The sequence below is a fragment of the Solea senegalensis genome, linkage group LG3 (genome assembly GCF_019176455.1).
Source record: "Solea senegalensis isolate Sse05_10M linkage group LG3, IFAPA_SoseM_1, whole genome shotgun sequence".
Taxonomy (NCBI): domain Eukaryota; kingdom Metazoa; phylum Chordata; class Actinopteri; order Pleuronectiformes; family Soleidae; genus Solea; species Solea senegalensis.
In genome coordinates, this window is record NC_058023.1 from 13,460,590 (window position 1) to 13,520,419 (window position 59,830).

A 59,830-nucleotide genomic window follows, 5' to 3' on the forward strand; every position below is an offset into this window, starting at 1 on the left:
GTTAACGTGTCTTGCCCAGGGGAAACATTGACCGAATTAAACCCACAACCTTCCAGTTCAAAGACAACTTACTCTACCACTGAGCCGCTGTCGCACCACAAACTATATTTGTGTATCCGTTTAAGCACAAACATGGTGCAGCACTGGATACAAGCAACCACAATAAAAAGTCATTCTTCACACGTTCACGTGATCACATGTCAAAACAAATACCCGCAGTAACATCTAGTGTGCAGATTGTCGGGTTAAAGGTGAGATTTCAAAATTCTGTCATCAGTGAACATGAGGGACATGACTTGCTTACATTATTTCCAACTATAACAACATTGTAACCCTGACCGTCTCCAAATGGATTTAGAAATGAATTCACCCACACAATTTTCCTCCTTGATCCAAAAAAAGGATAAAAAAAAAGGACTTTTTTTTGAGACACCAAAGTCACATCCTCTGTGGAACATTCAGTTCACAATGAAAACATTTCTGCAGCTTTAGAATTGGCAACAACCGTTATCTGCAGCTGCTGAAGACAATCTGTACAAGGTGATGAACTGTGGCGTTCAGGTGCAGCTCAGGCAGCCGATGGTATCGGCCTCCATCCCTCATGGTTGATGGGACAAGATCAAGCAGTTCACAAAAAGGGATTCTTTTTTGAGGCAGAAATGTCTTTTATCCAGCTTCCTAAGCAAACACTATGAACTCTTATGCTTTCATGGAAAAATACATTTATATGTTTAAATAAGTACATTAAACTTGATTCGTTTTTTTCCATTTTTGAGCAGCTATTGCTGGCGCTGCAACGTGTGGACTTTATCCTGCTCAGGATTTCTCTTCCATAATAGTCATTACGTTTATGTCTACACAATTATATAAAGTTATGCCGCATTCATCTCAATGTTGGATTGATTTGACACAATTTCAACAACAGCAGACCAAACGTTGGCATGTGCTGCCATCTATTGGCAAACATCGGTCATGATTTAATGAACATGAATCAGTACCTTTTTTTATTTAATATTGATTTAGCTTGAATTACTCTTAAGCACAACCTATTATCATCTAAATGAAATCATATCCTGTATAATGTGCTCTTTCACCCACAGGTTTGAATCATTGGTTGTTAATTGGCAACGGACATTGAATATGGCCAATAAACTTCCCCATGTATGTTCATAACTGTGACTCGCTATTGTTTAAAAGGCATGTTAAAAACAATGAGACAGTTGATCTGAATATGAAAGAATCTTTAATTCTTGAAAGAACAAACCCCACAATTACGAATATAAGAACATATGCCTCTCTGTGATCAGTAAATGAGGAACCGTAATCTGCCACTTCTTACTTAAAACTAATCTATGATTAAATTAATAGTGAGTAGGTCTGCAAGAAAGTGTGTGATTATCATATATAGATTGCTTTAAAAAACTTTTTATACGATTTTAAATAGATAATGAATACAGATCATGTAAATCTGATCTAATACCTTTTTATAGAAGTTCACAATATGAAAATTAATTGAAAAGCTCCTGTTGGCTGTTCAACAACAAATACTCTTTATCAGTGGACAGATTGCTGCTCCTGCACCAGCAATGACAATTGCTTACACTGCAAAGGAAGCCTGAAAATATTGAGAAAGTCACACAAAAAAGGCAGTGTGTGTGTGTGTGTGCGCGCCTCTCTGAGCTCAGAAAAGAGACATGTTAGCATTTTAATGTGCTGCAGATGCTCCTCGCAATCCCAAGATCAACGAACTGCCTTCTACTTTCCTGACAGGCTTTTCCAATACTGGCATCAAAAACAAACGTCGATACTGAGATAGTCCTTGCATTTCTATAATAAAAGTAAGGTTAATGATTAATGTGTAAAAGCCACTTAATCGCTGACTTAAAATACTCTGACCAATGAGCATCAGCTTCTGCGGTGCACTAAAAACAGATACTGCTTAAAGACGCAGCAAAGCCTTAAAAGTCTGTACTAGACAGAACATGTGATTCTGCTTTTATTGGGAGATTTTAGAGAAAGGTTAGAGACATCTTGTTTTCCTTTCAGTTCTTGTCGTTGTCTCTGTACTCACACCTTTGAGGGCGTACAGGTCTTCGACCTCCAAGTGTATATTGCCTGAAAGCAAAAGTCCAAATATTTCATATGTTAGCGTGGAAAAGTAACAGCATCCGGAAAATCAACCACCGTGGTCATTTGAAGTTGCCATGCTACTTTGATTAGCGGACACAAAGTAAACCATGAAAGGGAAAAGATAAACTGTGGGAATGTTTGATTTCTTTCCTTCCTTGCTGAAGGTCAGCCAAAAAGAAGACCAACGGCAAAATCAACAGCTGGCACTCTCCAAGGAAGTTCAGTAACACTTGTTTTCTATTGTGAACAACCGTGTTACACAAATCACAGATTATGTGCCAAGAATATATTCTTGGCAATACACCAGCTCGACATTGTGACATTCAAAAATAAATTACAGCAGCATAAGTTTCAACATCTAGCAAACCAAGACAAATCAATGTCAAAATAAATATATACTATAGTGTTTAAACTAACGACATGAATACAAAGCACCCACTCACCCCACACTTTCATTCTGCAGGTCGTCGGCTCTGAGGGCAGATCTTGAAATACCCATGCCATAAGGAATCCTGTCTGGGTATCTCACAGCAATCTTCATCCCGTTCAGCTCAAAGCCCTGAATGACAAGAGAGTTTATGTCCTGTAGCTCAAAAGAAAGCTCATGCATTGGCCTATTCTTTATTCACGTACACACAGGCAAAAGGGCAATTTGTTTGTCTTGTAAAGCTAACGCAAAAAGTGAAACGTCAGCAGGCTCTTCAGATGAAACTTGGCTTTTTCATGAAAGGCATCTAAAAGACAACATGGTGAAATTGTATAAAGCAGCAAATGGGTTTATCCCAATTCTGTATACCACATAAGCCAAGTGTCATGCTGCGGAAATTCTACACTAGAATGCAGTCTCATTTACAGGCACCTATATATCTATCAAAAAGGAACCGAGTGTAAAAGTTATATCCCTCACCTCACCCTTCCCTTTCTTTCATCTTCAATTTATGACAAATGAAAATCATTGTATTTACATTTGAAACGGTGTACCTTTAAACCTGTAAACAATTCTTCAGAAAACTGGTATACAAAGAAGAGCATTCAGCATCATCATTTCATGATAAACAAAAGGACAGTGTGGTTATAGCAGACACATACAGTTTGTGGACAGCTACAGATCGATACTTACATGAAATTTCCTGATCGCTTCGTCACAAAACTCCTGTTTTGTAAAGTTTACAAAGGCGCAACGTTTGAAAGCCAGAACCTTCACACTATAGACGTCTCCGGCCCTACAGGAGACAACATGAGCGCTTACTTACTCTGCAACATGAGCACGCGAATAAAAAAAACACAGAAAGGAAACCAACATGAAAGCTAGTTCATTCTCTTACTTGTTAAACAGGTTGGTTAACACAGAATCAGACACGGGGTAATACAAGTTTCCCACCCAAACTGGAAACAACTCCCTGTTGGAAAGAAAGAAAAAAGAGAAGCCATTTTGTAGATAACATCATCATTCAAAACTGTGTGAAGTGCATAAAACCATTAAATGATTTCCTGCTCTCTTAGAATATATTGTCTAATTAGAGGCAAAGCAATTCCAATAACCATGACTCAAATATCCACATTTTTTTAAACTTGTCAAATATGACTAATGATAATGAAATTCAATTACATCCACTAACACTGACATTAGTATAGTCAGTAATTTATATATCATTAATATGTTCACCTATAAAAGGGAAAATAATAATAAGCAATATTTTAAGTTTTAAGTTAATTTACACAGAATTTCCACACTTTATATTATCAGCTGTCAGAAAACCCCACTAACGTAACAGAAGGAGCCCCACATGTGTGAAATACTGATAAACCTCAGAGATAACAGAAGATACTTTAACATACAGAAATACTGCGACATGTGTAAGCTGCACTGAGCTTAAACCCTGCAGTGGGACTGGATTAATACTCACGGTGGTGGCTGACTGTTTTCATTACTACTCTTCACGGTCATATTTGGAGCGGGCCTGAGATGATTCTGGACATTTGACATATTCTGTATCGGGCCTAAAGGTTTGTGTTTAAGTGATGTTGTTGGTGCGTCCTGGGACAGAGAAGGATGAGGAGGAGGAGCTGCTGCTGCTGCTGCAGGGTTTGTGTTTGCTGAAAGAACTGGTGAGACTCCGGTGACGTTCACTACTTGAGCTGGTGGGAGAGCATTATAATTAGCCCCTAAACAAAAGACAAATGTTTAGAATTACTGTGGTATACAAACGGACACAAAACGTCATCATGTCATAATAGTAATTATTAAAAATGTGCTTAAATAATACACAATTTCTGTTGAATTAGAGATAAGGAGACACTCACCTGGTTGATGGTTTAATGTAGACAACACAGCTAACGCTTTTTTAACTGTTCCATGAATAATTAATGCGTTTGAACTCTGCTCCCGTGTAAAACCATACTCCTGAAACACACGTTGAAGTGTTAATTGACCAATATTGCAATGAAGTTAGCCGATACTATGAAGATACGTAAATGCTGTGACTGTACAAATACAAAACTAACGTTATTGCACAATACATTCAACCCATTGATTTTATTGTCACAGACCATTAGTTGCATGATTTGCACTCGCATTAGTTCCTGCGCAGCTTCTGCATATGAACTTTCCAGCCTGAGGACTTCATTAAAGGCCTGGGCAGCTTCCTCATACCTCTGGCGGGCAGGAGGGGGAGGAAGAAAGAAGAATACATTAGCTCTCCTCACTCTGCTTTGGGAATGCACACACTCACTCAATGTCATTCTGCTGAAATTAATCAGCAAACGAGTCTGGGTAAATAAGGTGAGCCTGCGCAGCTCAGTAACACTTCAAAATGAATTCAATTTGATGACGCAGTGAGGCCAAAGTGAACCCAATGTCATTCCAACATGACATGATGAGGTAAACAAAACTAAAAACATGCATGGGGAAAAGCAGTAAGGTTACTTATTCACAGATTCAAAGACTAAAAGTACTAAATACATTTATGTTTGCAGAATCACTATGCAGTACAGAAGTGTTATAGTTTTTTTTGTACACTTACCTTTAATCCAGCCAGAGCTCTGCCCTTCCTAAACAGGCCTTTAATCCAGCCTGGACACATATTGAGGCACAACTCTGCATCAGCCAGCGCCTTTTCATATACTTGCATCTTCTCAAAACAAAAGGAACGATTGCCGAACAATCTGTGACAGAAATAACGATTTTAAAAACAACAACAGAAAACGGTGATGTAATCAGAATGTTTAGATTTACTGTGAATGAAGTAAGACACAACTTCTTACTTAAACTCAGTAGGATTGTACTTTATTGCATTAGTGAAGTACTTCACAGCCATATTAAAGTCTCCAGAACTTGCAAACTTATTTCCGATAACTGCAATGAAAAAGGAGGATACAAGCCTTGTTTACTATAAATCACAATGAATACATCTGGTTGAGAGTGTGTGCGCACATGTGACAAGGACCACCTTACCTGCAAGCTCTGTACTAATTCTAATATTATCTTCAATGGTGGGGATACTATGGGCAGCAGAATCCTGTTCAGACAAAAAGAGAAGATTTACCGTCAAAAGACACACCCAAAAAAGTATTATGGTTCTATTGTCATGTAGTCGTTGGGGCAGTAATCAACTGTCAAGTATCATGTCACGATTTGTGCGCACCTTTTTTTCAACCTCTGGTTTTTCCTTCGCCTTCTCAGGGACTGTTTTACATTCTTTAACCGGCGTCTTTTTCTCCTTGTTCTCATGCTGTGGCTTCTGCTCTAATTTACGCTTGACTATGAGAGCGGCTTTAGTCACAAAGGTACTCGTCATATCCAGGTCCTTAAAAAATTGAATACAGAAACAAATGAATTGCACAACAGGAACACAATTTGATTCAAGTGGTTAAAAGTATAGTAGTGTTTAAATCCTGTGGTAATTGTTTATTTGCCACTATTAACATGCTAAATATGAGTATGAAAAGTATTAATACTATAGGACAACTGACCATTTCAACAAATTTGAAACAATAGGTACATTGCAGAGAATGCATTTAATCATTCAATTCCTCATCCTTGCATTATGAGTGTAGAATTATTTTGATGGCATCTCATGTGATAATACTCCATCTTGTTTGAGGTATCAAACTGACATTTGACCCAACATGGATCAGCCTTCCTCTACAGCATATTCAAGGTTTTACTGAAGGTATGCAACACATAAGCAAATTAGTCCTCAGATTAAACATTTGATGCCAATGCCAAAGTCTCATCTGTGATAAACTCAATTCTGTTTAATTTCAGGTGTATGAATCACAGTAAAAGGTACACTTGGTACCTCAGAGTCAAAGGAGCCATCCTTGTCACTACCATCACCATCAGTTTCATCTTCACTGCCGTCTGTATCTTTACCCAAGGCCAACTGGTCAACACTGGAACTTTTATCATCTTTGGATTTCTTGTCAGCTGCTTTACTCTCCCCTGTATCAGATTGCTGCACATCAGTTTTTCCCTGTAAATTGTGAAAAAAAAGAAAAAAGAAATTAGTTGTGATGATATGAAATTGTAGCTTGATGAGTACATTTGGGGCTTCCCATTTAAAAGACATTGCACGTAACCATGATCATTACCTCTTCACTTTTTACAGCATTCTGTTTTTCCTTCTCAAGCTGTTTTCTTTTCTTTTGTTTCTGTTAGGCAACACACAAAAAAGTTAAATCCAAACAATGTGACATTCCACTATTTCAATGAATCTCCTATTAGAGACGGGAGATTTACCTGCTTCTTAAGCCGTTTCTTTTGAGCCTTTTCTTCATTTTGTTTCACTTCTTCCAGTAACCTAGCATTTCTTTCAGCATCCTACCAAAGTAGAAAAAAACAAGCAAACAAACACTGCATTTATTTCATTTAAAATCCATTACATTTATGAAGCACTTAATTAACATTAAAATCACATTAAGCACATTAAAATTAGGTATAATAACACTTACGCTCTCTTTTGACTGAAGACGAGCTGAGAGAGGAGGTTCATGAGGTGGAATGTAATAATGAATGGGATGCTGGAAAACAGAGTGGGATGACCTTGTAGTGTTGCCTCTGAATCTGTCACTACCCATGGCATCAGAAAGTCTTTGGCAACCATGGAAATTGTGAGGCTCATGCACCCAGTCATCATAATCAACTGTATCCTCGTCTTCATATTCCAGACCTGTTCATAAGAAAAAAACAATCTCTTATGACTTTGTTGAGCCTACTGAGAACGTGTAACTCTTTCTTTATTTACTTTTATTCTATTTGGTGCTTTCCATTAGTGATTTTTGTAGTTTTACAACATAAACAGTTGAAAAAAGTACATGACAAATTTATTTCATAATACATCACTCCTCCTCAAGAAGTCCCCAGTCTGATGTGGAGCACATAACATAAAACTACTTAAAATATGTGAGGGAGGTTTCAGTCACTTGCTTTCTAAAGGTCATATTTTATTTGCTAAAACTGTTTTTTTTTGTTTTTTTTTCATACTTTCTCTGCATTTAACCCATCCTAGAATTTAGAGGATGAGGGCAGCCACACTGAGCAGCAACGGTAGTAGGGTACCTTGCTCAGGGGTACCCCAGGCCTTTTTGACCTGGTGGGGTTACAAGCACAGTTCCCTTGTCACTTGGCCATGGGCTGTTTCCATTATGCTCATTTGAATCTACCTTTTTTTACCTGATGTGATTTCTGATGTGTTTCAATTCAGGTGTTATAATGCACAAATCAAAAATGTGCAATATAATAGGCTGATGGAAACTAACATAATAAAACATACACAGGTCAAAGACCCTAAACTTACATTCTCCTATTCAAACATGTCAAGTTGTACCATGACTCTATTGAGAAGCTACTGGATAACTTTTTCTTTTACACTGTGTTCACGTTTTTACAAACCCAGAAGGAGTGCAATAGGAAGTCAGAGGAGCCTCACTGGCAAAAATTTACATTATTTCACAAATAAAACACTAAAAACAGACGAGACGTGTGGAGCAGATTGTGTGTGAAATATGATACTAAGACTTACCCAGAAGACCATATCTCACTATCCTTTGCATATGACGATTATTCTCGAACATGCCCACAACCGTTTGCTATACAAGGAAAAGACACATGTGAAAGTGTTTCACATCAACACTGGCAAACAACAGATCATCGACACTCTTGCAAGTATACTCGACGCACACAGGACTAACAGCTAGCTCACTGCCGATGCACCGCTGCATCTTTAGTTTCACTTTCATTTATCTTGCAGTAGCCCTGACCTAAAAAAATATGGAGGCTTTAAACACATGAAACAAACAATTAAACTGGTTTGTTTGCCACATGACACTATGTGGAAACTCGTGTGGCTCCCACGGAGTGATTAGTATCACCTCTGCAAATGTGGTTATGTTTCTAGTCGTGTGAGCAATATAACACAAAAAGTAGAAGACCGATTTGGATGAAATTTCCATAAGATGTAGTAGAAAAACGAATCTTAACATTCGAAGATAGGGGAGTGAACTTTGGCCTTGGTGGAGGTTTGCCCTCTGAGAGTGCATTCTTTAATAGTTTGTAGATGATGCTCCACGAGAGCAGAGACCATACTTGCTATGGCTGGACTGTAAAGAATTTTTGTTCTTCACCAAATTACAACAAAGGGTGGGTACCTATTAAAAAGTAATATTAGGTGTCACATAAAGTAACGAAAGATTAAGAAACACTGTAAAGTATGTCAAATAACTTGGTTTGTGTGAAACTTTGCTATTTGACATAATCTATTAGGAAACGAATGCACATGCACATTTTATTGTAAACAGACTGTAGAGGTGATTCATTTTGGTTTAGTCTAGTGGTGTTGGACCTCGCTGCTGTGCATGAGCAGCAGCTGTGTACACAAAGCTCTTCAGTACAGAACATGCACAGGAAATGACTACATACTACCGAGGAAACTGAATCCTAACAGACATTAGTCAGCAAATCTGAGCCAAGTTGAATGTGACGCATTCACTGCCACATTAATACCTCAACTGCTGCTACACCGACTTAAAACTGTTTAAAACGTTAGTCGTATATCACAAAACAAACCAAACTAATGTGGCAACGTGCAACACCGCGTTTACTACCAACTGACGACACAGACATAGACAGGCTAAATTAAGAAGGTGCACTTACAATCATTTCCATGTCAGTAAACTCTGTAAAAAAAAGTAAAGACAGCAAAGTTAAAACACAACTCCATCACCGCTTTATGAAACCAAATCAAAGTTTTCAGCAACACTCCCAACCAGTGAACACGACTTAGCTTGTTAGCTTAATAACGCACCAACTCCTTATCACAGCCGTAAGCATTCGTGTTTATGTATTTCCTTACCCGTCTCGTCTCTGTACATGTCCATGCTGATAAAACAAGCCCTCCCTCGGCGTCATAAACGCTTGAATTCCACACAATAGTAGACTATTTTTGCATTACTACAACGCAACAGTACACAGACTAAACTTTCGTTACATGTTGGCGCGGTCTCTTCCAGCATCACGGGAACTTACCAGACCTCTTTTGCTTTTGCATGGTTAGGGATCTAGAGTCCCGTTGCTGCCCCCTGTCGGAGATACAGAACTTGCTCTATATCATATCTAATGAAAATCCCTCTCGTCATTAATACCAGTAATTGACTGCTCTTGGTTCTGTTGTTTATTTACATTTGGACATATGGGATTAATTTTTACTATTGGAGAAAATGAGCTACACTTGATGCTTATTATATCGCCATGATTTGGAATGTGAACACACACACACACATATATATATATACATATATATGTATACATACATATATATATATATGCTACATAGCATGTTGCATTATTGCAAAAGAAAAATTCTTTACTAGTGCCACTATCTATGAAGGTACAGTGATCAAACAAGCACTGATGAAAGGTTGACACATTAACCTTTCAATTACCCCAATGTCTTTTCAGTATTTTGAATCACAGGTTTGTTTGCTTACATTTATTTTATTCAGAATTCTATGGCAGCTGTAATATTATTTTTTATTCTGTAGTGTGTTGGTTTTTTCTCTGTATATCACTTTCATAACTACATCTATAGATAACATTGGTATGACACAAACAAGAACATATCTATAGTTCTTTTGCACAATCATTTATATTGAGGAAATGAATATTTACCGCTTTCAAATGTAATTTCTTTATTCTTTAAATATCTCTTTAGTGAATTTCCTATATTTTGTGCTGCTTAAACATTAAAATAGTCCCCATAATTTATTTAAAATGTTATGCATCATTATGTATCCTGCACAAGGGATGAAAAAGCCTTTTCTCACTTGATCAGGCTGATCAAAAATGAAAATGACAATATAAAGTGACACTGAGCCTGTAGGTTCCCATTAAATCTTCAATGCTTCACTCAGATAATCATTAGAATACATTCACAAAACTCAAAAGTAAGACAAGTACTGCAAGAGAAGCCTTTAACAGAGCATGGAAAATCATTCAATATGGATATTTTTTTTTAACTGGAAATGTTACAAATATAATTGTTCTCTCTCTCAGCACAACTAAAGTCATTGCACAATAAACAACCATTCTGCAAAAAATCATAATAGTGAGCATATTTAGTGTCAGTAATATTTAAATAATCAAGTACCATTCATTAGGTCCATGTGCCTGTGTTAAATTCCAAACATTTCACGAGTTAAAGTAAAACCGTATTTGTAGATTCATACATTTTTTTAAAAACAATTATTCACTCATTGTTTTTAAGCAGTCATCTTGTTTATGTCCTCACCTCACCCTGCTGCATGTGTGTCATGTGGCTTTTTTCCACAAGTGCAGGTGAACTTCTAGCTCCCTTAGCACTCAAATCGTAGCAGCCATCTTTGGTCAAGTCATGAGGAATAACCTTGTCGCATTAGAGTTCAAAGGTCAACCCAGAGTCACAAACTCTCATGGGCTCATCAGTAGCCTCGCTGCAAAGTGAGCAATAAAAAGGCGGAATTATAGCCAGGAAGTTATGTGGTCAGTCTGTCCAATCGCACGTTATTCTATAGTTTGTCCATGGCGTACAGAAAACGCGATGAGTCTGTGGTAAACGGTGCTCAGGAGGATGATGGCCCCTACCACAATCCCACAGATGATGCTAAAGGCCCAACGAGGTCCCAGGATGGTATAAACCTGAGAGACAAAAATGGGGCCAAATGTCCGTGCACCGCTGCCAGAGGCTGTCAACAAACCCATGTACACACCCTGTGGAAAGATATTTAGAAAATTTTTTGTGCATTTTATTGTATTTGAAAAAAAAGCAGCCGTTGGATTAACATTCTTTTTGTTAAAGCTGCAGTGTGTAACTTTTGGTGATTTGTTTTGTTGTTGTTGATATTATTATTGTCATGTTATATTTTACTAAGGAACGAAGAGGAACCATTGTCAATTCACACAATAATTGATAATGGTTTGAATAGCTACACAAAAGTTACACACGACAGTTTTGAATGAACAATTTTTATCAGCTTTTACTCTTCTTACCTGAGGCCTGGGTCCAACAATTTTGGAATACAGTGTATAGGACATCACATTGCAGGCTGGGTATCCCATCCCAATCAGAACGTCAGATGTGATATACTGGGCTAGGTGTATTGCAGGTGTATACTGGCACCAGGTCTGTTCAAACGGGCAGCCTGTTGGCTCTACAGTGCTGTTGGATGCATTAATGGCAAAATTTTGACTGACCAACGAGTTATTTTTAAGGTCTGTATTTGGAAAAAACAAACAAAGGCAATGATTAGAAAGTAAATGCTTCAGGATGGTAAAGTAATTAAAGAAATGCAATTGTAACAATCCATACCAGCCCACTGGATTTTGGGGTAATGATTCCCCCATGGAAGCAGAATGAAGAAGCCACAGAAGATAATGGCAAGGCCTGCTAGCAACACAGGACGATCCCCAACCCTGGAAGGAAGTAAATGTTCCTTGTGTTGAACCACATTCCAGCAGGTTCAGATGTATTTGAGTACAAACACATGAGTGATAGTACCTTTGAGAAGCCACTTTTACAACCAGAAACACAAGGATGGATTCAAATCCAATGAAACAGATGATCAAACCGTTATATAAAACAGCTTCTTTCCTTGTCCAGGCGAACATGTCCATGGACAACGGTGTGGAAATTCTGCAAATATCATAAATTCAGGTAAAGAAAATGTATCCAGTCAAGTGTAAATATGCAGGAATAAGATAATAAGAACTGTCAGCGTTCCCTGACGAAATACACACGTCTCAAAGATGGCAAAGATGAACATGACGATGAAGAAGAGGACATTGGAGGTCAGGACTGCCACGCTGTCAATGGCTTCCTCTGTTTCTTCACTAATATCAACTCTATCTAGGAGAATGAAAAAAAAAATCCTTCAACCAAAGAAGAACTGACAAATATTGTGCAAATGATACAGCCAACATATCTTGTCCCATAATTCTTACAAGGCTGGGAGTGGGCTGCCTTGTCTAATGATTTCTCTCCTGAAGGTGTCACACACTGTCGATACGCTTTTGAGAAATGTGATTGTCTCTCAGCCTGAGCCGTTTTTTGTTTTCTTCAATAGATTATTTGACAGAAGAAAATTATTTGTTTAGTGTGCCACAACTTGTCCTTGTGAACTTTTTCGTATTAAGTTTTTAATAAAACTAAAAATGTGGATGCACAAAAATCATCACTGTTGTATGTTAGAGTCATACGGTGTTAAAGGTCTCACAGGACACCCTCTCATCCAGGTGACTCGCCCGAGGTATGCTCTGCTGACCTCAGAGGTCTATCCTTTCTATCTAGAGCCATCTGGCCACCTACACACTGTTGTATGTACACCGCTTCTTTGTCTTTTATCTATTCCTTTTTTTTTAATCACATCCTCTTTTGAGTGTTTGATTGTTAAATCATACATACAGTATATAAAGGTTGAATGTGTAACATTCAGTAGATGTTGTTGGCAGCAATTGAGCAGACAACTACTAGCATGTTTGTGTAAATGTATACCTGTTTTAAAATTTAAAAAAGGGAGCATTAGAATGAGCCTTTTGTATGTACTTTCAGCAAGTATTGTATTACAGAGGCTGCCATGTTTCTACAGTAGCCTGAATGGACAATCTGAGCATGTGTTTCACATTTTTAAAATTACTTCATTTCTCGTACACAAAGGCTCCCGTAGATTCCTGATGTGCTTGAGAAAGTCCTCTGTTACAATCTGCAGTCTGACCATTAGATGTCACTAATTATCGCACAATGACCCTTTAACAATGAGAGGACACTGCATACCTTCCGATGTGTAGTTAATGGCTTGTATGTGTCTCCCATGGTCGTCAACACGGTGTTCTCTGTTAGTGAGAACCAAGACAGCACGTAATTATAATCAGCGATACATGTACATAGAAAGTTGATCTTCATTGGGTGCAAAAATATTGTAAAATACAAGCCCAAGATAAAACATTGTGCATTAGTGTGGGAGGATATATCACCTCAGCACCAACAGGACCAGCAGGATGTTGATGATGCCAAAAGCCACAGCCAGTAACGCAGGAGCAGTGTACATGTTGAGCTCCAGGTCTATGAATTTCACTGTGACACCACGCTCACCAATGAATGACAGGCATGCTTGAAGAGCTGACAAACACATACAAAATGTCAATGGTAAATCCACAATTTTTTCTTTGTTCACTTTTTCACAACATACACTTCACTAGAGGCACAAGGTCAAATAATCTGTGCAGGCATATTTACCTGGGCCCAGGATAAAACCCAGGGCCTGACAGGCACTCATGTTTGCCATAGCATTAGTTCTCTCCTTCAGTGATGTTGCTCCAGCAACAAAAGACCTCACCACCGCAACATTGCCTACCATGAAAAGACCAAATCCAATTTTAGTGTAACACTGACGTCATGTGGTTGATGTACATATTCACATAAGAGAAAATTTGAAAGAATACCAAACATCACCTGCTCCAAATCCAACCAAGGCTCTGGCGAAGAGGACATGGAACTTGTTATTGGTCTTAGGCAGATATGCATAGGCGTAGTAGATGTTGGCCGACAGGTTTATGAAGATGGAGCACACCAAAGGCTCCCTGTGTGGCCGGTGATTAGACCACAGGCCAAAAATTGGAGAGGCCACCATCTGACAGAGGCTGTAGGCTGCCACCACCCATCCCAGGAAGGTGGCATTGGCTCCATCATCGATCTATGTGAAACACAGGCAAAAATGTAAAGTAAAAAAGGTGATATTACTACAGTCTGTATGAGTATTCACAACCACTTCATTACTAAACTGGTGCACAGAAGAAGTGCTTTTACTGGGAAGACCAAAATTAATTACCCCAGTATTCCAAGTTATTTTTAGACTTCTTGTTTTTCCCTGTGAAAAGTTCCTTTGAAACTCAAAAGCTTAAAAATCAAACATACCTTGTGCAAATATGGCCACAGTGATGTGATGACGATAGTGAAACCTGAAAAGCCACATAAAACATAAATGATGATTTGTGTCAAAAGAATCATACCAAAAGTAAACATTTAAATCTATAACAATTAGAATTAAAAAGCAGTGAAATGTGTACATTATTGTAATGGTTTTTAATTTAGATTTTACACAAACATGTTTTTACCTGACAGGCCTGACAGGACTTTTCCTTAAGTTATGTTTCCCTACTCCTTATAATACGGTTGTGTCTCCCTGTCACCTCTGCCCTTTCTTTTGTTATATGTAATGGGAGAGGGGCTCCACAAGATTATTTACTGGAAAATGTGTGTTGTAATTTTTACTTATTGTAATATTTGCAGTGTGGTAGTGGTTCTGTATCTATCCATAGTTGTTAAAACATGAATACTCATGACATCAATAAAACATTTTGGAATGTGTTTTCATGGCTCAGAGTGTGTGTCTCAATTTTGCACCACCACAGCATAGAGGATTTTGTGTGCACATACATGACTGGTGTGAAACTATTAAGAGCTTAAGTTTCTGTAACTGTGGGCACCCTCACCTACACTGCTGAGAAACATGGTGAAGTACATGACTCGGATTGACCTCCATCGGCTCTTGTAATCTTCATCCTGAGAGTCATCGCTGCACAAAGGGACAGGATAAAGATTTCTTTCAATTACTTAAAGAAAAAAGAGACAATACGAGGTTTCTACAAGGTCACTCATAGAAGTCCTATTTCAGCAATTTTTTTAGAACCATCTCTAAACTGTATGAAAGCCCTATCATTCAGCTACTAAAACTGTACATAGGTGGGGGAAGAACTTGGAGTGACGATGCTGAAGTTAGCCTCCGATTCGCCAGCTTCCGACTTGGCACGAAAGTTGAGGGGAAATTTACCGAATGTGCAGTGCAATTGTTTGTCCACTGAATATCTTTTTTTGGGAAAATTTCACTTTATCAACTAAATTTATCTAACGTTTGACTTTTAACTATATCACCTCCTGCTTTTAATGTTGCCAAAAGGAGGGAACCTTCCTCCAATGATCCAATGGACTCTTTACACAGCACCAAATTTGATGGCACTTAGTAGTAAAATCAGAGGTGTAAATTATTAAATTAGTGATGGCTCAGTTATAAACTTGTATTTTCCTTTGAGAGTGCCCTTGCTGATGCAAAATTACAGTTTAAAATCGGTCAGATTTTGAGTTCTTTGGCATTTTGCACAGAATGACGTGACAGAAAGTCAGTCCTATATATTAACATTTAATTCAATTTTGCACTCATGTGTTTGTAATGCTCAAGCAAGTCCTAAGTAAACCTTTGACACAGCAACCATTTTTGACATGAACTAGTAGAACAAATAAAAATGTTACCAATGGCATTACTTAGTGTTCCACTAAGGGTCAAAAAGGGGTGTAAGGGTAAGTCACAAATACTTTACAGTCTGGTCTATGCAAACTATTTTCTTATAGTTTCAAATTTTTAATAATGAAATATTTAAGGAGACAGGACAGCATGGGCGATATAAGGTTACTGATGTCAGTCTTGTGAACAATATAGTCTGAAATACTACAGCAAATCAAGCTGTCAAGCCAATCTTAGTTTGATAACAGTGCACAGTGGTACATGTCATTGCTGAATGTTTACTCGGCTAAAATGTCAGTTGAACTCTGCACTCACCTGCTTGCATCGTCCCTGAGCAATGGAGTGGCCTCGTCTGAATCAATAAGTCGGGACATTCTGACTCAAATCCGCAACTCAGTGCAGATAAGTTTTGAAGCTGGACAGTTCTGTTTATGTCGCCATGTCGACACGACACAACGAGCTCCAACAGTTCAGAAAAGCTCAGGGAAGTTAGCTGTGGTGCACGCTAACGTTATCACAGTGCACACTAATGTTAGCAACTTAACATAACATGACACAACATAATATAACATTTCAGCATGATATCAAACATTAAAAACCTATTTAAATCCACACTATTTCAATGCGACTTCCAATACCGGCACAACTCCATTTGAAAGCTAGGCGGCTAACTGGACTATGATACTAGTAGCAACCACCATTACCATTACTATTACACAGCGATTTCCTGTTAAGCTTTTCAAAATTAAAATTACATCAGCATTGTATCGAAGCAAAAATAGTTATTTGACTACACGGTGATCCGCACATTTCATAAAGCAATAAATAAATATACATTTGATTATACATTAAGTGAGCGCGACGCACACAGTCACTGTTCTTTTAACCGTGGTCGACTCTGTGCTTTTATTTTTTGCACCACATAATATCCGGGCCAGTTCTGTTTACCTTGACGCAGCAGACTCACGTGAGATTTAATGAACTACGTAAACCAACAATAACTTACTTACTGTAGCTCACTACGCCCCCTTAAGTATTATCTTGATTTTCGCACGACCCACAACTTTTATAATATCTAGAGTGAAAAATAAATTACAAAATTATATTGACTGGAAGTAAAATCTATTATTTATGAAATTATGAGAGCATTATCGTTGGAATGTCACAATTTCATTGATTGTTGAACCAGAGTCTATTGTGTTTGCTTTAATATACAACCGACTTCTTGAAGTTAATGCTGTAAAAACACTGCTTGACTCATTCGCACAACCAAAACTGCGTCACTGTTGAACAGAATTCTTCACCGCAACCCTTTTAGCGACATCTCGTGGACATAGCTTCAAACTACTGTACATTTTTCAAAAGCGAAAGTGAAATGTAATCTGTGGACGGCCATGCAGTTTTCCTGACCCACGAAGTAGCTTTACTTTAAGTAAAACAAAACAAAAAACAACAGAAGTGGATCTCAGAACTGGATATAAACAACGCCATAACCCTGATACGTCGATGTGTATGAAGGATATTGGATTTATACCACTACAATGGGTAGGCCGAGATTTAATTTTACACTCTCGTTATATACCTATACCAGTCTTTGCGCTGTTAAATATGTATTGCTTTAAAATGGGGTGGAAAATGCATTAATATTACTCCTCTATTATACAGGTCTACGCACGATGATACACCTGTACCTTATCGCAGTTCTTTGTGCGTCTTTGTCTGGTGCTGGTCCTGGTAAGTCCCTGTATTCTGAAACGTGTGTCCTTTTCCGTTTTCCACTATTGTCATCATCTATTATTTCAAACATGGAGGGGGCAATTAGACTTTTGTTGTTGTTTTTCGTTTTCTTTTTCACAGTTCAAAAAGGCTTCGTGGTTTTGGTCTCATCCTCCCTCTCAGTGCACCATGGTGAAACAACCACACTACCATGCTGGCTCAATCCAGCACAAAGTGCAGAGGGCCTGGAGGTACGCTGGTACCGTGGTGATCACTTTGACTCTCCAATCATACAGATTCAGCACAAAAGGGTTGAATCCATCGGAGATTCCTACAATGGCAGAGTCTCAATTGGCCTCAGAGATGCAGCATCTGGTGGACTGACAACAGGTGATGTGAGCCTGAACCTGCAAGATGTCACATTGGAGGACGCAGGGGATTATACTTGTTATGTCAGCAGTGACCAGGGTTATGACCGTGGAAGTGTCAGCCTCAATGTGACAAGTGAGTGTGGAAAGTTCACAAAACTAAATGATTAGGAAACAAACTGGTTTTCCACCTTTGACATCAAATGTTCTTCATCTTGCACTGCACAGAAACAGGAACCCGGCCTCTCCTGTCAGCGGTGTGGATGGAGGAAAACTTGTTGAACGTGAGCTGTGAATCTGAGGGCTGGTATCCACAGCCATGGCTGCGCTGGTCTGACCACATGCGGAATCTGACCCCGAAAAGTTTGCAGTACAGCAACATCCAGGAAGCCTTCAGTCCAGTGTCAGTCCACAGCTGGCTGCTGGTCTCAGGCTTGTCCTATGTTTCCTGCTCAGTAGGTTTCTGTGATGAAGATGTGAAGGAGGCAAGCGTGCGCCTGCAGGGAGTCCCTCCTCAACTTGCTAAAGGGGGTAAAGAGATTGTGTTTTTTGTGTCACAATTTCCTTTGTTTTATAGCGTTTAACAATACAAAGAAACATCTTATCTTACTTTTTGTCCTCAGTGGCAGGATGGGTGGCCTTCGCTCTCCTTCTTCTAGCCATATTAGTTTCACTTGGAGTTATGTACTTCCTGTACTTCAGAAACAGAGGTAACCATTGTTTTATATGTGTAAAATACAATAAAGATGACATTTGACTGAAACAAGTGCATAAATTGACATGAAGACAAAAAATATCATCAAATTCACTTTCTATAATTTATATTTTATGATATAATTATTTACAATGATCAATTTTTTTGAACACATTATTGACATTAGGACTGCAACGATTATTCGATTGCTCCATTTGACAAATCATTTTAACTGAAACATTTTGGTTTGTGGACAAAACGTGACATCTGAGAACATCATCATCTTGAGATTTTTTCAAACTGAACATTTTTCAAACTGTTTTGACATTTTAAGGACCAAACAAATACTTGATTAATCGAAAAAGTAATCGACACATTAATCGTTTAGTTGCAGCCCTAATTGAAATTGTAATTATTGTGTTGTATTTAGTTTTCCAGAAGAAAAGGAAATCTGGGAACTCTGACGCTGAGGGTAAGGTGAAACGAAAGATACACAGAACAGTTTATGAATAACATGTGAGTGAGTCGTTTAAATTTGTTATTGTTCTTTTTCCAGAGAATAAGAAACTTTTAGCAGGTGGTAAGTAGCAACTCCATGTCACTGTTGATTAAGTCAAATCAGTGTATACACTTCAGTTAAAACCAGTTGTCACATGAATTTGAAAGATTATTGATATTATTTACATGTCGTAATCTCAGTTTTTACTGTGCTTGTTTTGTGTTACAGAACCTCTTGAACCAAGAGGCTCAGAGAGGCTGAAAGAGGCTGAAACTCATTACGGTAATGCGCTCCAATTTTTCACAGAATCTCAGTCATTGAATCCCCCCATAATACTCTTTGGTCAAAATTGAATTCAATTTTAAATTTTCCATAGAAAATATAACACTTCAGAAAAAAGAACATCCGTACCTCAAGATCCTGAATAGTTTACTAAGAGACAAAACGCAACAAGCGCCTCCTGATGGACAAGAGGTAACCTGTCTCACAGCAGTCAAGGGAGCATCTGGCTTCAATTCTGGACAACACTACTGGGAGGTTTCTCTGGAGAGACCAGGTGTTGCAGTGAAACAGTCCTGGTGGGTTGGGGTTACAAATGCAGTTGACTTTTCTCTGGACTGTAATCCTACTCCAAGTGCATCTAGTGGCTTTTGGTTCCTGTCGTCTTCCCCTGACAGAGCAGACAGCCTCCAGGTTAGCTCAGAACCAAACGTCCTACTGCCTGTCCTCTCAAGGCCAAAGACAGTGGGCGTGTATCTAGAGTATGAGAAAGGAGAGCTTTCCTTTTATGATGTGGAAGAAAAAAATATCATTGGATCCTTGACAGCTACATTCACAGGCGAAGTATTTCCTTTGTTCAATCCTGGTAAAGGTGATGCTTGTCCTATGGAGATTTTACAGAGGACAACACAGAGTGAGGAAATAAGAGAGTGTCAGTCTTAATATGATCTGGAACAAAAAGGAGTCCAAGCAATCTTTTTTATATTTATAACATTGTGCTTCGTATCGTTCTGAAGGGAAAATGACAATACAACACAAAAAAAATGCACAAGTTTGAATAATATGCCATTTGTTATGATGTTAAATTTGGCTCCACATGTTTTGGTGTCTGTGGTGACATTTCAGCAATGTAAGCAGTAAACCAAAAATATGGAGTTGTCATTTTACAAAGTTCTCCAGGCTCACCTGAGAAGTGGAGAAAGTCTGACATCACTTGCTGCCTCTTGACCAGAAAAAAAAATCCATGAAAAGATTCCTCTCATCCTAATTCTGATTCATGTGGTGTGGCACAGAGGTGCAGTAGGTGAGGATGTCTCACACACGTCTCTGTCACTCACTGCAGAAGCTCACTTCATGTCTGTTGTTACTTTTGTTGTTTTAAATCAGAATGCAGCAATGTTTACTCGACTTTTGGCAGCTTTAGTCACGATATTGTGCTGACACAAGCTTCAAAGGATGAAATTCATTCAATACCTAGACACAGGTCTTTGATTTAATTATTGGGGGACAGTTAACTATCCATAATGTCATTGGCCCAACTCATTAATTGGTCTGAATCTAGGAAACATCTATTATTACAAATTATTTGTTTACATCAAAATGATGAATGTTGCAAAATGTTATCTCTTCATCCAAAAGTGACTTTTTTAACCTGTTTCATGTATTTATTAGTTTATTCATTATTTTTATTGATAATACTGCATGTAAACTTCATGTAAAAACATAAAATTGAAACTGGAGAGACAGACCATTGATGTTGTTCGATAATAACACCAATGGATGGAGGAAAAAAAAAAGAAAAAAGGACACCAAGTATTGGCCATCGGGTTCCCTTACTTCTAAATATTGACATCAGCCATAGAAAAAAACACTTATCAGGAAACCTCAATATCAAGCCACAGCAGAGTGTTCTGTAATTAAAATGTCCTGTAGAAATGGTTATGGCTGATTCAAACTTTTATTCTGGCAACAAGCCTGTAATAAACAGAAATTTCTCAATTATTATTATAATATTAATCGTACATTGAGGAAAACCTGTTTCAAGTATATACTGGGTTATACCAGCATATACCAAAGGTTTTTAAATATTGTTTATCAATATTGGTACGACATGCTGTATGCATATGGGTGTCATTAATTAAATTTGAATGCACATGGTGTATTCTAATCTTGCTTCCACCACTGACACCAGCGATACAAATGCATCATAAATGCACATCACTGGCCTTGTCCGGGTCAACGACAATAAGAAACGGATCTCAGATATTTTACTGTCAATTTGTAAAAGTACGCAACACTATGATGTCTTTGACAAATCCAGCATATACAATATATTCGCTGTTGTTTGTATTTGTTTTTTTTTGTGGCTGCTGCCTGTTTGGTTGTTGTATAAAATGCATGTGTAAAACTATGAATTATGGAAAATTAATATTTGTGTGTGAAGTAGATCTAACAGCAAATGTATAAACAAAATAGTGTATTTCTTGATGTATTTGATATTGATTATGTTAATGTGTGTACTTGTGACAGTTTCACTCCAATGTCCAATGTAAAACTCACTGCACAGTCTAGTTTAAGAAAACACAGCAAAATGTCATACACTTTAATAGGTACAGATAGTATTTACAAGTATATACACAATAACACAATACTAACTCTTGTCATCACTACTGTGGGTACTTTTCATAGATTAGGTAGTATTTACATTGTGAATATGTTGATTCTCAAATAAAATTTGTTTGGAAAAGTCTGATACGCAATTAATTCAAGTAGGTGTGCCTTGGTACATACTGGGACTGACAACGATCATGGGAAGAGGTATGAAAGATTTAAAGAATACTTTTTTATACACCCATCAGGTGCTGTGGGAGTGGGTAGGGGTGGGCACAATGCCAGTCGATATCAAACACAAACTATACAAGTTCATACACATCTCAGTCTTTCTCTGTGAGGATTTGTGAACCATCAAAAGTATTGGTATTGTCTTCCAAAGCTTTATAGTCATGTTTGGTCATCAGCGCTTTGAGGAAGCAAAGGCTCGACTATTGGAGTAAGTCCTGATGGTCTAGTAGCGAGCGAATCCTGTGTGACCCTGGACAGATCTCCTTATCTCCTCCATTTCTCAAAACAGTTCAAACTTTTTAACTATCAAATGCAACTGACATTAAAAAAAATTGGTCTTAAAAAAAACAAAAAAACAAAAACATTAACCGCATCTGAATTCATATTCACACTAACAGGTACTTCTTGTCCAACCACTTAATAATACACTTCGGAGACAGACACTGTGGATCCCAACACTGAGCATGAATGCTCCTTAACAGGAATAACCCATGTGTTTCTTAGCTTAGTCACTTTTATTACACTAGTCCCTTATGACCAAGGCCGAGCTTTAGTTGCTCTCCACTATGGCCAAGAGTTTTTGTCTTCATTGTGATTGCTGGTGGTTTATACATTATGGTATATCTCTCTGCCACCTCTTGTTGTATGTCTTTTGTCTTTGCTCTAACAAACAGTGGCGGCGCTTTCCCTCCTGACCTGCTTCTTAAGCAGCTGAATGCGGTTGTGGACATAAAACTTGATCGCCCGCCAATCTCGCTGGTTGCTCACCAGCAGAGGGCAGAGTTCGAGGCAGCGCTCACAGTCCGCTTTTGCAGGGACGCGCAGCTCCATGAGGTTCCTCTTCAGGTGAGTCTCTACAGCTATGCGTTCTGCCTCTGACCAGGGACGCTTCAGCACACCACGCTTCCCTGTGAAGGAGATGCAATTTTGCAAAGTGTAAGTGAATGCAGTTAAGCCTGGTTTGTACTTTTTCGCTCAACAATGTATACAAAGTTGCCGCTTAGCAAAACGCAATGACTTTTACAATGTTTTCAATTTATGCTCCAGTGGAAGGTTTCAGTTGTCTCCATGGTAACCAACCACACACCATCTTCCATCAGTCTCCTTTAGGCCCAAGTCACATAATTACCTTCTCGAAAAATGGGACCATCTTGCATCCCTGCTGTGACAGACGGGTACATGCATTCACCAACTTTACACCTTCTTCTATTAAACTTTTGAATAAGGTTTGCCCTATAAATGTTGGTGTTATGTACGTGTATATATGATAGACCTGTAAATGTACCTTCATGTTACTATGGTAACATGGTAGAATTGTTTTTTCTTCACTACAAATGATAATAGTAGATAATTGTAACAATGAAAATAAAATTCCATTGCATTTGTATGTCACTTTTACTGTTAAAATAATGTACGCAGGAACCATCGGTCCCCAGGAACCTCATCAAACACATAAAAAAAAAACCTTTGCACACAGACGGGCAGTCAGTCAGTGTGAACTCAAACAGAAGGTGTGGTTGCATTTGTCCACATAGGGTCTGCAAAGACCACCACAGAAATGGACAGATGAAAACATTTACATCACACAGACCCGAGCAGACCTCTCAGTTATCCTTCCGTCTGCTTGTTTATATCTATCAATGCTGATATAATTGTGGAAGAAGACTGCTTCAATTTACTAATACTGAGAGGACAATGGTCAGTGGTCAAATCACACTGTGCAACAAAACATGATGATGTCTGTAGAAAATTCTACAGTTGCACAACAGCAAAAATGTCCTCTGTCCATTTCTGTCACTCAGAACATTTACAAGTATCAAACAGGCTATTTTCTGATAATTACCTGATTTAGGTGGAACAGATCGCCGCTTATGGGCGCTGGCTACTGGTGGGTTGACAGGAGAAGGATTGGGAGCTCTCTTCTTCCGTGGTGGTCTGCCTGGTCCTTTCTTTTTCACCAACACCTCAACCTTCTCTTTAATTTCCTCCTTCTCTTCCTCTGCTTCAGACTCTTCAGAAAATGAATCCGCTGAGTTTCCTGACATCACTGCAGGACAGAGATTAAATGAAGGGAAGTTAAAACGTGGAAATGTACACCAATGTGTCCCATCCCTCATATTACTCAAATGTTGCTGGCTGTGAAATAAATCAAAATTCACTCACTGTGTGAGTCAGTTAAAATAAATGGCGTCACTAACGGCGCTATTTTTTTCAGCAATGGGGTAATCTAACTAATTAGTGTTTCAATTGTTACAGCGCCGCTACCTTTATGGACAATAAAATGAGACGGCAGCGGCGCGTTACTATAATTAAGCTCATTGAAACCATTTTATCCAACCAGGCTCTGTTAGACGTGCAAATTTTTTCTTTTCTTTTCTTTTCTATGGTGTCAGGGGCAGGACAACTGCATAAAATGGTTGGCTAAGGTAGAGTAAAATTTCCTGATATACCAACCAGAGGCAGAGTTGGGCGAGCGTTCACACACAAACACACACGCACAGTCGCACACAACCACACGCAGCAATGGCGTAGTACTATCTGTTGTGTTTCATTGTTCTATCATTATAAACAAAGCATTGATAATATCTACAATAACAAATTTGAGAGGTTTCTTGTCTCAAATTGTCCCACAGCAACATGAAAATAGTGTAGATTAGTGTACAATGTTTTCTATTAATAATTTACTCTACTACTATAAAGTGTAAGTCATATTTAATATTCAGTTTTATGATAAATAATTGAACATATTCCAACCGTATTTTCAATTATTATTATTATTATTATCAATTGAACTTTATAAAGGAGGGGGATTCTTTGACATATATGAACATTTAATAAAAAAAGTTACTTTCCCTGGTAACTAGTTACTTCGTTACTAACTCAGTAACGTTTTGGGAGAAGTAACGATAACTAATAAATTGCTAACCTAGCATACAAACCTGCGGGGGCAGTGTTATGTATGTATCTGCGGTTGCTTCAGTTGGTTAGGTCTCAGTTTGGCAACATTCTGTGCCAGCTAACTAAATTCAGCTAACGCCAGTGATCCTAAACATAGGGAATGAACAACTTTTTTGGGAATATTCCAATACCAGGATTAATTGGGCTAAAATTGTGAAAGAGTGGTTTAGGGTGCATGAGACATCTTTCAAAACAGACTGGCAAGTCCATTACAAGATTTGGTGAAAAAATGCAAATGTGGATTAAAATGTCATATTGCAAAGCATATCTAATCTATGCCACAGCAAATGCATGTCATAATCAAAGATAAAAGGTGATGCAACAAAAATGTGTGTGCGTGACTCAATATCAATCTTACCATCCAACTCAAGACAGATGTCCTGTAGGCTCATTCCTCTGAAAAGTACACCTTCCTTCTCACCATAAAGAACAACACGACCCACACGACCCATTAGCGCAGGATCCCGTATGATGGTGGAGCAACTTTGGGTCACATGGTACTCTCGCTCCAGAAAGTCCTCCAAGCGCTTGGTGGCCCCACCCTGACTCTCACTCTCCTCTAATAGAAGCAGTTGGGTAAGGATAGCTACTTGCCGCCGAGCTCTTGTTGCTGTCAGTACCCCAGGGTTCTTGGCCCCGCTGGCTCGAGCCAGATTTCTTAGGAGATCCGTGCCCCGCAGAGGGGTAGCAGGAGAGTGGTAGGGCCGGGAAAAGACGTAGGGGCTCTCTGGGTCCACGCCCACATTAGGACTAGTTTGAATAAGCAGGTCCACGCAGGACTCACAGTGTGGTGGGAGAATAAGTGGCTGGATGCGACCACGCTTGCCTACAACACCAGCCCGCGGGAGATGACAGAGGACCAGGCGCTCGAAGGGGGACAGGAGGGCCTCCATGCCAGAGGGGGAGCTGGTACTGGAGCTGGTCTGTGGTGTGATGCGTTTGCGGTAGTCCTGGAGAGTGAGTTTGGCCACCTCGCATTCACGGTGGCGGTTGTAGAGGATGAGAAGCGAGAGGCTGGAATGGCAGAGCAGGCGCCAGGCCTCGGCAGAGTGAGGAGAGCGGGTTAAAGAGAGGAAAGAGGAGTGCTGCTGGCGGCGGAGGTAGAGGACCAGACAAGAGAGGGAGGAGAGGAGTGGAGACATGTGATGTCTGTTTGTGCTGAAAACAAAGAGAGAAAAACAGCATCTGAACTCACGATGCACTTTCCAGCAACCGATATTACAAACAAAAACTTGAGGGGGGAAAAAAGGATTATCAGAGAGAACCTTACCTTGAAATCTCCCCATTTTTCTCCTCTGCTGGCTCTTCTTCTCCCTCTCCACTCAGCACCAGGTCTTCTTCTGGATCTATGTCTGGTTCTGGAGTGGGAGGTGGAACCAGCTCCTCTTCTACCTTCTGCTGCTCTTCTAGCTTTTCTTTCTTCATTCTCCGACCCCGTCTGGGAGTAGCCGGAGGAGGCGGTGATGGACTCTTTACCCGAGACACCGCTGGGGGCGCAGGGCGCTTTGTGGCAGGCAGTGTTAAGCTCGGCCCCTTCTTAGTGGATCCGGCCTGACCCGAAGAAGGAGGTGAAAGCGAGAGGGAGAATGAGACGGCGCCTGTGCTTGAGCGAGTAGCTGGCGATTCCCTCTCCCTAGAGAAGAGAGGAGGCGGGGCAGTGTTTGAGGCTGAGGGCTGAGGGACAGCAAAGGAATGACTGTGAGCGGCAGAGGCGGACAACGATGAGGGTTGAGGGTGCGACACGCTGCCATTTGAAGAGCTGTGTGTGTGGTGGTGTGCCAGCTCCATGGCCGTTCTGACGTCAGGCTGGTTGGCGTGGTGTTTCTCCAGGTGACGTGCCAGAGAGCGATAGTGGCGGCCACAGTACGGGCAGTGCTGCCGCCGGCTCACTGTGGCACCGCTGGAGCTACCTATGTTAATATTAATGTTATTGTTGATATTGGTGGTTGGTGGGGCCAGGGAACTTACTGGGGCCTGGGACTGGGACCTGTCTGTGGGTGCAACAGATCCTGGGCGGGAAAAGGAAGAGCATGGGCGCCCAGGCCCTCTGGAAGAGGTGGCCACACTCTTCTTCTTTGAATCAACAGCAACAGCTGGAATCTTGCGTTTCTTGCGGCGACGCAGCATTCGGCCCCGGATTTCTTCAATTTCCTCTTCTTCATCATCATCGTCATCATCGTCATCTTCCTCCTCTTCGTCCTCTTCACGATCAGAGTCACTGGGTTCAGAGTGGGTTAGCGGGGAGGATGAGGGTGACAATGACCAGGAGGGAGTGAGGTAATCAGAAACAGAGAGGGACAGTGGGTGGGGGCCAGCTTCATCCTCCTGGTAAGAGACAGATTTCAAATACACCATTTGGTGATCGTGTAGCTACACAATCTGAATTTTTATACACTAGATATTGTTAGATTAGACTTTATTGATTACACTATATGGACAAAAGTATTCGGACACCTGACCATAACACCAACAGGGACTGTAATGATGTATTTAAATACATACAAGATTTTAATATGGATTTGGCCCCCCTTTTGCAGCTCTAACTGCTTCCACACTTCTTGGAAGACATTCCTCAAGACTTTGTAGTGTTTCTATGAGAATTTATGCCCATTTATTCTGTAGAGAATTTATGCGCTCAGGCACTGATGTTGGACGAGAAGGCCTGGCAGGCAATCTCTGTTCCAGTTCATCCCAAAGGTGCTTGATGGGGTTGAGGTCGGGGCTCTGTGTGGGCCAGTCAAGATCTTCCACACGAAACTCGCCGAACCCTGTCTTTATAGTCTTGCTTTGTGAACTGGAGGACAGTCATGTTGGAATAGAAAAGGGCCTTCCTCAAATGGTTGCCACAAAGTTGGAAACATAGAATTGTGCAAAATGTCTAAGTATGCTGAAGCGTTAAGTTTGCCTTTCATTGGAGATAAGGGGCCAGGCCCAAAGCCTGATTGAAACACCTGAATTCAATACTTAACATAAAAGGTGTGGCCAAATACTTTGTTCCATATAGTGTACATAAAAATATGAATATCAAAAACATTTGAACAATATCTGAAAGAATGTGAAGATATCTCCATAGCACGCAATACAGTTGACATCTTTCTTTACAGAAAGTACATGAAAGTGTAGTGAAACAGGAATATTTCATAGATTTATGGAAACAGAAGATATGTACACACACACATATATATACACACACACATATATATATAGACATATATATATATATATATATACATATATATATACATATACATAATAATAATAATAATAATAACAATAATAATAATAATATAAATATAACATAATTGCAGTGAGAAAAAGAAAAATCGTGAAAAATGTTAATGGCGAATTAACATTTTATCAATGCTCACCATTGCATTCTCGCCCCAGTCTGTCAGGCTATAGTCCACTGTGATCTCCTCCCCTTTGGCAATATCTCGGATCGCTATGACAACCAACCGTACCTGTGTCCCACAGTGAACCTCTCGAATCCTACAGTTGGGTGGCGGATGGAAGAGCACAGGCCCCCGAACGCCACTCGCCCCTTCCTCCCCCAATTCTGGCACACTGAAAAAAACAAAACAATAATATAAGTGATCTACAGGAATAGAAACACATCACGGCGTGAGCATCAAAGAGAGGCATCATTACCAGAGCTGAGCAGGATCAGGCAGGTAGTAAGGACTGCCAGGTGGAGGGAGACGGTCTTCTGCACCCTCTGGGTACTGGCCATCACCTGAGATAGAATGGACAACTTTAATCTCAGTGTATCCTCACACTTTCTGTCCTTTCTACATCACACCTGTTATCCATATGTAGCAGAGAGGATAAACACACAGACACAGACACAGACACACACAGACACAGACACACACAGACACAGACACACACACACACACACACACACACACACAGACAGACACAGACACACACACATATACACAGTATATACACACCAGGGCTGTAACTGTGTTCCGACATGCTCTCCTCCTCCTCATCTTCTGTTACATATGCTCGGTCACACACCTTTACAGGTGTCCCCTTCCGTTTTCTCCCACACACGCGGCTGTAGAAACAAAAACGAGGCCTTCCTTTACCATAACAATACATTGTGACAAAGCCTCATGCAACTTGTGTCTGCATGAGAAGCATATGACACCTGTGGTATAGCAATACTTCAGTCTGCTCACAGAGCTTTTCTTTAAGGTGGGGTGACTTATCCACTTTAACAATAAGCCTTTGAACCATTTGTGATGATGCCAGCAGCTTCTACTAAAGAAACATTTCAAGCCCCATGATTTGATAAGCAATCTAAATTAAGCCATTTCTCATAACCTGTGTTGTTGATTTTGGAGTAGACTGTAAAGAGAGCTCTGAAAGTACAATTAAGAAATATTCCCAATATCAAAAACCTTGTGATTATTTTCCAAATAAATCACAAACAAGTATTAAATGTCAAAAAATAGTTAAGCCAAAATGAGAGTCAATTAAATAGTCGGTCAGCATTAAAAATAATAAGTCAATAACTAGTTATTTCAGTTGCTTTCAAACCTACATAGTAACATTTTCTTAGTCATACAAAACAAGGAAGATGTAATTAAGGAGATGTAATGGTCAATTTAGTTTTACTGTTTCAAAGACAAAAGGATTTAGTGAAAACATTATCAGATTTATCAGAATGTAAATCAGCTGCAGCATGGAATTAATTAACTTTCAGGTAAAACAAAGAAAGGCTACCTATTGTCAGAACAGAAAACCTGTTTGTAAGGAATGCTTGATATTTTCTACTTACTGCTGAATATGTTTTTATTCATATACTCATCTATTCACTGTCTATTCATTTCAGCTCTGGGGACCAGTTTAAATAACATTTGATTGACTGTACCGTGGCTGTAGCCAGTCCAACATTACCGTCTTTCCTTGTTTTAGTTAAACGGAACAGCACTGCTGGTCTGCGGCCCTTTCAGTAGGTTTACACTCCAATCCAGGCGTTAATCAGCCCAACACAGTACAATAGGTGAACATTCACTGTAGTGTGTGATGCAGGGAAACAGGCGGTGTGTTGCAGTAAAGCTTGTAATAAATACTGTGCTAGATACTAGGGCTGAAATTAACTGATAACTAAATTAACTGTCCACTATTTGGATAATCAAGTCATGAGTTTGAGTGTTTCTTTAACAATTAAAACAAGCCCCCTGACTTCGTAAATCAGTGTCAATATTAAAATATTCAACAGATTAATCGATTTTGAAAATAATCGCAAGCTGCAGCCCCACTTGATTTGAAACCTATAAACACATACCCTTGCTGACCTGTCTAAATGCGTAGGAATGAATGTCTTATCAGCTCAACATGCTTAAGTCCAAACCGAGCATCAGAATGGGGAAAAATAGTGACTTAAGTGACTTTGAATGTGGAAAGCCTGTTGGTTGGTATTTCAGAAACTGCCTATCTGTTGATCTACAACTAAATTGGCCAAAAAAAAAGAGAATATCCAGTGAGCAGCAGGTCTCTGGAGGAATATGTGTCAAAATGATGGAAAGGCAACAATATCTCAAATAAGCAACAAACAAAGGCATGAACAAGACCATTTCTGAGCACACAACACACAATCAAAACCTAGGGCAGATGAGGTGCAGCAGCAGACCTCATCTGGTGCTACTCCTGCCACTTTCTTAGGTGTCCTATGTACCTAATAAAGTTTCATAATATCCATACAAATTGCTAGGATATAAATATGGAGTGATTATCAGAGTGATGGTCTGATATGTGATGCAAAGTACTGGAAATAGCCCCACCCCTTCTAATCAATCACGCCAGGCTGTATCAATGCATTTAAAGAACACTAATTATCACAGAAGAGTGAGTTGATGTATCAGAGCCTGGTGACTCTCTGCTGTTTTCGGATACATTTCGGTGTTGGTCAGAAACTTTGTTTACTCAATTAAGCCAAACGAGACAGGAGTCCTGGTCTGCAGCAGCTCAGCAGTCATGCAGTACTTAGATTAAGATCTAGAATGACATGTTAATACACTGCACACTATCACATGTGTGGCTGGGGCTCTCAATGAGTGAGATGTTATCATCGATCAGCCAGGTTGCACTGATGATCCCTGCTGGGTGCATGTTAAATTCAATGCTAAGCCCAGGGCTAGCTTGTTAGCTTCAAGAAGCTAACGTTTGACTTATGTACCGTCAAAACAGCAAAAATGAAAGGATAGAAAGGCGAGAGGACGCGCGACCGCGCAATGTACAAGAGCTGCAACCGACAAAACACCCACAATCACTTCCCCGGTTGTGTTTTCTGCATTATAAGGCTGGAATCGCGCACGCGAATGAAGGCTACTAACGTGAACTAAACAGACGCGCACGCCTGCTGCGGCGCGTGCGTCTCTGGCTCTTGCGTTTTTGTTCACAAAAAGATAAACACCAGGCGACAGCAAACCGGAGCCCCGGCACACGCTCACTCACCCCCGCGGAGGCGGCGGCTTGCTCCCATCCCCGTCGCTGTCGAGGGTCGGTGGCTCCCGGTAGTCAAAAGGCGACCGAACACTCTCCGCCATTAGGACTGCCTTCGCTACCTCTCGCGCTCCGGTAGATTGCTCAACGGGCATGCGCACAACATCCTTTGGGGTTCTAATGGTAAAATGGGGAGCACCCATCTGTGAGGGGGGAAAAAACACACACTGTAACTCACAGTCTTACAATTAACGCATACAATGGTTGAAATAAGAAAATACATTATATAGCTACTCGTTGGAACATGTATTATACTATACTGTAATACTGTAATGTAACAATTTGTCTACTGTACTACTTTAGGCTTACAGATTCATTTTACTCTACTACAATTATAATGATGATATTCATTTATTAGCACTCTTCCTCCGACAGTCCACAAACATGCAATATGGGGATTAGGTAAATTGGACACTCTAAATTGAGCCAGCAGAGGCATAAGTGGTCTAAGTGCCTGCTTACGGCCTGTGACCACCAGGGGGCCTACCTGTAGCATTTCATTATCTTATTACTTCACCCCAGTTAAGTGTTGTTTTTAGTGCTGTCTGTCTGTCTGTTTGTGTTTCCGCACTTGCCAATATGACCAACAGAGGCCGACAGAGGCTTGTTGCATGAATAGGGTTAAGTCTGCCATCTCTGATTGCTTTCTTTCTTTTATTTTTTTGTGCATGATGATAACATTAACCAAGTCAAGGCATGGCTTTGACAAACACAATAGGTTAGATAATATTATAAATAGTACTGCTTTTGGAGTAGTGATTCCTTCCCCCTTAGAACTTAGGTAGTGACAACCATGACATTTACGTGCATTTGCAGACTGCGCTGTACATCAGAGAGAGTGTGAACATGTATATCCCTCTGGAGCTGAACAAAAGAAAGAGGGAGAAAGCAAGGAATGACAAAAGAGAACAGTCATCATCATCTACCGCTTTATCCTCCACCAGAAGGTCGCGGGGGGTGCTGTGCCAATCTCACCTACATCGGGCGATAGGCGGGGTACACCCTGGACAGTTCGTCAGTCCATCGCAGGGCTCTACACACACGGGGAGAACATGCAAACTCCATGCAGAAAGACCCTTGTTCCAACCGGGGCTCGAACCCGGGTCTTCTCGCTGCAAGGCGAGAGTGCTAACCACTATATCACCGTGTGGCCCACAAAAGAGAGCAGATTTAATTAAAATCAATTTAAAATCACTCCCAGAAGCATCATGTCATGTACTGCTTTAGTATTGGGGTTGATAAAGGGCCCCAAAATCAAATTCGGCTTAGGACCCCTGAAGTCTTGGGCCTTGAAATTGACAGTGAAAGTGGTAGTGAACGGTTGAATGGTTGTTTGTCTCTATATGTGGCCCTGCAATGGACTGGCGAACTGTACAGGGTGTACCCCGCCTATCGCCTTAAGTCAGCTGAGATTGGCACAGCACCCCCCACGACCCTCATGTGGAGGATAAAAATCATACATGTTTACAACATCAATCCATTTAATAACAATATATTCCACACAAACATTTACCAAAAAAGGAAAAGACGGAAGCATGAAGATTACACAGATCAGAAAACATCCCAGAATATCAGCAAACGAAAAAAGCAAACTTATGCTTGTTTAGCAAAGTGTTGGCAATAACTTCAGTTTTTAACTGTGAGTTGTAGCCTATATTCTGTTTCTAAGTCAAACTATTCAAATCAGAATACTTTATTAATCCCTGCAGGGAATTGTTTTAAATGCATCTAGTCCAGTGATTCTCAAACATTGTATACCAAATACCACCTGAGAAAATAGATTAAAACAGATTTATTCCCCATAAAATAATCTGCTCTCTCATCATCCTCCTCTTCCTCACATATACTTCATACAGAGGTAAAATTGTCAAAATTCCTCAGCTCTACTCTTATCCCATACCCGGGTATATACAGTATTTCTGATTTTCCTCCAAGTACCATAAGAGGAAGCTCACGTACCACTGGTGGTACACATACCACAGTTTGTGAACCATGGATCTAGGCATTTCAACTGTCAAAGCAATGTAACTGAACAAAGAGAAATATTTTCCTCTGACAATTTGATCACATTTCACGATACTTTTGAAGATAAGATTTTCAAGAATTAAATGATATCTAATCAATGGAAAGGAAATGTTTGGTGAGACTTTATTCTAAGTAACCATTCCTTGAAAACATTCTGTTCAGCCAAGAGACATTTCCACTAGTTATCTTTAGTACAGTATAGGGAATTCAATTCTTCACATACTGCTTAAATATGTTGACCTGCTTTATACTGACATTGACATTCCAGGCATTAACAAATTATAGAAATTTACTAATTCAACTTTGTCCTGCCTTTATTTTTTCCTTTAAATTTGTACACATCATTATATACTGTATATTGTTTTAACAAAACATCCTATACAGTTATGAGGATATTAAACGATTTGTAATTTTAAGTACTACTGAATAACCAAAATGGATAAAAGTTGTTTCTGTGCAGGAGTAGAGCTTGGAAAATAATGAGAATTTAAAGCCAGTGTCAGCAAAGGCAAAAGGGTTAAAATTGTGTTTTAATCTTCAATGCACATCCAGTTATTTGTCACAGAGATAAAAAGAAAAGCATGACATTTAGAAATTCACCATACCAGCAAGTCTGCCGGTCACAGCCCATTCATGTCTGTATTGTGTCAGGGATTTAACACTACAGTTAATTTGTTGTGGAGCAGAGTGTTTGATACCTTTGGCTACATACAGTACAATCCTACCATAAGATGTCAGTCTAATACAGTGGTTCTCCAACATTTCTGTCAGCCTTCAAAGGATAAGGGCAGAAAATGTAAAAGAAACACTAATGTATTCAAACATGTGAACAGTGTAGCAGCACATTCAAGTATTATATCAGGAGAGAACTTGGTAACTAGAGCAGCGAACATGACACAGCTTGTGCCAAACAATAAACTATACAAGCATTTCAGTCTATATATGAAATACAATATAGAATAATTTAGACAGGTTTTGTTAATAAGGGGTTACATTAAGAGCTACGTGACCTAATAAATAGCAAAAGGACAATAAATTCAGCTGCACATCAGTCACAGTTTAACAGTCATGTATTTTTGGCTATATTCTAGCAGTTAGTAGATTCTGGAGTGTTACATACAGCACATAATTAGTCATCACTGGTAAATTCACTTAAATAAAAATAAATTACTCACTGTATACAAAATGAATACATTTCCACACAGTCTAACTCTGCCACTGCAATAAGCAAACAACCTTTATGCAAAGTGCAGACTCGCCAAATTCACTGAGTCTGCCCCTCATGTCTATGTCAAAGGAAATTGCAACTGTGGCAAACTAGAGGTCATTTTAGCACTTGCTGTGGAAATACCACCATCTGGGAAAAAGCGTCCAACTAAAAGGGGTTTAGTTGTAATTTTAGATCAACTGGTACCTTCTTAACCTCTAGTGTACACAGAGAATATTCCACCTTGCTGAGTATTTAATTGTGAATAAGGAAAGAACAAAGCTGGCTGTTAGTGTTTAGTGAGTTCATTCAGAGATGTTTTTGGAGTGAAGGAAAGTGAATTAGATCTCCTCTGCTCCTTCCCCCTCTGAATGTAAGACGTGGAGGGTCTGCACAGCATGGTCTGCCCAGTGGATCAGCTCCAGCAGCACTCGATAGGTCCACATTTTGAGTCCGAAAGCTCCCCCAGCACCATCCGTTTCCTACACAGCAAAGAACAAGTTCGAATCAAGTGTCTTTCATTAAACAATGATGCAGCACTAGGGATGGGCAAAAGCACTCACTAATAATGCCTATTGATCTGGTACTTGAGAAAAAAAGAAATACATATATTATAATCATTTTGTTAACTGTGCATGGGTGCAGGGAAGCAGGCATACATAACATACCTGGGGTAATGACAGCAGAATTGTGAGCCAGGCAAGCAAAAAACTGCACACTTCTGTCTGCATATGATGGACTTAAAGCAGGTGCTGGCAGATAGCTTCTGTTAGCGTCTGTGGCATTAGAGTTTTATCAGTATTGACTCAAGTGTAACACACTTTTTTAAAAACTTGGATTGCAGAGTGTCTCCCCTCGCATACAGGTCACAGCAGAGGCAGGTGGGTTGGAATACATCAGAGACAACGGTCATGGGTGGATGAGATAAAATCTACAAGATAACTCTCATAGAGGGAAACAGCGTTGTCTTCTAACCAGACTAACTGTGTTTGGATCCAATCCATGTGCTCGGGTGTTCTTGGGCAAGACACTAACCCTTCCCTCAATTCGCTCCTGATGGCTGTACCAGCAACATGTGAATGGGAGCGTTAGAAAAAAGCAACACTTAGGGTGCCCCAACTCTAACCCTAACGCCTACCATGGTACAGACATCCACAGATGGTGCATGCAGTTAGAGCAGAGACATGTGACAAACATCATGCTCCTCACTGCAACAAAGAAACTAGCCTGGATAAAGGAAGTCAACACTGTAGACTTCTCTTACTTGCACACACTTACACCAGACTTTTGTTTTCACATACCTCACACATCTTATAAGCTACATTAAAGCACTAAAAGAGATGTGCGACGGGCTGGGGAAGTCTGTGTCCTTGAAAATACTTTGTTAGTTATTCTAAAAAAAAAAAAAGAGTCCACAACCATCTAGCATCACATAGCTGCTTATAAAAATAAATCTGCACTGCTACTCTTCCCTCAGAAGCATCCACTGTGCACATGCAGTAAAAAAGAAAATGGAGGTGGGTGAGATTGTGCCGCAACAAATTTTGGTGCCCTTACACCCAACACACAGTCAGTGCTGACATCAATTCTGCACAACACCTTCTGATGGATGCGCTGCTACTTTACATTACCGATCACACTGTTCAAATCAGATTCAAATACGGTTCATTACAGATCACTTCTGCTGGTTCTCAATAGTAAATACAAGCGTCTTCATCTGACTTCCATCTAAACATGTGTACTCTCAAATGGCTCCTTTTTGCATGCATCATTAACAACAGAAAATGTCATATTGAATTGCGAGACAGGTAAGATAGGATCAGATGTACCTTTATTTATCCCCATAGGGGCAATTCAGAAACTGATGCTATTACAGCAATTTTGTGAATGAAAGTTACCTCGAGCGGACAGCGGTCTCCTACATCGTTATCTTATTTTCCATTCCATTCCATATATCCATTGACTATCCTGTAATCATATGAAAGGATGGCTTCCTCTCTGTAACAAACACTTCACCTCAGTACACCGGTGGTCAGGAGTGACTTCCAGATTCCTGGCCTTTGACAGATCTTTGGTGCTGTGAAGCAAGTGCTCCAGTCGGACGCGGACGCTCTTCTTCATTGTCTCGTAGTCGCACTCCAGTTCACCCCATTCCTCTTCTTCCTTCTGAATAACACAGTGGAGCAGCCCCAGGCACTGCCGCAGAGCTGAATGCAGTAACTGCACCTTCTCCTCTGTGCTGGGCTCTTCTGAGTCTGGGGACAAGGACACAATGCGTCCACTGTCTGGGGTGTGGTCCATCAAGAAGGTTTCCCTCTCCTTCTGTAGAGGATGAGCAAAACATAAAGAACATGTTGATGCTGCCTACAGTGCAGACAAATGTGATTTGCTTCTTGTTTTGTATACTTTATGATATGGCACAAAGGGACAACGAGTATTGATTATACTGATCAATTAAAAGGTGATTTAATTGGAAGATGAGGCACAGAGGCATGGCAGCAACAAAAAAACTGCACTCTATCCATTAAGCACCACTAGGGAAAAGGAAAGGAGGTGGGGGCTTTTCTTTTAGCATGATTACACTCTGCGGTACAGCATCACCTTCAATGACTCACTCTACTGCTCAATGTTAAATGGTAAACATTATAATTCAAACAAATTCAATTTTATAGCTATATTTTCATATGTCATAATGAAATAATTGTTTTTGTTCCACAGTTCCACAGTATCATAGACGACCCTAACTAACTTATCATTCTCAGCCCTATCATTTCCTACCCTTTACTACCCTTAAACTGCCCTACCCTGGCCTAACCAATCCTAAACTACCCTTATTTCCCAACCTACCCTCCTCTGGCCTATCCATCCTATATAATAGACTCAACTTCTCATCCATTCATACCATATCTATCCTAATTTGTATAATTCTAACCTGATCTTTACTTTCCTACCCAGTCATATCCATCCTATTTACTGCTGTCCTGTAGTACCCTATACCCTCCCACCGTACCCCAAACTATCCGTTTTATCCCATCCTATCCTTTCCTATGCGAACCTAAACTTTCCTCTCCTTATCTAACCATTTATATTATCCTATAATAGCCTTTCCCATCCCGTCCTGCTCTACCCCGTCCTCATAATATCTCACTCTATCCTAATGCGACAGGTAGCTAGCCGAGAGCGTTCCAACAATATGGTAGCATTAACGCCACAAGTAACGGGAAGGGGAGTGTGTCCCACCATCATCTGATGGGACAGATCGTACCATAACTGAAAACTCACATATAGCTGGAGCAGATTAGTACATTCATGGTGCAATAGCCGTGCAAGAGCCACTGCTCTCTCGGTTCGCGAGTGCTCATCCACCGGCGCGTCCAGCTCGGTTACCGTCTGCTCCTCCTGTTCTGCCATTTGCTCTCCAACCTTGTTTATGTAAGTGGTTTACAGCAGCAGCAGCGAGCTGGAGGAAGACGGAGCGGGGAAGCAAGTCCCTCCCGCACTGCCTCACACCCCCAGCCTCCTAAATATCCGCGTTTCTAGGTGGTATAACGGTTTGACGACAAGCCCGAGATCCACTCCTCTCGACCGGAGCGGAGAACAGCGTGTTTGGGTCGGTTTACGTACAGCCATGCACTGAGCTAGAGGAGATTTAATTGGTTCCGCAAAGCCACAGGGGCGTTTTTAGGGGGATGCACAGGAGCCCCCCTCTCTGAAAAACGTCACAGTGTGGCCCACCCATCCTTCCGCAAATAGTAAAATGCATTCATGGGAGAGTTTTCCCTAATTTCCTACAGGATGATATGGAAACCATGAAGGCTGTAGAAAAAAACACATACAACTAGTTTACATATAAACATACAACATTTTCTTCACTCTCATTTTGCACTGGATATTTAAGGTATACATTTTTAACATTTAAAATGTATTCAGTTACATTTCAATTAAAACTAATATCCAAAAATTCATAAATTCGTTTTCCTCAGTAAGCTTTACAATCAAGATAAAATCTAATGAATGTATTACAGAGCTTTTGTTATAATATTTTTATTTCAAAGAAAATTGTGAAAATAACTATGCTAACTATATTTCTGTGCAATATTTTTTAAAATATGCAGTCTCTTACTCAGTCTCTAACTCATAGCAGGTAGGCCTATATACATGGCATCAGAATATGACCTCTGCAAAATTGATTTCATATTATTGTATTTAATGATATTAATATTATTATAATTAGTAGTAGCAGCAGCAATAGAGATCCCATGAATATCTAAAACCATGTTTTCAATTTATTCTGATGGACTATTGAGGTGATTGATTGATATTAGTTGTCGGAATACTTTCCAAATTGCCATAGCATTGTACTCAGTCAGTCAGTCATCATCTAACCGCTTTATCCTCCACCAGAGGGTCGCGGGGGGTGCTGTGCCAATCTCAGCTACATCGGGCAATAGGCGGGGTACACCCCTGGACAGTTCGCCAGTCCATCGCAGGGCCACACACAACTACAGACAAACAACCATTCACTCTCACACTCACTCCTACGGTCAATTTAGAGTGTCCAATTCACCTAATCCCCACACTGCATGTTTTTGGACTGTGGGAGGAAGCCGGAGAACCCGGAGAGAACCCACACACACACGGGGAGAACATGCAAACTCCATGCAGAAAGGCCCTTGTTCCAACCGGGGCTCGAACCCGGGTCTTCTCGCTGCAAGGCAAGAGTGCTAACCACTACATCACCGTGTGGCCCTTAGCATTGTCATCATCATCATCTAACTGCTTTATCCTCCACCAGAGGGTCGCGGGGGGTGCTGTGCCAATCTCAGCTACAACGGGCGATAGGCAGGGTACACCCTGGACAGTTCGCCAGTCCATCGCAGGGCCACACACAACTAGAGACAAACAACCATTCACTCTCACACTCACTCCTATGGTCAATTTAGAGTGTCCAATTCACCTAATCCCCACATTGCATATTTTTGGACTGTGGGAGGAAGCCGGAGTACCCGGAGAGAACCCACGCACACACAGGGAGAACATGCAAACATGCAGAAAGGCCCTTGTTCCAACCGGGGCTTGAACCCGGGTCTTCTCGCTGCAAAGCGAAAGTGCTAACCACTACACTGCCGTGTGGCCCCCTTAGCATTGTACTATTTAATATTATTTTAATGTGTTGACTGCTATTTGAAAGGTGTGTAAACACATTAACATCTTTGAACCCTCACCCTTCCCCTCCTTCACAAGTGTGTCAGAGAAACTACGTAGCCTTCAGTTAACATCAAAACTCAAAAGAGGTTTTGTTTGTCCAGTGCAAGATTATATAATCCATATCAGGCGATTGTATAAATAAATAAATATATCATTTTGACTACATCTTACATAATGATAATGTCCTATTTAGTATAATTATTAAAATAAAAAACAACTTAATAAGCCCTTTTAGAATGCTGTTATCATAATCCCTCACATTAGTAGCTTTGGGTGACCTCTACTGGTGTCTGGTGTCAATGTATTGCATTGGGAACTTTGTCCCCATGTATGTCCTCTTACACCACTTAGGCAAATACATTGACTTACAATATCCTGAATGTGCATTTTTTTGTACCTACTTGTGTAACTACATGAGAATTATGTTTAACTAATTGGTAAATTAGTTGTTTTGAATACCTCTGTACAATTACCATCTATTTAAATAGGTTTGTACAAACTACACTACGCTACACTAACCCTAACTCATAAACTAGTGTTAGAAGTTTAGGATTACCCGGTACTAGGTATATTTTCCTATTTCCTAACAATAAATAACTGAAAAAGAAAATAGCTTAACATAACAATTTAATACTTAATTTAAAAATGTGTATATATATATAAATTAGGATTGAAAGTGAATAAACACGATCAAGTTACAATTTGGAATGTAACTTTGCAAAACGCGAAATATTTGTCTCAATAGCAAAAAACTGAAGTTGTAAATTATTTAACAAATAACAGCCACTTAAGCTCACCTTCAGAATACCTGCACACTTGAACAGAACTAAGTCATCAATGATGCATGCGACAGTTGAGAATGTCAGCTGTAAAAAGCAACATAGATCATTAGTTTGGGAAATTACCCGATGGTGGCTGGTGCTGGAGAGGTGAGCAGGAGGAGCCGTGCCGAGGTGCGTTAAGAATGGAGGTTGCTGCTGCTGTGCTACCTGCACCATGTTATGTGGACGAAATGGCCATGAGGCAGATCTATCGTATGAGTGGCAAGCGGGTTCACCACCTGCTGCAGTGTAGTCAGTGTGTCACTCGAAGTTACCCGGGTCTCCTTTATCTTCAGTTCAAGGAGGCCTTCTGACGACATGTAAAGCCACAGATCTCACACCTGCCACAGGATGGAGACAGAGAACATGTTATAGTTCTTAGTACCAACCATGACTCTTCACCTGTTTGTCACTCAAAACCACTGATAAAAGATTTTCGAGTTTTAACTTTACATAGGTATATATACTCCTTTAGTAAAGTGGTATAAAAGTAGTATTAAAGTAATTACTGCATGCAATATTTGATCATTATTACAGCTCCTACATTAAAATGAAGACTTTTTAATTCTGAATTTAAATGCTAACTGATCTTAAATGATATTCTATCATGATAGCATTTTAAAAAGTTGTTGTGCAAAGTAAAAAGATAATTTTATCCCCTTAAAATGTAATAATGAAGAAATATAATAGGAAAAAAGTACTTCAGACCTGTGCTGGTATAAGGTATTTTAGTAAATGTCATTCATTACATTTCACCAGTACAAAAAACAAAAACAGCATTTAACAGTTTGAAAATCTGATATATTACAGTAAAGAAAGTGTCATAATTCAATCATTTAAATGCATCTTTACCAGGAGACAACCACTAATTCTAAATGTTTACACTTGGTACGTTGAATAAACAGTACAACGAAAGTATTATATATGACTCAACATGACGCAGTCCCAAACATAGGTACGATTTGAAGGCAATTTAAACAAAAGGATTACACTTCATTCAACCCTGGATATGCAGTTGTTTATACAATTCATTCTCTAGACGGAAAAGATTCCGGTCCACCCCAGTTGACTGGTGTAAATAGTGTCGGAAGTGACGAGAAGGGTTTATGAACAAATTAAAACATTTATGCTTTTGTTTCCTCTTCTGTTAATTCTGACCAACCAGTATTACTTGGCCTTTTTAACAAACAATTGTTTTCCACACAAGCATTAAAATTGGCAGTTATAAAATCTAAATTAAGCTGTTGTTCCAACTCACTGTATAGGTTTCTCTCCTGTATGAATCATTCTGTGTACAGTGCGGTTATGGGAGCTCTTGAAGGCACAAGCACAACACTCACAGATGTAGTCCCTTTGATCTGAAAGACAAAATTAATGATAAATGGAAATTAAGAAACTACTTGACAGAAAAGGAAGAGGTTTAATTTTATTTCTTGTAACGGGTTGTATAACTCCACATTTTAAGCTGCTCACAAACGATGCAATCACTACCAACTTAAAGTATCGTGTCAATAATACAATTGTTTTTAGAAATATACAATAGGTGTCCAAACCTGCTTTTGCAGACAAAATAATCTTCCACATGAGGGGTGATCACACACATACTGCTGGTATTTTATATGATGCTGCAATAAAGACAGAAATGGTGTCAGTGAGTTCTAAATATATTAATGCTTGTCATAACAGGTCACATGAACCTTTGAAACCTTTCATTTCAACATCATCATCAAGCCTCGAACCTTGGAAAGAAGGGTCAAAGATTAAAAAAAACTCATTCAAGAATATATCCATTTTATTTCATGGCAAAAATTCAGACAGTGTCTTTACAAATATTTGGTGTTGTCATGGTTACAACTGACATGATGGCAGACCTGTAGGTAGTGTTTGTGCGCGAACACAGCACCACAGCCTTCCATTTCACAGCAGACATACTAAACGGGGGGCTTTTTCCTACGAAGACAGAACAAAGGAAACTGTATAAAATTCATGCTAAAGTCAGATGACATCAGTGGCAAATGACTGAACAAAGGTTTATACCTCCATTTTGGCTGTCGAGGGGCTTTGCTGTCTTTGCGCCGTCTACATCGCCTAAAGAGAAACAAATTCGAGTTTAGTTTCAATTTTTTGCCAGACAAAAACATCATTACAAGATATTTTCACTCTGTTGCTGGTAACATGTAACTTTGTATGTGCAACTTGCAACTTTGATTTTCCTGTGACAAAACTTGCGCAGTAAATGTATTTGATCTACAGTACTTACTGTGACCCTTTACTTCATAAACGTGAAAATGTGTCGGTTTGAATGGATAACAAATCGATGGATGGAGATAAATTATCTCGGAAAGAGTATGAGAATTCTGTGCCTGTATTCTGTCATAAACAGGCACTTTACGTTTCATAACTCAACCTATTTTTCGTCATAGGGAAACAAAACACATATCAGCAAATGTTTACTTCCTTAAAGATGTTGAAGCAGATTTTGTCAGAGAGCAGGTGATCACACAGGTCAATGCCCTGCCTTAAACCCGCTCTAGCTTCAATCTGTGTTACACTTTTACTCGATTCTTCCTCTTTGATTCCATTTTCTTTGGTCTCCTCTGGCTCCTCTTTTTTGACTTCTTTTTGTGGTGATACACTTTGCCTTGATTTTTTCCTGGAGTTACAATCAAGTTACTATTAAAACTATCACTTCAACATCCATCATGCTGGAAGTATTGTAAAATCAGCATTCATGACTAAGGGCAGTTAGCTCAGCCTACATCTTTGTCTTGGGCTGATACATGAGGTCATCTGGGTTGTCACTGAATGGAGGGTCATCGCTGAGAGCTGCATCTGGATCTGCAACGCTACCACACGTGGACTCACTGATCACAATGAAAACCACATAATAAATAAAACAAACAAAACAAAAACTTTTTAACTCTATGCATTGCGAGAGCTTGTGGACACGATAACAGTGATTTGCATTCAAATGTATAGCCTTAAGGACATAAACGATTCAACACTTTCGACAATTATAGTCATGAGTCTCCTTGCAGGACAGTTTCACTCAAATAAAAAAAAATAAAAATTGTTGCTATGACGCAGAAACACGCCTTTGTGCACCGTGCACGCACTTACTGCATGACAGGCGAGTTTCTGGAGTGTGATCCTGCAGCTCCTCTGCGTTCACAAGGTAGACCTACAGGTTTTTCCATGCGGGTGGCATTCTCAGACTCGCGTGTTCTGCCAGCTGCAGCTCCTCTGGTTCGGAGAACACGCTCAGAAGCACCGGTGCATGACCGTGAGTCGGCTGGGGTCACTGCAGTTGACACGCGCCCTTTACGCCTTCTTCTCCCGCTGGACAAACCGAGTCCGTGGATGGTTTGGCGGCCTCCGATGAGTCTCTGGGCAACTCAACCACACGACAAGGACCTAAAACCTCGTCCTTTTCCAAGAACATGCCGTTGCTCTTCAAGTGACCCTCACAGACCTTTTTCGCCACTTAGTTAAATACATGCAAAATGATAACACGAAGCTAGAAGGTCCTGTTAAACGTGTTAGCTCCACCAGGAGCAATATTCCCGTGATTAAATACGTCTTTAATTAATCAGCTTATTTATAAAAATGTATAACATAATTTTACAAACATCGAATAGTATTTACCAATATAGCAATCCGCATATATCTTTGGGTGAGACTAGGCCAGATTATGATGCGTCTCCTTTAAGAACAGCAGCCACAGAACGGACACACAGAATACATATTGGACAAACGGGCTTCCATACTATTTGAAAATGGTTATTATGGGAAATGTTGTTTTTGCAACTTTATCTATCTTCCCCTTTGCACCTATCCCAGTTATTTTATTATCCAGATAATTAAATTTTATACATATATTTCCCCATTTGTTTAGATGTTCTCATTATATGGCACACAAACAATATACCAGATGCTACTTTTTATTCAATACTTTATTAATTTGAACTCTTTCATTGTGTGGCATTATATATATACATATACATATATGTATATATATATATACATATACATATATGTATATATATATACATATACATATATATATACATATACATATATATATATGTATACACACACACATATATATAGATATATATGTGTGTATATTTTAAAACCCTCTGACTTTTGTATTGCACACACAATCCATATAAAATGACTGAATTTTATTCATTATTACTTTTTTCTATCGTCAGACCCAGCTTTTTTAGTACAAGAAATCTTAAGTAATTAAATACTATCATTATCATAACACATTTTTCTTCTATTCTCATTGCCTCTTGGCATTTTTTCTGTATGAGATAACAAACATCTAAATTAGTGTTTTTATTTAATGTAAAACATCCACTCACAGCATGATAAATAATGGTTAAGACCGGTACCCAGTGTGCAAAAGAAATCATGGTTGCAAGTTCAACTCCACCCCTGGCAGGTTGTACTCAATTCCCTTGTAAGTCGCTTTGGATAAAAGCATCTGCTAAATGACATGTAATGTAATGTAAATACAGCCTTGTTCTGGGCGTGCATGGTTGGGAAAAATGTAAACACAAATCACCACAGATACATTTGTCAGTTTTGAACAAAGCCTCTTATAAATAGTTTGATACTGATACACAAATGTGTGTTTTACGGCTTTATCCTCCATAGGAGGGTTGCAGATATATATATACATACAATAACAATCATAATCACGACAATACATCAACAAAATAAACAGCATCCAGTTAGGTTTACTCCAACTGAAATTGTATACTGTAATAGTGTATTCTTCTTGTTTCATTTCTTGTGTTATCTTCTATTAAGGGATTTTCAAATCATATTTATCATATGCTCATATTGCTTTTAATGAATTAAAATGTCGTTAAAAGCATTGCTAATGAAATCTACCATAAATGAAGTTGCTCAGTGAACAACAGATAATAATGTTGCACATGTGATTGCCCATGTTTAATAGAACAATATTCACCTCATTTTTCTCTTTTTTCATTTGTTAAGCTTGAAATGCCATTCGCGATCAGCCACAGACGTTAGATAAAAATCCTGGTTGAGCTTATGTTATCAGGTTAAAGTAAAAGAGTGGGTATTTTTATGTTGTGTCTTCATGAACATGGTGTCTCTAAATAAAGAATGGATTGTTGCTGAACAGGGTGCATTTCTTTCTGCTGATACTATCTGCCAGCATCAGAACATGTGTCCAGCATCCAGGAACATTTCCATTTGTGATGAGTGGTTGACAGCCTCCTCAAAACAAAACCTACTTTTCTTTCTTTAAAAATGTCTCTTTAAAACAATAATTGTGAAATAAACCTAAAAATGTTTGTATTTTCTTTTCTTTAAAAAAAAGAAGAAGAAAAGCCTGCATAAATATTTACAATCCGGTAATGATATTATTCATTAAACCCAGGACATAACAAGGATTAATTATCCTTGTTATAGTACTAACTAGTACTTGATGGCACTGACACCACACTAACCAGTGGTGGAATGAGGATAAATTAAAAAAAAAAAAAAATGAAATTATAACAATATAATAATTTTTACAAAATATTATATTGTGAAAAGGTCAGTCCCCTCATGGAAGCCCATCGATGTGTATCAATCGTGTATATCAACCATTACGTTCTCCATCCAAACAAACAAATAAACAAACAAATAAATAAACACACATTAAATTTACGCTATCTGGTTTTTAATGATAAAATATCCAATGCAATATGTTTATAAACAATTAAATATCAGGATTCCACATTTTTATTTTCGAAATGTGAAGGAAATAGAATTAGATTGATTCTGGGAATTCACATCATCTAACAAGAAAGAAGAAACCCTCTTGTTGCATGTGGTTTTAAATGTAATACTTCCTCATACAAAATGAAACGAAGTTAAACAGAAACACCATCAGTTCAGGTTAGGTGAGAGATGAGACTGCTGTTATCATTCCTTCATGTCCTTCATGTTATGCTGACCAATGAATCTTTAGGCATTGTGTTTCAGAGTACGGTTTGGTCAAAAAGTAAAACCAGAAATGTGAATTTACCAAACCTCTCTAGCCCCTTCAATTCATTCTAGCATGAGAATTGATTTGTTTTAAACACAAAAACAGACACAATATTATAATAAACAGAACAGAATAGAGATTCTTTTAACCATTTGTGGACACATCATTTTATAGACTTACAATATGAGGTCAATAATCTTGGTCAAAGAGATAAATTAGCTGTCTACAACTACTAATGAAAATTGTAATGATAATAATAGTAGTAAAATAAATTGTGTTGTTCGAGAAGTTGTGACTGAGGTGCATATGTTGTGCTAGGAATATAATCTACAACGCATGATCCCATACCACATGCACAAATATGGCACACACAACTACACACAGACATACTGTAAGTATGTAAGATGCGTAGAACATGCTGTTGTTGGTACAAGGTGTTTGACTAAAAATAAAAGAAGACATGCCATGAAGCTTCAGTTTTTTGTTATCGTGCCACTCATGTGTAACTGAGTCAACAGAGCATTAACTGATGGACATCACACACGATGGGGTTCAAAAGTCTCATAATCCATATGTAGTAAAGAATAGACAATATTCTGGGTACCCCGAACTATATCATCATCAGCTGAATAATGTAATGCTGTTTGTGAAATTAATCTGTCAATGATTGTATCCACTTCCCAATACCTTAAATTGATATTTGAGTATTAACCCCCGACCCCGACTGTAGCTCAGTTCAGCCATACTTTAACAAGGTTACACCTTTACCAAATTCAATTCAAGTCCACAGCACCATTAAATTATACTCCTATGTCTACAAACATTGTTGGCACATCTACAAACATATTTGTGACCATGCCAGCCACACCTAAGGCCTAAAACGTCACAGACCACAGAACACCAACCATCATTGGTCCAATGTCAACAGACACATCTAAGCACAAATGCCAAGACAAAAGACAGACGGAGGAGCCAAATTCAACAATCAAACAAATCTGACATTTCTGAGAATTAACTTGCAAGTACTGTTCGGAGTTGAAGCCATAAATTGGACTCGGAGCTATTCGGCAATAATGTGTACTTCAGGATCAAATCCACACAAATACATTCTGACATATTCATGAACATATTCTTGCCCACATTTGGAGGTTCAGCTGAGAAACATTCATCCACTATTGACCAGCCATAGTGAACACAAAGCAGCAAGTACACTAAGCAGCCACTTCTCTAGGTTTGATGTGTACCTAATAAAGTGGCTGTGATGTGATTCTTTGCGGCTGAAGCTCATCTGCTTCAACGATAGACGTTTTGTATATTCACCCAAACAACTGCCACATTGTCGTGTGTGAAAATCCTAGTAGATTAGCAGTCTCTAAAATACTAATACCAACCTGTCTGGCAACAACAACCATGCCTCTTTCAAGATCACTTAAATTATTTCTCACTGTCTTCCCTATTCTGATACTTGGTTTGAACTTCTTGACCACATCAACACTACCAAATGCACTTAGTGGTTGCCATGTGGTTGGCTGATTAGATATTTGTGTTAACAAGCAGTTGGGCAGATATAGCCAACTAAGTGGTAGATAAGTGAGTACTCCCATCCAGGTGAAAACTTGTTGTCAACCTCAAACATCTGGTTACTTTGAAATGTGTGTCTCAATGGCAGAATTCAGAATACATTGAGTCCCTGAGAAACTAAAATACAATCCATTATGATCCAGATTTTACGTCTCACAGTTTTAGGATTCTTTTACACTTTACACTAAGTCAAAAATATTTCACATGATGCTGTCAACAGATCAGAAATGGGTCGACCAAATACTGCATCAGTGACAACAGTGAGTGCCTTCTAGCACAACTTCTTCAGTGGAGACATCTTTGCAAACAACCACTTCAGTGTCACAGCGACACATTTCTGAAGCGGTACCTTCAAGCAATTGTGTCCACCACAATGCACTCCACAATAATAACATACATGATAGATGTATCACATAATATAATCATAACAGAATCCACTTCAAAGTTGAAACAAATCATAAAGCACAACAATGCTGCATCTGTAGCCATACCAGCTCAAACAAAGTACACTGCCAACACAAACTAAAATGTCCTTGGAAACAACATCTACAGCCACACCTTGGCAGTCATTTACAGCTGTGACAAACTCAAACAACCAGCACCGATAATAGCATCTTCTACATCAGCACTCATAAACATTGCTGACAAATATTATAGTGTAGTATCATATCTATGGAAATGTATCACAGTATTAAACCACAAGAGTTTACACCAAATAGGGGAACCCAGCTACAACATCTGCAGCCACAATGTCCAAATATCAACAATCACAGAAACGTCGAGTTATAACACACACAACTGAGAATCATGGCAATGGAACATCCACAGCTCTTTCAAGGGATAGTTCAAGTTTATTTTTAAGTGTGCTTGATTCAAGAACTGACACACTGCCAGCGCTGCCAGAGAACTGTGTCACATACCACTGTCTCGAAACAGCCACAAGCGTGGTTGCTTGCCCTGACTAAAAGTATGGTTGCCAGCAGGGACATAAAAAATTAAAACGTATTTTAGCAACTTAACAATGGGCCCCTCTTAATACAATATATACGTGCTGAAATCTATGATGATGCTATCTAACGGTGAGACATAGGTTTGATTAAGTGAGCCTTTTGTGTTTTCCTTCTCTTTCAAATCCATAGATTCCCACATATCCAGTAAATGTGCAGTCTCTGCATGACTGACGATCAACCTCCAGTAAGCTACTACTAATTAACTGTATAAGAGGAAAAACAATGATGGATTGCCTTGGAATTCTTATTAACATGTGAGATTTCTCACACTGTATGTTTGTGCTTTCATTTCATGCAACAAAGTATTAACAAGCCTGAATGTTAATTGTCATAGAGACAGTGTATAACCACAAATAGACATGTCACTCAGCTATTAATGCCCATGAAGTAAGCCAGGCACTGAATAATGTCCCTGCAGTTTCCTCATGCGTCTTTGGTGGTTAGGCCAGTTATGCTGCATTTCTTGGCTGTTCGTGCGCATGCACATTAACCCCTTCAAAGATACCTAGTTTTATTTACAAACATAACATTCTATTAAAATGAAAATTCAAGATTTTTTTTTTTAAATATAGAATTGCATTTGAGGTTTGTTTTTCAACCTTTTATTTCCCAAATTCTTTTTATTTGTTGGAAATTAGTGCAGAGTTCATTGTTTTTACTGAGCGACGTATTTGCTTAATGGCTTTGTCAGTCTGATTCCCAATGGTGCTTTATTATCATATCTCATCTCATTTTATCTTAGTAAGAGTGTTTATTTTTCTGTACATTTGGTTTATTTATTTTTGTTTATCTTTGGACCAACTCTTAATTCACCATTAAGAGTGGTTCAATTTAAGTGCACATTTTGACACTATTTAATGTAATTCATTTTTTTGTTTTACAATTTCTTACCACTTATTTTTAAATTCATTATAACACAGGGCTATACAAAATGCCTGTGGTATTTCTGAACATAGTCACATAAAAATGGTTGCAGCAGGTGTCATGTTATTAAGTAAGGTTTTAATGCCTTGTAACAAACCTTGTAAATGCATGACAAGCTACTAAATATTCATATCATTTTGACATCGCGTAATAATTACTGAATTGTGTTAAAGCCAAAAAACAAATCAAAGTCATATTATTCAGACTCACATTGTTGGTTAAGTTAAGATATTGTTACCTTGTGTATTAATTCACAATGAAGATTTTGTCATTATGGGTTTGTCACTTGACTTTTGCACTTGAAAAAAGAGAGATTATGCATTTAGCTGTAATAAACTACTACTATTACTGAATGAAAACTACACAATCTTCATCTGCTATATATTAAATATTTGAACATCCAAAAATATATGCTTTTAAAACAAATATGATACACAAACAATCGAAAATATTGGATTTTGTAAGTATCATAAAGCTCTGCTTGTGTAAAAGATAAGATGATGGCATCTGGTATGTTCACTTTAGTGGAATGCATCAACACTTACTATGATCTTTCCAGTGAATGAACCATGAAATTAAGAAAGCCGTTTTTTTTTTTCTTGGAACTTTTCAGTAATATTCATGATCCACGTCACGTCTCTTCTTGTCACGTCATTTTAGTTTTTTTTTTTTACTTTTCAGAAATATATATATATATAACACCCTAACTTCAGGAAAATACATTCACATGGTAGTACTTCCAAGGAACCTCGCAAATAATGCAAATCTAAAGAAAGTTATATACAAACTTTGAAATTTGCATATACAGTGAGTACTTGATTCTTTTTTTTAATTAAATTGAATGCAGGTAATTATAGTCTACTAAAATGTGTTTTAGATAGCATTATGTTTGTTTTATTTAGCCACTTTTTAGTGTTAATGTTTTCATCCTTTAAATAGACTTTACACAATTAATAGGTGTAAAGTGTTTTGTTAGAAGAAATTGCATGCATATTTTACTCATCTTCCTTTGAAATATTTGAAAATATAATGTAGATAATCATGCAATTAATACTCTTTTGTGTTGCATCTCACCATGTCTAGTTATTTCAATTGAATTTAATACGATACTCTAAAGTCAGCCTTTGTGAAACTTTATTTTTACAGAAGATAAGAAACATTCGCTGATTCACTATCACTTGGGGAATGCAGAGAGAGAAAAGTCTTGACATTGAACCGTGACAATAAAAACGTTTCATACTAGGATATCTTGGTCTTGAATGTTGAAAGTAATGAGAGAGGAAATTTAATTCAATTTATGTACTGTGAAGTATGATTTGCACATACAAGGAATTTGTTCTGGTGTCATTGGCGCATAACAAGCATACAAAATTTTAAAATTTTAAAAGGTTAAGTGAACAGTGTACGTATATATACACAGTATATAAAAGTTTTTTTTTAAAAGATGAAAAAGAGCACTACATAAAGAGCAGTAAAGAGCAGTGCAGTTATATTAGCAGTGCTAATATAAGTGGGACATTTTCCATATAAAAAAATGTTTTAAACTGCTGCAACTGCTAACTTACAAAATCTCCCTCAGCTCTGTGATTTGAAGTTTGGTCTTAAGTGAAAATTAAAGCATTACATTGCATGTACATGTATTGAATGTTCACACAACTTTTGATCAGATCAGAAAAGCTTTGTAAGGGAACTCATGGACTGGAATGAAATCCATGGGTCCATCTATCTTAAAGCACCCTTTGCAGGCATTGCTTCTGATCTCAACAGAAACACACACAGAAACACACAAATATATACAGTAATCAATTATGTATGTCTATTATGTAGACCACCATTCGTCTATATTGACATGCAATTTAATATGCTGTTTCATTCATTTAAAAGGCTGTTTTAGTTTTCATTGTGTCCATGTGCTGTCAAATGTTGCAGGATAAATATAGTGACACAATGGGTTTCGGACAACTTTCATCAAGTTTGCTGACAATAATAGGTGAGTTAATGATTATGGTAATATCAAATAATTATGTTTAGAGAACTTGGAGAATGTTTTATTTCAAATACATATTCAATATATTTTACATTGTTTATTGTTTTTTGCAATAAGTGGCTATTGGAGTTACTAGACAATGTCTAGCGACTAATCCAACTACAACTGGGGGATCCACAACAACTGGTGGCTCAAGCACAACTGGGGGATCGACAACAACAGGAGGTTCCACAACAACTGGTGGTTCAACTGTAACTGGTGGATCAACAACTACTGGGGGATCCACAACAACTGGTGGCTCGAGCACAACTGGAGGTTCAACAACTGGGGATCCACAACAACTGGTGGCTCGAGCACACCTGGTGGCTCGAGCACAACTGGAGGTTCAACAACAACTGGAGGTTCCACAACAACTGGAGGGTCAACAACTACTGGAGGTTCCACAACAACTAGTGGTTTGAGCACAACTGGAGGTTCAACAACAACTGGTGGATCATCTACAACTGGAGGATCAACCACAACTGGTGGATCAACAACAACTGGAGGTTCCACAACAACTGGTGTTTCGACTACAACTGGTGGTTCAAGTACAACTGGAGGATCAACAACAACTAGGGGATCAACTACACCTGGAGCTTCAACAACTGGAGGTTCAACAACTACTGGGGATCCACAACAACTGGTGGCTCGGCACAACTGGAGGTTCAACAACTACTGGGGATCCACAACAACTGGTGGCTCGAGCACAACTGGGGGATTAACAACAACTGGAGGTTCCACAACCACAACTGGAGGATCAACAACAACTGGAGGATCAACCACAACTGGAGGATCAACCACAACTGGTGGTTCGATTACAACAGGAGGTTCCACAACAACTGTTGGTTCAACTACAGGAGGCTCCACTACAACTGGAGGATCAACCACAACAGGTGGCTTGACTACAACTGGAGGATCGACCACAACTGGGGGATCAACTACAACGGGAGGATCAACCACAACAGGAGGCTCCACAACTGGAGGATCGACCACAACTGGTGGCTCAACAACTGGAGGTTCCACAACAACTAGTGGTTTGAGCACAACTGGAGGTTCAACAACAACTGGTGGGTCCTCTACAACTGGAGGATCAACCACAACTGGTGGATCAACAACAACTGGAGGTACCACAACAACTGGTGTTTCGACTACAACAGGAGGTTCCACAACAACTGGTGGTTCAAGTACAACTGGAGGATCACAACAACTGGACTGGAGGTTCCACAACAACTGGTGTTTCGACTACAACAGGAGGTTCCACAACAACTGGTGGTTCAAGTACAACTGGAGGATCAACAACAACTGGAGAATCAACAACAACTAGGGGATCAACTACACCTGGAGCTTCAACAACTGGAGGTTCAACAACTACTGGGGGATCCACAACAGTTGGTGGCTCGAGCACAACTGGGGGATTAACAACAACTGGAGGTTTGACAACTACTGGAGGTTCCACAACAACTACTGGTGGATCAACAACAACTGGAGGATCAACCACAACTGGAGGATCAACCACAACTGGTGGTTCGATTACAACAGGAGGTTCCACAACAACTGGTGGTTCGATTACAACAGGAGGTTCCACAACAACTATTGGTTCAACTACAGGAGGCTCCACTACAACTGGAGGATCAACCACAACAGGTGGCTTGACAACAACTGGAGGATCAACCACAACAGGTGGCTTGACAACAACTGGAGGATCACCACAACTGGGGGATCAACTACAACTGGAGGATCAACCACAACAGGAAGCTCCACAACTGGAGGATTGACCACAACTGGGGGATCAACTACAACTGGAGGATCAACCATAACAGGAGACTCCACAACTGGAGGATCGACCACAACTGGTGGCTCAACAACTGGAGGTTCCACAACAACTGGTGGCTCAAGCACAAATGGGGGATCAACAACAACTGGGGGTTCCACAACAACTGGTGGATCATCTACAACTGGAGTATCGACCACAACTGGTGACTCAACAACTGGAGGTTCCACTACAACTGGTGGCTCGACTACAACTAGAGGTTCAACAACAGCTGGTGGATCAACAACAACTGGAGGTTCCACAACAACTGGTGTTTCGACTACAACTGGTGGTTCAAGTACAACTGGAGGATCAACAACAACTGGGGATCAACTACAACTGGAGGTTCCACAACAACAGGAGGTTCCACTACAACTGGAGGATCAACAACAGCTAGGGGATCAACTACAACTGGTGGCTTGAGCACAACTGGAGGTTCAACAACTACTGGGGGATCAACAACAACTGAAGGTTCGACCACAACTGGAGGATCAACCATAACTGGTGGTTCGACTACAACAGGAGGCTCCACTACAACTGGAGGATCAACCACAACAGGTGGCTTGACTACAACTGGAGGATCACCACAACTGGGGATCAACTACAACTGGAGGATCCACAACTGGAAGTTCAATAATATCTGGTGGATCAACAACAACTGGAGGATCGACCACAACTGGGGGATCAACTACAGCAGGCTCTACTACAACTGGAGGATCGACCACAACAGGAGGCTCCACAACCGGAGAATCAACCACAACTGGTGGTTCGACTACAACAGGAGGTTCCACAACAACTGGAGGTTCACCAACATCTGCTGGATCAACAACGACTGGAGGTTTGACAATTACTGGAGGTTCCACAACAACTGGAGGGTCAACAACTACTGGAGGTTCTACAACAACTGTTGGTTTGACTACAGCAGGAGGTTCAACAACAACTGCTGGATCAAGTACAAGTGGAGGATTGACCACAACTGGGGGATCAATCACAACGGGGGGGTTAACAATCACAACTACAAGCACTCCTGAAAAGAAAGTAGTAGCTCTTAAAGCAACCACTAATAAACCATATCAAGAAAGTTACGGCAATCCAAACAGCACTGCTTTTAAGGAACTTGCAAGTCAGCTTGTAACAATGGTGAGTACTATGTTGAAATGGTCCCATTATTTTTATCATTATTCTTTGAAGTTGCTGTTAACATGTTATGTAACGTATTTAATTTGGAAATCTTTCATTTTCCTTTCTTCCCACAGTTTGATGAGATCATGTCAAGTAAATATGGCATGTTATTCATCAATTCATTTGTCATAGAGTTAAGGTAAGATACTAATTGTGGAGGGGTGGGGTGTTGGGGGTTTGGCAGTCATAAAAAGGTTTAATGTGAATCATGATCAAAATGTTGGAATTTATATATGTGAGGATAATTTGATTGGGATACATGTTTGTTTTAAAGGAGAGTAGTTACGAGAACTCGAGCAGACTCTACGGAAGCAGAGATGGGGCTTATATTCAACCAAACTGCTGCAACTACAGAAACAGAAATCCCCAACCCCAGTAATGTTGTTGAAACATTAAAAGATGCTGTGACAAACACCACTAACAACTTCTCCATCAATATTGATCCCACCACCATTGCAGCAGTTGGTAAGTAAAAAACAAAGCATTAACAACATGAGTTGTTGTTGCAGGATCATTTCCAATACAAAAAACACATTTCATCTGGAAAACAGTCCAAAACAAGTTATACATCTTATCATAATTAAGCATGGAGATCACAGGGTTGTTTTCATTCCCAACTGCCAACTGTCCCGTATTAACCGGGACGGCCCATATATTGGGCCTGATTTATTTGTCCCGTACGTGCCCTCTCTTGTGCCGTTTCTTGACTGGTACACTGATCTGACCACTGAATGATACAACAACAGCAGCAGCATTATGACAAATGCCTTAAAACAATACACTATATATTCACACAAAACCATACTTGACACATTTTGTCCCTTATTTCATAGTGACATAGTTGGCAACCCTAAATATAGTATACACTTAATATGCTGTGATGTATCAACAATATCAATATCAACAATGTATTTTCTCAATTTATCCTCATATTTGTGTTTTTACAAAAACAACAGAACCCAATCTTACAACAGCTGCTGTAGTGACTACAACTGGCGTAGTGACTACAACTGGCGTAGTGACTACAACTGGCGTAGTGACTACAAACGGTGGTTCAGCAACAGGTGGATTGACTACGACTGATGAAGCAATCACATTAAGACAGTTGACTTTCAGATCAGTTGGAGAGACATTTACAAGTGACTTGGAGAACCCATTATCTGCAGCTTTTACAAGCCGAGCATCACTGATTACGTCAATAGTAAGTCTCTCTCAGAAACTAACTTAGAACATGTTTTAATATTTTTTAATAATTTAAGTATTTCAAATATATATATGGTAACACTTTAGATTAGGGAACACATATTCACCATTAACTAGGTGCTTACTAACATGCATATAGGTAGCATACCAGACCTTTATTAGTAATTATTAAGAACGTAGTAACACCTTAATGTAATGTAATTTAATTGTATTTATTTTCACGTAATAGCATATAATATATTTAGGATAGGATAATTATTTCCACATAAATATGTACATAAATACATACATAATAATGTGGATGTGCAAACACATTTAATTTAGCATTTCAGGGTTTGCTAAATGTGTTGGCTTGTTGGCAGTTTATTTCAAATAACTGTTTTCAAATTAAAAATAATAAATTGGGTGGTCGACCGATAGAATAAAATACTGACAGCTGGTTTGCTTGTATTTTTGCAGATTACACCTTTCTACAAGAGAGCATTTACATCATTCCGCTACCTCACTGTGGTTTCATTTAGGTAATTTGCAATTATGCAGTTGGAATCTTAAGAACATTTGTCATGAATTAATAATTAAAACAGGCTTTTAAAACTGTTTTTTAAATATTGTTTGCAGTAATGGATCCATCATCAACAACTGTAATGCTGGCTTTGCATCTTCATCTGTACCTAATGACAACCAGATTGCAATGGTATTGATCAATGCAGCTCCAGATGTGACAGCCTTCAACATTGACACCAGCTCCATTTCTATAGATGGCACACGTAAGCAATCTTAAAAAAAAACATAATGAAACATGTATTATATTACAGAACTGTTTGTTAATGTAAAATGTTCTTTCCTTTTCACAAACACAGAAGTATCAAGTGGAATCAGCCACAAGACTAGTCTCATCACTGCCTCCTTCCTGGTACTAACGTCATGGCTGCTAGCAAGACAACAGTAGTGCGAATGCTAATGTCCACATGGCATCTGCTGAAAAAACGACTGCTATCGCTGGTTTGAAAAGGGACAGTGTTGAAAAATCCAAGAAGACTATTGACAATCAACATACTCATAACAATTAGACTACAACAGTATCTATTCAGCTTTCCTTATTTCTCGGTTTGACATCCATTGAGGACCATCCGTGGATGAGACAACTTCCTTCACCTGGTCTACTGAAATGTACATGTCATTATGAACATAAATCAATGTTTACACGGAGAAACATTTTGAGGGTAAAACACTTAACAAACAACAAACAAAATGATTTATATAAAAATGTTGATTATTGTGACATTCCTGCAATATACAATGTGTGAACAATGTCCTGCATGATTTAGTCTACTTTTCTATTCAACACACATTTATATTACTCTACAAATGTGTATTCTGTTAAGCCAACTGTACCTGTATACCTTCCAAAAAAGTACATGGGGCTCTATTTTAAACATCAATGCACTTGGTCAAAGAGGTATGGTGACAGCAAATTCAAGTCATGTCTAAAGTGTCTTCAGCTAGTATAATAGTAATAAATCTGTGCCCATGTTTTAAATGGATTGTACTTAGCCTCTTTAGTAAGTCATGGTGTATTTTGGGCATTACCTATTCTATAACAGTAGACCATGGACCTCAGATGACAACTAGCCTTTTGGTTAACTCTGGCATATTATGCATTATTGTGCATTGTGCTCACCAAATCAACAAATAAATGAATAAATAAAAAAATAAAATAAAATAGATAAATAAACATCTGACCTGGGTTCCCTGGAGGGCCTTTTGTCTGTTAAATAAACAAACATAACTAATCAAGGACTAGTTCCTTTCTTGAGGTCAGTAGGTGCACATAAACTTTGGTAGATTGGAATGGCAAGTGCATCATTGGCTTCAGACTTGATTTTGTTGATCAAAAAGTTAATAGTTTTGACTGCCTCAAGAAATTCACCCACAATGCACTTGGTCTCACTTCATTTTAAGATCAACTAGCAAATGATCACAATAAGATTGATATTTGAACATGGCATGGGACAGGACAGTGAAAACAATGATGGTCTAAACCGAGCAAAGACACTTTGAGCCAGATTTAAAGTCTTCAAGATGATCAGGGTACAAAATGAAAAAAGTGTCCATCTAAAGTGGATAAAGAAAAGTGTGTCTCTGTGTATTGAAGATTCTTTCATTAAAGTAATTTAAGACAATTCAAACCTGTCATATTTTCCTCTTCTTAGTTTCATAATCACATTCCCAGGAGGCTTTTTTTTTTGTTTTTGAAAAATTTCCACGAGGACTTCTTTTCCACATAACACTCAAACTGTTTGTGTGTGTGTGTGTGTGTGTGTGTGTAATTGTTAAACAGAAAAGTCAGGAATGAAGAAACAAAACACAAAAAAATCCAAAGCAGCATAAGAGGAAAGGTAAGAGCAGAACAATCCAAAAATACCCAAAGGAGCACGAGGAGCAGGAACAGGGAAACAACACAACTAGACAGAGCAGAACAGATGAAAGGGAAACAGACAAACAAACAATGACACCATGGAGCACAGAGAGTAAATACACTAGGAATGACCCTCACAAGTCAGAATTCAAGGTCAAGACACTGGTGAATCACATTAGGTTGGTGCAGACAATCACAAAGGCAGGAAAAACAAGTAAAATAAGACAAATTAAGACCAAAGACACAAGAAAAGTGACATCAAACTTAAAAAGGAAACAGAACAACTGAAACCCCAAAGTCCATGAAAAGAGACCCCAAGTGAAATGAACTGAATGAACTGAATGCATAATAATAGGCCATAATAGTGTGTGTCATATAGTTGTGAAGGTATATCTGAATATATAAGAGGAGAACATGATGAATACAAATGTTTTGGTACTTCAGTGGCCATTACTTAAAAAGAATAATTGCTAAAATTCATCTTGGCAGTTATTTTGACCAATATTGACTCAAAAACTTCCATTTATTAATTGAAGAAGGTACAAATACAGCTAGTCATTTACAGCTCACCTGAGACCACACAGCTCCACCTGCCTGTGTAAATGTCAATAGCTATTACTATTATGAAGCCATCATCCATTTTCTTTTTGTCTGACTGGTTCTCTCCGTGGTTGATGTGTTTCTGTCTACAGGACTGCAGACCAATTGTGGTGCCTTACTCCTATTTTTTTTAAACAGCAAATAATCGACACAACAGGTAGGCCTTGTCATGTTGAATGAATTAGTTATGTTACATTTTGGTCCTTTTTGTCTGGGGCTTCAAAGTCCCTTGAAACAGCCCAACTTCCC

The 59,830-nt window shown here is 39.1% G+C and overlaps 5 protein-coding genes and 1 long non-coding RNA gene across 7 annotated transcripts; 3 read left to right on the forward strand and 3 right to left on the reverse strand.

Annotated features, from left to right (window-relative positions):
- Positions 1-1,224: 1,224 nt before the first annotated feature.
- Positions 1,225-9,679, reverse strand: LOC122766119 (tetratricopeptide repeat protein 31-like). Its single transcript, XM_044020757.1, has 18 exons — positions 9,483-9,679; positions 9,284-9,306; positions 8,154-8,220; positions 7,084-7,301; positions 6,839-6,952; positions 6,724-6,771; positions 6,432-6,605; positions 5,775-5,936; positions 5,585-5,648; positions 5,395-5,485; positions 5,154-5,295; positions 4,681-4,785; positions 4,435-4,534; positions 4,038-4,296; positions 3,456-3,530; positions 3,251-3,353; positions 2,574-2,689; positions 1,225-2,115 (listed from the first exon to the last, which is right to left on the reverse strand). Exons 1-18 carry the CDS (start codon positions 9,505-9,507, stop codon positions 2,043-2,045), a joined length of 1,959 nt encoding a protein of 652 aa, XP_043876692.1. The 5' UTR covers positions 9,508-9,679; the 3' UTR covers positions 1,225-2,042.
- Positions 9,680-10,300: 621 nt separating this feature from the next.
- mfsd8 (major facilitator superfamily domain containing 8) lies at positions 10,301-16,826 on the reverse strand. Of its 2 annotated transcripts, XM_044022587.1 has the most exons (12): positions 16,273-16,824; positions 15,152-15,234; positions 14,574-14,617; positions 14,112-14,352; positions 13,896-14,009; positions 13,634-13,778; positions 13,434-13,492; positions 12,401-12,509; positions 12,162-12,296; positions 11,973-12,076; positions 11,654-11,877; positions 10,301-11,374 (listed from the first exon to the last, which is right to left on the reverse strand). In XM_044022587.1, exons 1-12 carry the CDS (start codon positions 16,329-16,331, stop codon positions 11,168-11,170), a joined length of 1,524 nt encoding a protein of 507 aa, XP_043878522.1. In that variant the 5' UTR covers positions 16,332-16,824; the 3' UTR covers positions 10,301-11,167. The 2 variants fall into 2 exon arrangements, with proteins under 2 accessions (XP_043878522.1, XP_043878523.1); XM_044022588.1 differs by lacking the exon at positions 15,152-15,234 and having other exon boundaries at positions 16,273-16,826.
- A 490-nt stretch (positions 16,827-17,316) lies between these two features.
- LOC122767192 (butyrophilin subfamily 2 member A2-like) lies at positions 17,317-20,919 on the forward strand. The gene is made up of 9 exons (XM_044022589.1): positions 17,317-17,502; positions 17,623-17,691; positions 17,815-18,177; positions 18,270-18,572; positions 18,665-18,751; positions 19,166-19,207; positions 19,292-19,315; positions 19,463-19,516; positions 19,611-20,919. The coding sequence occupies exons 1-9, from the start codon at positions 17,499-17,501 to the stop codon at positions 20,174-20,176; spliced, it is 1,512 nt and encodes a 503-aa protein (XP_043878524.1). The 5' UTR covers positions 17,317-17,498; the 3' UTR covers positions 20,177-20,919.
- Positions 20,920-21,822: 903 nt separating this feature from the next.
- Positions 21,823-32,462, reverse strand: LOC122767190. The gene is made up of 9 exons (XM_044022586.1): positions 32,354-32,462; positions 31,502-31,692; positions 28,987-29,096; positions 28,682-28,766; positions 28,402-28,597; positions 26,304-27,358; positions 25,392-26,191; positions 23,919-24,122; positions 21,823-22,983 (listed from the first exon to the last, which is right to left on the reverse strand). The coding sequence occupies exons 1-9, from the start codon at positions 32,357-32,359 to the stop codon at positions 22,739-22,741; spliced, it is 2,892 nt and encodes a 963-aa protein (XP_043878521.1). The 5' UTR covers positions 32,360-32,462; the 3' UTR covers positions 21,823-22,738.
- A 19,808-nt stretch (positions 32,463-52,270) lies between these two features.
- LOC122766217 lies at positions 52,271-53,058 on the forward strand. The gene is made up of 3 exons (XR_006360046.1): positions 52,271-52,331; positions 52,446-52,643; positions 52,979-53,058. It is a non-coding gene; the product is annotated as an uncharacterized LOC122766217 (long non-coding RNA).
- Positions 53,059-53,592: 534 nt separating this feature from the next.
- On the forward strand, positions 53,593-58,735 carry LOC122766218. Its single transcript, XM_044020904.1, has 7 exons — positions 53,593-55,317; positions 55,434-55,498; positions 55,634-55,824; positions 56,316-56,560; positions 57,022-57,083; positions 57,181-57,329; positions 57,423-58,735. The coding sequence occupies exons 1-7, from the start codon at positions 55,315-55,317 to the stop codon at positions 57,509-57,511; spliced, it is 804 nt and encodes a 267-aa protein (XP_043876839.1). The 5' UTR covers positions 53,593-55,314; the 3' UTR covers positions 57,512-58,735.
- Positions 58,736-59,830: the final 1,095 nt, after the last annotated feature.

Excerpts from the sequence above, each read along its gene's own strand:
- mfsd8 (XM_044022587.1), bottom strand. The coding sequence starts at position 16,331 with ATGTCCCGACTTATTGATTCAGACGAGGCCACTCCATTGCTCAGGGAC. Across the intron at positions 15,235-16,272 it reads CTCAGGGACGATGCAAGCAG|CGATGACTCTCAGGATGAAG; the intron begins GTGAGTGCAGAG and ends CCCTTTGTGCAG. Across the intron at positions 13,493-13,633 it reads CTGGTCCTGTTGGTGCTGAG|AGAACACCGTGTTGACGACC; the intron begins GTGATATATCCT and ends TCTCACTAACAG.
- LOC122767190 (XM_044022586.1), bottom strand. Across the intron at positions 28,767-28,986 it reads GGAACACAGTTACAGCCCTG|GTGATGGCCAGTACCCAGAG; the intron begins GTGTGTATATAC and ends ATTCTATCTCAG. Across the intron at positions 28,598-28,681 it reads CCTGATCCTGCTCAGCTCTG|TGTGCCAGAATTGGGGGAGG; the intron begins GTAATGATGCCT and ends TGTTTTTTTCAG.
- LOC122766119 (XM_044020757.1), bottom strand. The coding sequence starts at position 9,507 with ATGGACATGTACAGAGACGAGACGG. Across the intron at positions 4,297-4,434 it reads TACATTAAACCATCAACCAG|GGGCTAATTATAATGCTCTC; the intron begins GTGAGTGTCTCC and ends TCTTTTGTTTAG. Across the intron at positions 3,531-4,037 it reads GAAAACAGTCAGCCACCACC|GGAGTTGTTTCCAGTTTGGG; the intron begins GTGAGTATTAAT and ends TCTTTCCAACAG.
- LOC122766218 (XM_044020904.1), top strand. Across the intron at positions 55,499-55,633 it reads TCATTTGTCATAGAGTTAAG|GAGAGTAGTTACGAGAACTC; the intron begins GTAAGATACTAA and ends TTTGTTTTAAAG. Across the intron at positions 56,561-57,021 it reads CATCACTGATTACGTCAATA|ATTACACCTTTCTACAAGAG; the intron begins GTAAGTCTCTCT and ends GTATTTTTGCAG.
- LOC122767192 (XM_044022589.1), top strand. Across the intron at positions 17,692-17,814 it reads TTTGTCTGGTGCTGGTCCTG|TTCAAAAAGGCTTCGTGGTT; the intron begins GTAAGTCCCTGT and ends TCTTTTTCACAG. Across the intron at positions 18,752-19,165 it reads CCTGTACTTCAGAAACAGAG|TTTTCCAGAAGAAAAGGAAA; the intron begins GTAACCATTGTT and ends TGTTGTATTTAG.